Here is a 72089-nt window from a genome sequence, read left to right as displayed (position 1 = left end):
AAGATTGCTGCTGCTCTTTTTCAATTAACGTTTCAATTGTGGGTTGTAAATTAGTCAGGTTGAGTCGGAGCGGTGAAATAATTGAAAGTCGATTTCTAAATTTATTTTTTTACTAGCAGTACCCGCCACGTGTTGCTCAAAATGTATCTATTATAAATGTATAACAGTTCCCCCGCGGGGGAATTTCGAAAAATCCCTTTTTAGTGTACATTCTTTTGACCTATCAAAACGCAATCAAAAACGCAAAAAACAGCATCTAAAATAGTATAATAGAAGCCCAGTTCTTCACGGTAAGCCTTAATTTTGTTCCTCTCCCCCGCGGGGGGAATTTCGATATTTATATTATATAAAAACACGCGCGTATTCGAATGCAACGTTGTGTCAAAATTTCAAAGCAATCGGTGAAGAACTTTCGGAGATTAGCTATTACGAACAAACGAACATGTACAGTTTTATTTATATGGATTACCGTCATAGTTGAAAATTTCACTTGACATAAATATGTTATTACGAAGGGGACTAACATTTTCATCGCTTTCTCGTATAGAGATGGATGTTCATTTTTCGTTTTAATCCAAAATTTATCTATATACATTGTTGAAAACCTAGTTTTTAACATAATATCTGAACTAATTTCAAGGATGGACTCATATTCTCTGTTACTTAAATCTAATTTACTACTGTCGTATATTATGAAAGGGTTTGTTATCCACAAATTCCTTTCACATGTGGCTTTTTCAGATGGGGAATATTTTTCGAAACTATTACTTAAAGATTGTAAGTGTTGCTCAATGATTATATTTAATTTTGATAAGTTTATATCTTGTTGCGAAGTAACAAGCACAGAATAATTATTAAATATATCAATATTATTATTTTTTACCTTATCCGACCAAAATTTTTTTTTTTCATAAATCCACGACCGAACTTCCCAGTGTTTAGGCTCCGGTCACCACCGCTATGAGCGGCAACGGAGACCACTCGGCCACTGGTGGGCCATATATCACTGAAATATGCTACTTTTCCGTATGTACTTTTCCGAATATTCCCAAATATTATGCATTACAATAACACTGGTCTACAAAATCAAACTTTTTGTGTGTCTTTTAAATAAATGCTATGTTTTTATACTAATTTGGGGTCACTAAATACGAATATACAAATAAAATTTTAAAATTAGCTCTTGGTTTCAAAATATCGCAAATATTAAATACTATGAATTTAAGTAAAATGTCAAAGAACCTCAACTATATTTATTTTAAAAAAACATTAATTTATTTAGTTTTTGTAACTTTTTACATAAAATTGAGAATTAAGAAATAATACCAAAATATTATAACATTTTCTAATCAAGACTTTTTCTTCTTTTTCACTTGTCTTTTGTAATCACTTTCAGGGGTATCTTTTTTCAAGTTCCAGCAGTAGTCCGCTAACATTGACGCATCCCACCCGCCCTGTTATCTTTTTTCCATTGTCGATATGTATTGGTGGAATCATTCGCCATGTTTGTCACTTACTTCACCGCAGTTGATAAGAAAAAAAATCAAGATGAGAGTGAAGAAAATGAATTTTAAGGGACGTATTGCAACCATCTGCTGATACTTTTGTAGAAAGTTGTTTACAAGCTCATCATAATTTTCACATCTTCTGTTGCCTAAAAAACCATAAACGACTCCTCTAAAAGACTCCCATGTCTCCTTTTCAAAGCCCTGTAAAACTGAATCAAAGTTTTTGTTCTTCAGAATTTCTCGAATTTGAGGACCGATAAAGACTCCTCCTTTTACTTTGGCATCGCTTATACACGGAAATTTACTTCGCATTTATTTGAAGGCTGGTCCATCTTTGTTAAGAGCTTTGACAAAGTTCTTCATTTTTCCCAACTTAATATGTAAAGGTGGGAGAAGAATTCGTTGGGATTCTACTAGAGGAAGATGCTTGACATTCTTTTCTCCGGGACAAACGATAAAGTAGGAATCAACATGACTCCCAAGAATTTGATTTCTGCTACCATTTAGCTCTTCATTTTTAAAATAAAAGGACATGTTTCTTGGAAATGCTGCTTCCATTCCGAAACACCATCACAAATAACTTACTGGAATTAATTTTTAATTTTAATTCCTCACAAAACGTACACAACATAAGGCAACTGCTGTCGGTGCAACAAGCATTATATGACACTGAATGTACTACTTGCCTATCAATTTAAAAAAAACGCCTTTCCCTCTCTTAAAACAATCATTGAGATCGAACGTATAAATATTAAACAAGTGTGGTGACTGAGTTATCCTGTAATAACCCACGATAAATAATATCCATTGAATAGTTTATTTAATCACTACATCATAGTGCCCAAACAATAAACCTATCATTTTTATAAGTTTTTCCTCTGCCTGGAATTTAATCATTTTTCTTTTGTAGGTTTGAAATAATAGAATCATAAGCCTTCTCAATATCTTAAAATAAAGTAAACACCTTGTGTGTCTTTTTGCTAAGTGTAATTGATAATTGCAATTAAGACAAATAAGGCCAACTGAGTGCCCCCATTCTTAACAAATGCAAATTGAGTATGATTTCTATAGTTATTCTGTTCAACCCAATCATTAAACTTTGTTAATAAGACTGAAGTAAATAACTTAAAGTGTTATAGGTCTATAATTTTCCTCCCCTTTTTTTAAACAAGTAAAGAACAACCTTGTTCCAGTCTTTTGGATTACATTACATAAATCATTAAATTGTCTAACCAAGAATTCTACAATATTCCTCGGTAAATTTATTATAAAATTGGAAATGGAGTCATAACCTGGAGCTGTATTATCCTTTAACCCCTTCGAAATTTCCAATCAATTTCAACTGTACTGGAAAATGGTCCAGTCCAAATTCTCTCCAATTCGGGCATTAAAATCGCCAGCTATAATCCATAAATTTAATTAATCGTTCCGTTACTGGTTTCTGTAGATTTTTTTAAAAACCTGGAGTTTTTTTTACTTTTTTTATACAAAACAGATTGTATTATTAAAAGCGATCTACTTAAATTTAGAGTTGTTATAATTGTCTTTAAAGAGAAGAATTACGTGATATGAAACAGACGTCATTGCAGATCACGTGACGCCTGCAAAGTCTATCAGAAAGAATAAATCCTTCCGCCAGAAAAATAAACGGGAAGGAAAACGCGTCGGCCATCACGTGATCTGCTGACATTAGGCGAAGACACGTCACGCGATTTGTAAGCGTCCGCCTCCAGTGTGCTACTCAGCCATGTAAACAAGGTTATGCAAATGGCGGCTTCCACCGTGTGTAGTCAGTAAGTAATCCCACGAGTTTTCGTCTATAGCTCTTATTATACGCGTCACCCCAAAAATTTCTATCTATTTAGGACACATCTACTAGTGAGGTCTCTTAAGAAAGCAAAATTAGGAAAAATGCGCCATGTGTTAAAAGTAAACTTTTACCCTTTAGATTTCTGGAAAACACACCGCTTTATCTACTAAAGGGGAGAAATATACAATTGTTATACCAATCTTCGAATCTCCCCAAGTTGACTAATACATCGACCGAGTATCTATTAATTTAAAGCAAAAACATAATTTTCCCCTATCTGATACTTTAACAACTCACCAATATGTTTCTTGATTAAAACATAGTCCTCCAGATGCTCTCCACCGAATTTTCTATTTCTTTCAGCCTTTCCGAATAACAGGTGTTCTTGGTTCTAAATACAGTATAACCTATCTTCTTCCTTCATTTTGACCATCCAAGTCTCTGAAAAACCAATAAGAAAATGGTTTCTTATATATTCTTTAACAGTTCCTCCATAAAGTTTTTCCTGTAACCCCTGAATGTTCCAACATCCAATAGTCACTTTAGTTTTATCGGTTAATGTTACCTATGGTGCCAAAATGGCGGCTCGTCTCTGATTCCAGCAAACAGAAGAAACAGTGGGGAGCACGTTCTAACTTAACCTAACCTATTCTAATAAATTACCGTAATTATTATCAACCAAATTATTAGAATAGGTTAGGTTAGAACGTGCGTCCCCACTGTTTCTTCTGTTTGCTGGAATCAAAGACGAGCCGCGATTTTGGCACCATAGGTAACATTAACCGTTTTAACATACCACTTATTTGTCTTTAAGAGGAGATTGTTCCTTAGATTACTAGTATTATTCTGTTTAGCTGCATTTTTAACTTTAAGCTGTATCCATCATCTTTTCTCCCTTAATACATCGTTTAATCTCTTTTTTCAACCATTTGTTATTAATTCTGAAGTATTTCTTTCTTTCCAAAAAGACAACTTATTTCAACCACTTTATCCAAACTAATATCGTACGTAAATATTTTATTTTGTCTTTTATATAATAATCTCCTCTTAACAATATTTTATTTCCTTTTAATTTCTCTTGTCTAATTATTGGTGGAGTTTTTGCCTCCTCAGCCTTGAATCTTTACATAGATCTGCTGTAAATATCATTTTTCCCCATTTCCTCATTATCTGAATTTATTTTCTTTTATCAAAATTCTTAAGATAAAAAATTTCTGCTATACTGGGAATCTACTGAAATTTTCACCATTGTTTTATTTCATTTTTAGTCAAACAAATTAGGCTCTCAATCTATTTATATCAAATAGATTGATCAAATAGATTTAATTAATATAAAATGAAAAAAGTAATTAGAACATTAAGATATGAAAAGAAATAAAATAACTAGAAAAATTAATCAGGATAAAATAAATAAAGAGCTGAATGAATAAGCCTTGAAGAAAAGATCGTGAAAATATGAAAGGTGTAGGACGTGTCAAAATTAGCCCAGGGATCTCTGAAGAACTGGACTAGTAGACCAGCTTCTTTATTTTTCTCAAACATTAACGAGTAACTATTTAAGTAAATTTATTTTACAAAAAATTACTTTAGGCCTACTTTAGTAATATGTAAAATAATAAACTGGCAGTTTACATTTAAGTTTGGTTAAAGATTTTTTCTTTAACTTACGGGACCATGTTAAACACTTTCAGATTTAATCCAATTTCTTTAAAAAATGATTATTTAAATTTTATAAAACAAAAAGTTTATTTATATAAAAGTAATTAATATAGTTATTATTTCAGTAAGGCTGTTCTAAAACATCTTTTGAATATCAACGTTTAATCCTTAAGAGAATCTTATGAATTTTCGTTTTTAAACTCTCGTAGAATTAATTAAACAAGACAAATTATTGTTTAAATTTGGGTGTTAAAAATTATTGAACGGCTCCGAAGACAAAATTCTCTCGACCAGTGACCGAGTGGGTAAAACCTCTTAATACTAGTATTTAGCCTAGAGTTCGTACAGTACCTCGTTGATAGGTTGACCATATAGACGGCCGGATGGCCGAGCGGTCAAGGTGGCAGCCTACCGCTCTGGGGGACCCGGGATCGAATCCGAACGGGTCGAATAATCCCCAGGAATTTTTCGGGGGGTGGTCCGTTCGGATATGTCGGGCCCCGTCCCTCACCACCCGGTCGCCCCATTGTGGGCCTGGCCGAACCCATAATGGCCCTACTAAAAGAGGCCCTCTTAGTGCCCACAGGGCGGAAAGAGTTAAAAAAAAAAAAAAAAAAAAAAAAAAAGGTTGACCATATAGAACTTTCCGGCTTTTATTTGTGTATAACACGTAAATAAGGCCTACTTCAAGTAGAAACTTCTTTAGGAGGATACCTTAGCACCTAAATAGGGATCAGTTTCGCATAGAAACTCCTCCAGGAAGATACACTCTTGGCAGATCATCCTTGTGGAATGGTGTTACCTTATTCCATTAATCTAAATCCAAAAAAAGTCGTTTAAAATATGTTTTTATATATACACGTACAGTATTAAATAGAACGTTATCGTGAAACAATCAAAATATTTTAGCTACTATTATATAATTGTTTTGCATTGAATCAGAAATCAATTTTAATTTAGCATCATTTCCTCTAAGAAGCATATAAATATTTAAAAATAAAATGCTTAACCTTATTTATAATTTTTATTTAAAAATACAAGTTTTTGAATGTCTATTTAAAATATGAATTTTGTTTATATTTTATACTTTAATTAATAAAAACAATTTTTCCATTTTTTTTTTATTTAATCGCATTTACAAATAAAAAGAGTTTTATCGATTATTGCGCTTAGTCACAATTATAAAACTAAAACTTTTAAAATGTTTATACATAATAACATAATATACATTTAATATTTTAAAATACAAACAAATATAAAAACTTACAATGTCTTTCAATGTAAATCAGTTTCTGTAAATTAAAAAAGTCTGGTAGACGTATCTCACAGCAAATGATACTGTTATATTTTTAATAATAATGTAAGTGTACTTCAAGTAGGTGTCAATATTACGTGTGTCAATATTTATTTTAACACTTTTACAACTCTTTGAGCGACTGTTATATACCAATGTAAAAAAATTTTAAATGATACACTTTAGGGATGAAGAAGGTTTGCCCTCCCACCCCCTATTTTAAGCATAATTTTGTAATTTACATAATGGTGAATTCACTGAGGAGGGGTTGTGATTACATTATACCAACCCGAAATGTATATGTAATTCTATCGTAAATAAAAACAATTTGATAACCAGAATTTGCTGTGAGATACGTCTACCAGACTTTTTTGGTTTACAGAGACGGATTTACATTGAAATCTACCATACAACAAGCCGATTATATAATATACTAAATATAAAAAGTTAATTTATTATACTTGGAGACTAAATAAATTATAACTTTGTTGAATACAAATTTTACTAAATAATATCGCTGCATTTATCAATTATCGATTACCTGTGATAAATATTTTAGTGCATTGACGTAAATTGCTTAATATAGTGCTTGAATATTATAAAACAGAAACAATAGATAAATTTTTAAAATCACAATAAGATAAAATTTTAGATATTTTTCATAATGAAAATTGAATTAACTTATTACACTTAAGCAGATTTTTAAACATAACAAGATGTAATTTATAATATATAATAATAAATATAATATACTGTATATATACACTTATCAATCTTAACATGTTCTAAACAAATTCAGTCCCATTTGACACTAACAATCACCATAAAATGTTTAGTTGGAACCTCAAATGTGATATCATAATCTTCGTGTCTTTCATTAGTTGGACTCAAAGATCTAGTAGTTGACTCATTAAAGATGTTTCGACAAACTGTCTTCACAATTTCTGATTTCATTTCATCTTTTCTTCGGATATCACTATTAAATATGTAGATGTTTTTCGATAAATAATGCTGAATTATTTTTTCTCCCAATCTGTTTACTTTTTTCTCATTTCTGACGATTACATTTGGCTTTTTATCACTTTGTTCTTCTTTGATAGTAAAAAGCCAGTTCCTAAATGGCGGTATCGATTTTTTCACATGCTCTTGTGGTGCTACAGTTGGCTGGGGTTCGAAAATGGGATTGAAATTTAATCCATAAACGAACTTTTCTAATCGGTTGATAGTTGTTGTAGCAAATTCTTGAAAACGTTTCTTTAACTGTTCATTTTGTATGAAAGGATAAGCGAAATTATTATAAGGGTTACTTGGATCCAAGACTAATGGCTTTTGTCTCAATATATAAGCGTCAACATCATTGATAGAATAATATTTTTCAAATATAATTTTCAATTTGTCTAAATTTTTTATAGACTCCAAAAACCGACGAAATGCTCTTAATATAGAAACTTGGTTATACACTGTGTAATTCTCTTCCTCTTTTATAGCTGCGTTAAGAGCAATTACCTCAAACATAGAAGATCTCCCGCTGATATATTCTGTCACGAAGAGAGTTTTATTCCAAAATTTGGCCAGTCTGATTAATCTATGTGCAAAATCTGATTGATTTTTTATGAATTCCACTTGAGTTTCATCCAAACAACTACTGTATTTATATCCTTCTCGTGCTGGACATGGTAGACGCCTTATTCTTTTCAATGTTTGTTCTCTCTGTTCTTTCTTATTTTGACTGAAGTTTGCAGCTGGAACAATGTCAAATTTGACGTCATTTAATACTACTCCAATCGAACATTCGGCAATGTTCGGTTTTAAACTTCCATTCTGTTCCAAAGTAAGAACATCTTCGAAGACGTCTTTGACATCCTTATACGGAGGGAGAACGTCGTTGACAAAAACAGCACAATCAAAATCAAAATCTACCTTGATAGAAGTTTCTTTTTCGATGCTGCCAAAAACTCCAACTCGATCAATTTTGTATTTTCTGTTTGTTTTGAGAAGTTCGAATAATTGTTGCGCATTTTGCTTTCCTTTCTCCAAATCTTCTTTCGAAGGAGTTAAATCATCCGACAATTTTGTCAGCTCACTTTCTATTCTAGCTTGATGGGCAGACATGTTGTTACTGCTTAAGACCGGAGCGGAATTGATTAAACGTGTTTCCGTTATCGCTTATATAGACTTTCATCACGTGATATAATGCTGTGAAAAATTGAAAACAAAACCGAAACAAAAACAAGTCTGCCGGGAGATTGAGTTATTTTTATTGAACAGCAACAAGAAGGAAAGACCTTTCCATCGAATGACTCATTACATAAATATCGTAACATTAACATATTTTTTGTTTTTATCGCTTTGCAATAATTTATTTCATTTTTATTATTTATTACTATTTTAAATAAATATAACCTAAATTACTTAGAGAACTCATAATTAAAATCTGTTTTTCTGTTTAAAAACTCTGGTAGAAAATATATACGTAGTTATAAATTACATTTTTTTTTTTTTTTTTTGTTTCCGTGTGTTGCAACGATAATAACCTTGGCAATCGATAATACTTTCGTAAGTTACTTATTACTTAAAATTTAATTTATTTTGGATAATTATATATCTTTAGACTATATTAACACGCTGGTAAGAAGTCATTAAAAATTTGAATTCTTAATGAGTACATTCATTAATACAGTATGTAAATTTCGATATTTTATTCGGTTCAATTTTAAAAGGAATCGAAAACAAAACAGAAATAAAAATCACTGAAATTTTAGTTTTGATTTAAATGCTAAAACTGATAACAGTTAATGCGTTTTTTATATAACAAATATTTATTATTATTTTTATTAGGAATGAAATCTTTTATTTATTCACAAAACAAAAAGGCTATAGGGAGGCCCTGTAAGAGGCAAAAGAGCCCGCTCTACCTCTATACTGTATACATTTTTATTTAACTATTATTATATTCTATAAATTTATTTATCAGAATCGCATATGATGTTATGACTAGAACTAAAATTAATACTAGAGCATGTCTGGGGCTTAAAACTAAAACTAAAACCAAGTACAGTACACGTATATAGGGGAGATGTGTCCAAAATCATCCCTCGATAGTTTTCAAAACTGTAGTTAGATGAAGTAGTTAGCCATTATGGTTACAGGAAGTGTGCGATATCATTACATTCAAGTTAATGCCTCCTTATTAATTATGGTTGATAACAAGCTATTACTTTTTTCGAATTAAATTAATGGGTGTATTATTATTATTATGTTGGGTTAAGTGAGATATACTCGGTTAACACCGGTGGCTGTGTACTATGCCGGACCAAAGTCAAGGCATAGTAACCAAAACAGAAATTAAAGAAGTGTATCAGTGTGTGTGTCTGTATTCAGGAATTTTCTCACAATATGACATGTATTCAATATAGTGGCCTTCTGTAGTGTGATGTATATGTTTCTATTCAATTTGTAATGTGCCCAGGCTTTTGTGTAGTGTGTGTGGTATGACACCCGTAGAGGAGAGAACAACAGGTACAATGAGCACCCTATCCATCCTCCACAGATGCCTTATTTCCTGGGCGAGTTCTGTGTACTTGCTAATTTTTTCAGCACATGCGTTTTGTATATTGTGAGTGTTTGGAATGGATATGTCTATAATGTATGTGATTTTATTGTGTTTGTCAATGAGTGTGATGTCTGGTCTGTTGTGGTAAATTGTTTTATCTGTGATTATGGCTCTGTCGTAGTACATTTTGTGCGTGTTGTTTTCCAATACTGTCTGTGGAATGTATTTGTAGTATGGCTCGTGGATGTCTACTAATTTGTGTTTCCTTTACAAGCTCTTGGTGTATTATATTTGCTACTTGATTATGTCTGTGTAGATAATCTGTCTGTGCCAAAAGCTTGCAACCAGAAGTGATGTGTTGTATAGTTTCTGGCATGGCATGACATTTTCTGCATGTGTCATTTGTGAGTGTTGTATCTTTGAATATGTGTTTTCTGTAGTTTTTAGTATTTATGACCTGATCCTGTATGGCGATCATGAATCCTTCCGTCTCCCCAAAGAGGCATCCCCGAGCTAACCAGCTGTTTGACGCAGTTTTGTCAACAAAATCCTGGGCCAGGTCGTAAGGATGCCTGCCATGGAGTGCCTTTCGAGCCCACGATTGCTTAATGGTGTCTGTGCTTTTTATATGTTGCGTTGTGACCATATGATGTGAGTGTAAGTTTAATGGTGTGTTATTTGAGTCTGCTAGAGTTACTGCTTTATGTAATTGTGGTGTTTCTTGTTTTTTGTAGAAAAACTCTCGCAGTGACTGTATTTGTTTGTAGTGAAGGTTAACTATGTCAATCAGGCCACGTCCGCCATCTTTACGATGGAAGGGTTAATCCTTCTGTGGCGGATTTAGGATGATGTTGTTTATGCTTAGTAAGTGTAGTTCTTGTTTTCCTTTGGAGTTGCTCAAGATCTGTGTGAGTCCAATGTATAACTCCAAAAGAATATGTGAGTACTGGGATGACATATGTGTTTATTGCTTTAACTGTGTGTTTTGCATTTAACTGTATTCTGAGAATAGCATTTAACCTACTTTGGTATTTTTTAATTAATCTTTGCTTTATTTGTGCATGTTCTGTTAGTTTGGCCTGTTGGAATCCTAAATACTTGTAGAACTCGCCCTCTTCCATGGATTCAATAATGTCTCCATTTCCAAGTGCAAAATCTTCTTTCTTCAGGATTCCTTTTTCTATGTGAAGTGTTTTGCATTTATCTAGGCCAAATTCCATTTGTATGTCCTTGGTGCATGAATGTGTGATTTGTAGGAGTGGATGAAGTTGTTTTTGTGTGGATGCATAAAGTTTTATGTCATCCATGTACATGAGATGTGACAGTGTATACTGTGTTGTTTTTTCATGCCTGATATTGTAGCCATATTGTGTGTTGTTTAACATGTTGGATAATGGATTCAAGGCTAGGCAGAACCAGAGAGGACTCAAGGAATCTCCTTGAAAAATTCCTCGCCTAATAAAGATTTGGTTTGTTTGTATGTAAGTGTTATGAACCCTGAGATGTAGTGTTGTTCTCCAGTGCTGCATAGTGTTTTGGAAGAATGTAATGAGTGATGGATGTATTTTGTACATGTGTAGAATATGTAGCAGCCAACTGTGTGGAACACTGTCGAATGCTTTTCTGTAGTCTATATATGCCATGTGTATGTTTCTGTGTTGTTTGTGTGCTTGCCGTAGAATGACTGAATCTATGAGTAACTGTTCTTTGCATCCCTTGTGATTTCTACGGCAACCTTTTTGTTGTTCCGTTAGAATGTCGTGTTCTTCAACATGTTTGTATATTTTGTTTGCAATACAGGATGTCAATAATTTGTAGAGTGTTGGAAGACATGTAATTGGTCTGTATTGTGTGGGGTCTGTGGTATTGTTGTTTTTAGGTTTCATGTAGGTGATGCCCTGAGTAAGAAAATTTGGCATGTCTTGTGGATTGATGATGATGTGTGTTAGGTGTTTAGCTAGTTCCGGTGCAGTGATGTAAACTTTTTGTACCAGAAATTGTGAATGTTGTCTACACCAGGTGTCTTCCAGTTGTGTGTTCTGTTAACAGTGTATTGGAAATCATGTATGCTTATTTCAACACAGGGCATAGTTGGTATGTTGTGTAAGTTTTTGTTCTCCTCCTCGATCCAGCCTGCTTCAGCATTGTGCGTGACAGCACTGGACCAAAGAGAAGACCAATATGTTGTGAGTTCTTCTTCTGTTTGTGTGCCACTGTGCTGTGTATCAGTGTTTGCTTTGTTATTAATTTGTCTGTAAAAGAGTTTTTCATTGTTTGTAAATAATTTATTTTGTTGTTTTCGTAGTGTACATGTTTTGTATCGTTTGAGTCTACGTGCTTTGGCAGCAAGTTTTTGTTTTAGTGTATCAATGTATTCTGTAATGTGTGTGTTGTGACGTTCATGTTTTGTGTGTGTTTTTATTTTCTTGAAAATGTTTTTGAGCTGTTTCCTTAATTTGGATGTTATGTTGTTTTTAGTGTATTGTGTCAGCCTGCCTAATTGCTGTCTAATGTCATTTATTTGTGTTTCTATTCCTCTCTGCCAGGCAGGCTTGTGATAGAATTGGGTTTTCTGTGTATTTGTCTGTGATTGTACTTTCAGTCCATGGTGTGTCACTACTGTGACGGCCCAGCATAAACTAATGTATGAATGTCTGCGAGTGTAGAAATTGAATGAATGTAGTGTGGTAGTAAGTGAGTGTTTACATAATTTAGTGTTTTTCCTACTTCCTTCGACGTGTTGATTTTTGGTATTTGTGGTCTTTGTGTGGGATCTGTGCCTGTATATTTAGTGAGTGTTTCCTGAAATATAAGTGAGAGCGTATTAACTAAATCCATGTCTATGTTATCAGTGATGGATGAGGAAGTGTCTGTAGTATCATTAGTGGTAATTGTTGTATGTGTGTTATTATCAATGCTTGTTACTGGATTATCCTGACAGGTTACATGATCTTCATTAATGTTAGATGTTTCTGTCTGTTGATGTATTTGATCAGCAACCTGTTGTTTGATAAGTTCAAGTGTTGTTTGTGGAATAAGGTTGTTGTGTATAATTGTTCTTTTTTGATCAACAACCCTTTGTTCGGTGACAGTGAGATGAGGATACTGTTGTGTGAATCTATGGTATAGTTGTTGTCTGTATGCTGTCATGTTTGTTTCGAGTTTTGTGATCGTGTAGTAAGTACGGATGATAAACTCATTCATTTCTACCGTCCATTTCATCCGTTGGCGTGGTTTTCCAGCCTTTGTGGTCTGTGGATGTATTGCCACAGAAACACCAAGGCTGGGTTGGTTCCTCACATCTGTTGAGGGCATTGCAGTAGCCATGCTTGGGCCGATGCTGCTTTCGCCACCAGTAACCAAGGGAGACTGTGGCCTATTTTTCGAACGTGAGCCTCTGCCTAACTCACGAACGCGGACCTTGTTAACCCGGGCGACGTCCGAGCCGGTATCACATTTAGATCTGGTTACTACCATGATACGTATCTCCACAGAATGTGGGTGTGTGGTCACTCTTAGCTTCATTTCTCCCCATAGACCTTACTGGCATGGGTGTCCCTACCAGGAGCTTATGCTCCAGCCTGCATTGCCCTATGGATCAGTAAAATTACTGGGCTCTCCCACCACGACCAGGTGGTGACCACGGGAGAGTTATTATTATTATTATTATTATTATTATCTAATCACGCGGATTTTTAAAACGAGTTTGTTCAGACAAGTTAATGCCTAGCTATTTTATTTTGTGGGACAAAATGGTGATAAATTCTATGAAAATAATCCCAAAATCATGAAAATAATCCCATTCTACCTCGTATTAGATCAAAACGGTAACTACTGTACGTGCCTAGAAGTAAAATTTGATTTTATCTACGTTGGTACGTAAATAAATGCAATTGTTTTCTTGTCTGAAGGTTTTTCTTACAATATCCCATTACAAATTTAAAATTGTAAATAAAATATAAAAGCACTAGCCTATGATCAGAGGCGGCCTTAATCATGGCGAGGCTCCGGGCTGCAGATCTTTGCGAGGCCCTTGTCCTTTGTGCAAAGTATGTGAATTGAAAATAGATATTTCTGATGATTGACGAGAAATGCAAAAGTTATAAATAAATAAATTTAGAGTTTTAAAATATTATATTAGAAGATTTATAAAAGTTAACAATCATAAAGACGACAAATTATTAATGATGATAAACTAAGGTACGTAATAAATGCCTTAAAAGAATACGCAGGGATTTAAAAATGATGTTTGCGGCTTATAACTAATAGCTAAGGATAAAATAAAGTTTTAAATATCAACTTTTTTCTACTCGAGTTGTTGCGCGAGGCCCCTGGCGATTGCCCCGCTCGCCACCCCTAAGGCCGCCATTGCCTATGATCCTTAAGCGATCGTTTTACGGTTTTAGGCACATCTCCCCTACACATGAATATGTATACTGTATACTGTGTGTATAACGATTAAGACTAAAACTTAGGAACATGACTAAAGCAACGTTAGTCTGAATCTACTTGTTCAGTAATTCCGAATATGCAGGAAATTAATCCCTAGCAGTAGCTTGTTCTCGAGAAATCAGTCGATTTATTTGGAGTTCGTAAAATTAGGATCAGTAGACAAATTTATTTTTTAAGTGCATTTATGTGAATAAAAAGTTTCTTTAAAACTTTTTTTGTATATTTGGTTTTCTATCTTTTATATATGTAACACCGAGTTGTCGGAATACTTCTTGTTTTAGCATTAAATTGGGAAGTGGGTGAAAATTAAATTACCGGTACTTTAATTGGGCAGATAGACGGAGGACAGACAGTGGAAGTTAATAAAAAGAGTATAAAGATAGACTCATTAATGACTACAGTATTTAAAATTAAATTAATAATCGAACTTTATTTAGTTTTCCAACTTTTTCTACTTTGTAATTATTTTAAATTCATATGTAAATATCCTTCATAATTATACAAAGTAATTTATTTGTCAATTCTTTTAAATCAACATCGATTTAAAAGAATTAAAGAAGTATTGTTTAGAAATTCGGAAAGAAAGATGCTGATCTATTAAAGATGAAAGTAAATTTTAAAATATTCTATTAAAATTATTTTAATTTATTTAATAGTGCAACTTTTACAAGTCCTAAACAATTTTTCTAGCTATATTAAAATACCAATAGTATATCTTTAATAATATCAGAATCTCTATATTCTGGCAGATGAACCATATTCACTAAAACTTACAAAAACAAGATGCGAGGAGAGACTTTATTACATTTTTGAGGTATGAAAAATGGACAGTATTAATTACTAGTTGCAAAAATGCAGTATTAATTAGTAGTTGACCATCCTCTCGAGGTCAACAACTACTTTTGGCCGAATTACTTCGACTCCCTTCCGCAACAGTCCCCTCTTTCTGTCGGACCCACCGGTATAATGGCATTCGATTAAGAAAATTACATAATGGTGACCGAACAGTATAAAATATGATTAAAATGGTTTTCGAGGGTGCCGAGTTTAATAACTCCTGTGCTTTTTGTCGAAAATTTCTGAAATTTTGCAGGAAAGTTTGTGTATTAGGGAATTGATGCTATTCAATTTTGGTGATTAAAGGTCGAGGGGATGGGGAGATAATGAGGGTCATCTGTATGTATCTCCAGTAGGGTCGAACTTAATGACGATTTTACTCGTTATTAGTATTTACAATTTTTTCATAAAACCCATCCCTACCCTCAAAATTAAGCTTCTTGCCATTTTATAATACTTAAAAATATAAAAAGTTTCTTAATAAAATATGATAATAGATGAGACCACCACAATTTTGAATATTGGCGGGAAAGTTGAGCAAATCGTTGCTGATTTATTTAGTAAGTAAACTTAAAATAAGTTTAGTAACCTATCGCAAATTAATAATCCAAACGTTGCTAGAGTAGAACTAGGTCTTCTGGATTTCTTCGAGAGAATTAAATATTTGTTTTTTACGGTCTAATTCCGCAACATTGGCTGTTTAAGAATCCACAGAAGAAACACTCCCAACCCTACGTATATTCATACCCCTCATTTTCGTTTTTCTTTATCACAGATCTTTTTTCTATCGAATAGCAGATAATATGGGCCTTATGAAATGTTTAGTTTACGAAAAGTTAACTCGTTTTAAGCGGGCGTGTCAACACGTTTTCCATAACTTTCAAATATTTATTTTTTAATTATTATTCGTGCATTTTTTGTTCTTTACAGTTACTCTTTCTATATACCCGGTATCTTTCCGCCGTATATATATTTGATATATTATGTTACAGATTTTTGTTTTTTCCTTTTGTTTGATCGTAATTTTACTCGTTTATTCGGGCTTATTGTGTATTGGGGAGGAAACTGACACTTCCGGATAGTATTTCCGAGAGTGAATGTAATAAATAAAATAAATAAATAAATCAAATTTAAAAACTTTTTCTTCGTAAAGCTTACATTAATATCAACGGCATAATTAAGTCATAATTTTACTGTAGTAATTTAAATAAACTAATATTATTACAAAATTTCAGATATTTTATTCAATAAACAATACAAAGTAATATATATTGAAACAAAATATTTTCTATTAATACTAATTTTCCTATTAAGCATCTATTACAAATAAGTAATAAAGGTGTGCAGTTGTTTCATAATTAAAATACTCAAGCAATTCGTATTAATATACCGAGACATTTATTTTGAAATATTAATTGACATAAAATAGTCACATGATCATTTCATAGTCTAAAATATTTATTTAGAATAATTTATATTAGATATCAGCTTACATTTCAAATGGTGTTAACTAATCCTCTTAAATATCATTTGATTTCATTTTAATTATCTCGATTGAGATAATTTCAAATCGCGTTAATTGGCATTTTTATTAGGACGTGATTTATTTAATATTTTCAGCTGAAATATAAAAATCATTATGATAAACATTTTCAACGAAATAGCTAAATATAAAGTAATTGTTAACATGTAATCTAATCCCATTTGGTACTAACTATCACCAAAAAATTATTACATGGCATTTCAAAAGTGACATGGTAATCTTCGTGTCTTTTATTACATGGACATGTTCTTTCTGTAGGACGATGAAGGATATTTTCACAAACAATACTTACTACTTTGTTCTCCATTTCTTGTTTTGTTTGAATATTAGAATTTAAAATGTTTATGTTTCTTATTAAATAATGCTTGATTATTTCCACTCCTAGTCTTACAGCTTTTGTCTCGTCTCTGATGATCATATTTGGATTTTTGTTAGAATTTTCTTCTTTGACAGTAAAAAGCCAATTCTCAATAGGAGGAACCGATCTTCTAACATCTTCAATCGGAGCTTGTAGCGGTTGAGGGTCAAAAATAGCATTTACATTCAAATCACGAAAGAATTGTTCCAAACGACTAATAGTAATGGCGGCAAATTGTTCAAAATCATCTTTCACCGTTTCCTTCTGTATAAAAGGATAAGCGAGATTATTATAAGGATTGCTAGGATCCAGCACTAACGGTCTTTGCATTCTTATATAATCATCCACTTCGTTGAATCTATAATGCTCTCCGAACACAATATTTAAATTGTCTAAATTGGTCATTAGTTGCAAAAACTCACGGAATGTTCTCAATATGGAAACATTAGAATATTTCCTTTCTTCCTCCTTGGCTACGTAAAGCGCAATTGCTTCGATCATCGACGATCTTCCACTAAAATAACTGTTGATAAATAAAGTTTTATTCCAAAATTTTGCTAACCTGATAAAGTTGTGTGCAAATTCCGATTGATTCCTTATGAACTCTGTTTGAGTTTCGTCCAAACTGCTACTGAATTTATGTCCGTCTCTAGAAGGATTTTCTAGATTTCTTATTCTTTGCATTACTAATTCTCTTTGCAAATTCTTGTCTGGACTAAAGTTCGTGGCTGGTACTATGTCGTATTTGATATTGTTTATTATCACTTGAACAGTATTCCGATTTTTGATGACATATCCATTCAAATTCTCTTCCATCAATAGAACATCTTCGAAATCTTCAGTGACATCGTCATAAGGCGGTAGAACATCGTTAATGAAAATCACACAGTCGAAATCAAAATGTACTTTAATTGATGAGTTTTTCTTGACGCTACCAAATATTCCAACTCTGTCAATCTTGAAGTTGCTTTTACGTTTGAGAAGTTCAAACAGCTTAGTTGCATTTCTCTTTCCTTCTTCCAAAGTTTCTCTGGACGGTTTCAAACTAACTGACAATTCTGTCAATTCGTTTTCTAACATAAGTTGTTCGTCCGACATTTTGAAAATGATGCGTATCAAACGTTAAAGCTGGCTTTTTTGTATCTGTAGTGAAGTTAAAATAAAACTTTCTACAATTGGCGCCCGTTTCCGTTTCGCCAGTAATACAATGTAAAGGTCAATCGGTTCGTATATCTCGAACTTATGGCAATGACAAATGAGCAGTTGTCCAGTTACTTAAGCGAACGTAACTTTATTTAAGCAAGGCGGATCCAAACTCGCCTTAACGCCGACTTATATAGTCGTCATCAAGCCGACAACTGACCAATCAGCAGCTTCCTGGTCTCAGCTCTATTTCACGTCCCCCTCGATTGCATGATGTCTGGCCAACCGTCTTTTCTTAAGACGCATGCGCGAACAATTTAAAAATTTGTCTAATCGTGTTATTACATGATATCACCATGACATCTGTTATCAATGTGAACTTTTGTACCTGAACTATCAAAGATATATGTACAGGACAGTACTATAGGTAATCTTTGTTTACATTTAAGATAGCAGCAGAAAACAAAACCAAAACCAAAGCTTATTATGACAAACGTCTAGGCCCCAAATGAGCATTAAGGTCAATATCTTCGGCACCGTGACGCATATGCAACATCACCTTTTTTCCCCTATCCAAAGAGTAAAACTAGCGCATTTATCATTATCATACTGTCAAGGTCGAGAAACTCGTTATACATTAAATAAAATGTAATGTATTTTAGACCACATTTGCTACAGTTATTGTTGCCACCAGGTCGGTTTTCACCAAGACAAGCCGGTTTTTAAATTCATGGTCCTGATTAATTACTAATTCGTCTGGTTTTTGAAGTAATTGTGAAGTTATGATGAAACAAAATAAATTTATAAAAATATTTGTTATATAAATAATAAATATGTAAACAAAATTGACTTCAAAGTTTTTAATGAACTTTGCACAATAACGAAGAGTAAGAAATTTGGAGGTCAAGTGAAAAGCAGAAAAAAATAATTCACAGTTATGGGCATTTATATTAAAAAAATGGAAATTTTCCAAACGTTCAAAGACTAATTGAATTTATATTTAGCATTCCAACTTCTAAAGAGTACATTGAATATTATGCTTACTGTCCGTACCCGAGATAACTCGGGCACGAGCGTTAAAAGTCCAAAAAACTTAACTCCCGTTCTTTTTTCAAACGTTTTTACCCGCACGAAAATTTTTATAGCGATTTTTAATTAACCTTTAATAACGCGCGATTAACGCTTAATTTTTTATCGGAGTTTGATATCAAATTACATTCATCATTCTAAGGATTTTACTTTGGTAAAGTTATTTAAAGCTACTTTCTAATGCCGAAAACGACATCCAGTAGTTTTTAATTTTTTAATTAATAGATTTTATTATATATACGTTTAATTAAGTCGGGGGGACGGAAATCGCAATAAAATATGTAATTTTTGCAAAATATTTAGAAATATACAGCCAGCTAGTATTCACTCTACTTTAGACCCTTTATCCCCTCAGGTAAGCGTTTTGGGAAAGAGGACACCAGCTGTTAGCAAAGTCATACAGTTGTAAACAAGGGTAAAGTCCACATGGCAAACAAAAGACATAGGGCCTAAACTTGGAAGCTTTCTCTTCAGAATTAATGCATTTATTTCGTTTTTTCAGTTTTAAGTATTTTTTATATTTAATTAAATTAATATTAAAATGAGGTAGACATAAAAGGAATAATTATTATAATGTTTCTCTTCAATGAATAACTTATGGTAGGATAAAAGAAACAGATTAACAACTGAAAATGTTAAAGCTGAACTACTAATTTGCAGTAACATAAAAATTGAATGTAAAAATTTTACCAAGAAATAATAAAAAATAAAAACTTTTAGAAGCAGCTAGGAGCAACCAAAAATACGCTTTTAAGGCAGTAAATAGAAAATAATGTACTATTTATTTTTATGTAATTTTTCTCAATTATTTAGATATACAGTAGAGCATCGATTATCCAACTCAATTGGGGACTGGGGTTGGTCGGATAACTGAAAAGTCGGATAACCGAAAAGTATGAAAAAATACATTATTAGTATAGTGTATTAGGTCTGGTTTAAATACTAGCCTCCCTTTCAGGGTCGAGCCAGTGCTGCCAGCTAAAACACACAAAAATTTAACAAAAATAATATTAAAGTAGCCAAGACATAACCAAATATTGTAGCGCCACATCACTAGCGGACATTTGAATTTGCCGATTAGAACGCGGTCGGTTAACCGATAAGTCGGTTAATCGGGGGTCAGATAATCGATGTTCTACTGTAATTTATTATTACATGTAACCATTACTGATGTTAGTTTTGAATTTTCTATATTTATATTATATATAGTATCAGATACAATGCATCCTTTGTAACAATATTCATTCCGCTTCAGTACCTTTCCCGAGATATCTCGGGTATGGTACTGAAGGTCTCGATAAAAACAAGCCTCCACTTGTAACTTCTCCAAAAATGAATGAGTTAGTACATATACATTGTTATCTATGTCCTATGTTAATTTCATAAATTATTTTTGCCGCGAAAATTTTTTATAAGGTTGTATTAATTAGCTAATTAATTGAACTATTGTTTTTTTATGACAGTTTTTTAATCAAATTAATTAAATCGTTCTAATCTTTATTAAACCAATTTCACTTCGATAAAATTTTTAAAATACTATTGGATGTTTTTTATGATATCAGCAGGTATTTTTGTTTTTTATACAGTAGAATTTTTTATATACCTTTTTTCGGTTTCTCCTTATTATAATTGCATAAAAATGGAAAATTTTGTATTGTATTTGAATAGATATGGTAAATTAGTTTCCCTCCTGCTTAAGACCGATCTTACCCTGAGGCGTACATGTAAACGACCCGGGAAAACAGTCACCTGCTCAAGCTCCAAGGTTTGTAAACAATGTAGACTGCACCTGTGAATTTTCTTGCACTGTTACATGAAAGAATAATAATCTTTGCAGCTATGTTTATCAAAGAAACGCATTTTTTAAAGATTATTTTAAATTTTTTATATAGTTTTTCTATAAAAACACGTTTTTGCCGGTTATTTATTTCGCGGCAATTATTTCCGAGCAATTTTTTTAAGTGTTAGATTCGCTTTTAAGTGAAAATATTTAGTTAATATAAAAATTAAAAAACCTATGGGCTCTTTGCTCGAAAAAACGAGATAATACATCGTAATGAAGGGTATTATATTAATGTTAGTATGTGTTATTATTTACTAGAGAGGTTGCAGCGGAAGTTTTCATCTCTGAAACGTGAACGTCGAACGTTGAGCTCCCCCATCCTGTAAGCCTGTAAGTTTGACGTTTGTCAAACTTCCAGGCTTACAGGATGGGGATGGATGGATGATGGATTACAACAAATGGCGTTCGGAACGTCGAGCATGAATCCAATGACGTTCCGAACAACCAAGTAAACGAGTTAATATCAGCAAAAAGTCAGAACAGTGAAATTTTTACAAAATCAGTGTATTTAACAATGATACAAAAAGTGAGTGAAAAACCAATGCGACTTTGAAGTTACCAGAAGAATATTAGTGTTTACGTAGATATGTATTGGAGAAATAGAAAAATTAATTGTGCCTGTAATAGAATGTAATTTGATTAAATATTACGTTCACACTGAAGAAATGTTTGAGATATTGCGTGATGCCTATACTGCTATTGACCATGGCAGCAAAAGAAGTACGAAATATAAAAATATTACAAGGGAGATGATCACAGGACAAACAATTATTTGTTCAACAATTGTTATACACAACAACAATTGTTTAATTGACATGTTTAACAAATGAAGAAGAAACCGGAAATAACTTGCCGCAACTAAGCGATCAATGGCTGATGCTCATTGGTGAATACCCAAGTTGATTCTTTCCATAGACAGACTGTAGGCGATTATTCTTTTCTCCCATAATGCCCAAAATATTACAAAAAAGTTCTATATAATATTAAACTTTTCAATGGCAACTTCATTATTGATATTCATTCGAATACGAATATTCATCGAATTCGTTCAGTTTTTTTTTTTTTTTTTTTTTGAACTGATGATTAATATATTTTGTTGTTTAACTATAGTGATTCTGTAAATAATATTTTACATATTTGTAAATATTCTTGCATTCATGTCTTGAACTTAGAATACCTAAATTTGAATTAGAATATATTTGGAGTTTACAGTACAGTACTTAAAATACTAATTTACACGTGTAAATACGGACAAATTGAAAATCCGGAAAGGGACCGTCTAGATTTACGATGCTTCACTGTTTTACTGTTTAAAACCAAATCGTTCTTAATCCAGGATCTTGCTTAATTTTTTGTTTGTCAGAAATTACATATAAAAATAGATGTATATGTAGAAATATATAAATTTATATAGCAAAAAAAAATTATAAATTACTTAATTACTGATTTAGATGGAAAACCAATTATAAAATAAATGGAAAATAAATTAACTATTATATTTATTGTTTAAATAATATATAATATTTATTGCTTATTATGATATATATCATACTATATCATAATCAATGAATTACTGATAAAAACTAAAAATATTTTGGCACTATTTGTAAAAATATTTTATATGTATGTAGGCCTATGTATTTATTATTATCATCATTTGTTGCTGTTAATTAGTCATAAAATTCCCAATGAGTAAGCATCCTTATCTTTTTTATCTCTTGGGATTTGTTAGTTAAAACATGAATGAACTTTTGATTTTATCTCTAGAAATACTTTCAGAAATATTATTTTAAAGTTTTGATTGATTTTTATACATATTTTACTTTATAAGTTTTATGCACGAACGTGTAACAGTCAATAATATTCTGTTAACACTTGGTTTACTTATTGTTTATTGTAATTAACTTCATTTTCAAAGAGATTGATGGCACATTTTTAAAAATCTGTTAAATTTCGTTATTATATATTTTTGTTTCTGTCTTTTCGTTTTTATTAAACTCTACTTTTATAGTCTTTTCCTTAACCCATTCTCTTAGAATTTATTATGTTTATATTTTTATTTATTAATATTTCATATATCTATATCTTAAATTTAAGAGCTTTTTAATTAATTTGATCTTTTAACTTGGAAATTTTATTTATTTTATTTGGAATAAACTTATAAAATATACTGCAATATCAAAGGAGGATCACTTTGTACTAAGTCAATTGATAAGGATTATGCAAAGTTTCTGTTTTAGATGATGAAATAAATATATAGCCTATATAATATGTTAATAAATATGTTTAATATTATCATAAATTAGTATATTTATTTTATTACCTTTAGTGTTACATATCGATACATTGTGTGTTATGTATTATTGATTAGAAAGATTTTCAAAAGAATCGGTTTCGGTTTCTTTTTTAGTTTGAGATAAAAATATTGAATTGTGCAACAATTTGATAGGCGTATGATATAAAACAGAGGAAATTTTTTTTTAAAATATTTACAAAATGTCTCGTAAACGTAGAAGAATGGAATATGATCTAAAGAAGATCTCCGATGTTTTGATTCCTTCAGATGAGGAGTTAGAAGACAGGAAAACGATTGCAAATACATTATTCGAAATTCTTAATAGAAAAAGTAAGTTTAAAATTGACAGAATTGAACTTTCTTGCAGCATTGAGAAACAAATAGCTATCACTATGGAATTAGAGTTTCAATACATTGTCTTTATTAATGAGGAGTTACCTCCGTTTAAGAATGTCATCGACGATTTTGAAGAAATTCTGTCTTTGGAGGAAAACTGGAATCAAAAGGTAGAAATTTACAGAAGCTTAAATTCTATTCGAGTTACGTTAAATCATATGAAATTGGATGTTATTCCCGCAACGAACTTTATCAACGACGCATCGTTACAGAGAATACACATATACAAATTGATAAAAACAAAACGATCTCAAGATGGATACAAATTTAGCAGCAGTTTAAGTGAATCACGAGCAGAATTTATAAAAAGGCAGTCGAAACTCGCTCATAGTCTAATAAGACTGGTAAAATTTTGGAAGAGAACTCTTTATATTAAAAAATATTCTACCGAGATATTATGGATGCTCGAAACAGTCGCTATTTATGTAGAAAATGAAGAAAAAACGTCTGAATACTATTCTCTACTAAAGGCATTTCGTCACTTTATGAAACTGATAAAAAATTTAAACAATTTGAATGTTATTTTTGAAGAATATTATAGCATTACTGACGTTAAAGATTTTATATTAAGACAGAGACCCTTAGTACTCGATCCCAGTAATCCTTGTAACAACCTCGCCTATCCTTTTATTCATAACGAAGAAATGAAGATTCTTCTTCAGGAATTCGCCGAAACTACTCTCTAGCGTTTAGAATATGCTGGTTCCTCTGCTAATTTAAATAGTGTTTTTGAACCCCAACCAATTTTGGCACCGATTGAAGAAGTTGAAATATCGGTACCTTCAGTCAAGAATTGGTTATTTGATTTTCAAGAAATAAGATGTAGAAAGAAGTTAAACATAATTGTTAGAAACGAGGAAAAAGCTGATAAATTAGGAATTGATATCGTTAAACATTACTTAATGAATAACGTTAATGTTCTTTATAACAATAACCAAACAAAAGATGAAATCGGAGCAACAGTATTAAGGATAATTACATATAATATCCTCAATATTAACGATCAGTTTATATTAGAATCTTCAGATAATAGTTCAAAAGGTTCAGAAGATTATGATGTTACATTTGAAATTTCAAAAGGTTCAGAAGATTATGATGTTACATTTGAAATTTCAACTGGAAAATTTTTGATAAGTGTATATACTAAATGGGACTAAATATTATAATTTAAGTAATTAAGTCAATTTGAAAGTTATTTTCTTTAAAATAATTTTGATTTGTATTACTTTATTAAGGCATTTTTTAAATCGACATAAATGAGATGTTGTTTTGTTATATGTATTATTAATTTAAACTAAATAAATCAATGTTGATTATTTTTCTTAATTGCGTTCTAACGCCATAAGACACAAACAATTTTGTTTTTGTTTTAAAGAAAAGTTTTTATTAACAGTGGCGTAACGAGGGGCAAGGGGGTGTATCATGCCCCGGGCGCCACTCGCAGAGGGGCGCCCAAATGGTCTCCAAGACAAACTATATGTGTTTCTGGAGAAGGGAGGGGCGCCAATAAAGTGTCGTGTCCCGGGCTCCAGTTATATTCGCTACGCCACTGTTTATTAATCCATTTGTATTGTTTCTTATGGGAAAATTCGTTTCGGTTTGAGAACAAATCGGTTTTCGAACCACTCTTTATAACGAATTAAGTTCAAAAATTCAGGTTTGACTGTATCAAATTCTTATTATTACCGCTAGGTGGACACTGCTTTCAAAATGGCGTTGTTCAGGTTCGTTTAGATTTCTCTCTGATATAATGCTAAAATGAATATCGATGCATTATTAACTTTTTTATATCTAATTTTGCTAGAGTAAAGAATTTCGACCTCATTTGGATTAACTCGTTCTGTTTACTACGGCAAATATAGAAAACAATATTATAAAGGGGTTGAATGCTTGGCTGTGATCTAATGTAACCTACATGTTATATTATAGGTTAGGTCAGATCAGATCATACACGTGCTTCTCGCGGGTCGTGATCATAGACTAGAAGAACGCCAAAGTGGTAGATAACTAGAATGGAAGGCAAGCCACCCTTGCAACATTGTTTAGAGAAATACAGGGTGTCCCAAAAGTTTTCATACATACAAAGGTGAAATATAACGATATTCACAAGCCATTAAGATGATTGACGGAGTAAGGCAATGGAACACATGAGTGATTTGCCAATGGGGTAACTTCTAGCAGGACTTACTATGTGGAACCTGCATTCTGTTTAGGTGTTAGACACCTGAAGAAAACTTAGAACACTGCATGGTGGAAGCCCGTTGGTCGGGCATGAAGCAATGACCAACTATCAGCATTCGATGGTTTTATTTATTCAGCCACTGATGGGTTTGATTTGTGTCGCTGTATGGAGACTTTCGGGACATCCCGTACAATTCTTTTGAATACTGTTCGGATAAAAATAATATACAAATATCTATTTTACTTTTTGAAGATGTAAAATGTTTATAATGAAGTTTCGAATCAACTATTTGGCAAAACATTTTTTTCTATTCTTTCTCAAATTTTGTAAAAATTAATTTTTGAAAGCTATATATGATTTTCGTTAGTTTATCATCATCATATATATATAAAATTAAATTTTTCAGTTAAGGTATGATTTCATTTTTTTTACATTTATACAATTTCTGAAAATGTACATTTTCTCTTCTAATATTTAAAAGTGATGCAGGTTTTAAAACATTATAGTTTATTTGTTTTATTATAAAGACATTTTCTGAAGATAAAATTTAATAATTTTCTAAAATTGAATTCTTTAAATAATTTGTATGTTTTAAAAATTATGCACTATCAAATATACATCTTACAATTAATAGAAAGTTTCTATTATTAATGCTAACAGATAAACATTTACTCGAAAACCTTTAAACATGCAGCCAAATTTATTAACTTCAAACATTTTCGGTCTTGTTAAAAGACCTTTCTCAAGAAGAAAGATATGTTGCAAAATTCGAAGACAGATACAAAAACGAAACGGCTTTAGAACATTTTTGAACGATATTCCATTGCAAAATTACATGCGTCATCGTAATAAATAACTAATATAACAATATGTGTGCAGAAAAGGGAAGAAAAATAAAGAAAAGAAAGAAAAAATATGAATAAAAATAACAGTAAACATCTGGATCGGGATGAAAAAAATATACAAACAAAGATTCTTAAACTAAACAAGTGAAGGGCTATATAAAGAAATAAGGTTAAAGGTCTTTCTTTCTTTTCTTTATTTTTCTTCCCATTTCTGCGCACATATCATTATATTAGTTATTTATTACAATGACGCACGTAATTTTGCAACAGAATATCATTCAAAAACGTTCTAAAGCTGTTTCGTTTTTGTATCTGTCTTCAAATTTTGCAATGTATTTTTCTTCTTGAGAAAGGTCTTTTAACAAGACCGAAAACATTTGAAGTTAATAAATTTGGCTGCACGTTTAAAGGTTTTTGAGTAAATGTTTATCTGTTAAGTTATATGCAGTCTCGGAAGAATTAATGCTAACTCATTTACATAAACTGTTGGTAGTTTATGTTTATTTCTTATTTACAAATAAAAGTAAATGTCATTGAATAATTTATAGATGTTTGATCAGTGATTGCTAATTTATAGTCACTGCAATTATTACAGCAGTTATAAATTGATAAGAATGTAATTTTTCACTTACAAAAACTTTTTGTCTTTGCATATAACTATTTTATTATTACACTAATATAATAATAAAAAATTTTGTAAGTTTTATTACATTGAAAATGGTTAACAGGAATTGAATAAGCAGAAAATAATACTGTATTCCAAGTAAAAATACATTATAACTAATAGCAAGGTTGTGGCCGAAGTTTTCATCTCTAAAACATGAACGTCAAATGTCGAGTGCCACTTACTAAAATAAATTACTATCCATCAGGAGGAATGTAACTAGGATTATTGTAATTATTGTCACAATGCTGGACTGCAGTTTTTAATTATATTTTAATTTAAGTAAATAATATCTGGTCTTGATTTTCCATCTATCTAACTCCATTTTTGAGATAAGGTAAAAATTTTGAATTGAAATCACATGACTTCTGGTCAAACATCTATAAATTATTCAATGATATTTGCTTTTATTTGTAAATAAGAAATTGCTGCCACAAAAGAGGCTATCCTTGTACCTGCCAGCCATGAGAGAGAGAATCCTTTGCACTGGCTGGATACAGAGAGACTATCCTTGCCAGCATGGAGAGGCAATCCAAGAACAAATCTTGTGTTTTGTTCATTTTTTGCATCTATTTTTTTGTTAGGTGCACGCAATGCTGTTTTTATTTTTGATCTAACTGAGTGCACCTAACGCATAAATTCCGTTAGGTGCACTCAGTCACATCAGAGAGCATGGACTTTTCACTTTTAATACATTTGCATATTGAAAACAAAGTTATGGACTCCTTATTTTTTACATTTAAATGGACTCTCATTACATGTTTGGATTCCTCATTGCAATTAATGGAAAATGGCAAAGTTCTATCAAAATTGGCCCATTAAATTTTGAGAACGAACTCAATTCTATAAGCCCATAGAAGTCGTGAAATTTGAGTGATATCACTTTGTCACGTGTGCTTGTGCTACATCCTTATACCTCAAAAAGAAAGTCGTGGACCCCTATTTTTTATTGCATTTTTGGATTCCTCATTGCAATTAATGGAAAATGGCAAAGTTTATTCAAAATCAATTGAACAGATTTTAAGAATGAACACAATTCTGTAAGCCACATAGAAGAGCTTTGCTAACATTCCAACTCAAATATCCATTGTGTAAATTTTTTCAAGCAAATATTAGAAATATTGCATGCTTCTAGAATCAAGACTATGCATAATCTTTTAAATTTATGAAATTCACAAAATTCATAAAATAGATACTGCAGAAATATATTAAATTATGATAAACTGAATAACAATGTTTTATTAATATCATCACTATAAGTAATTTCATGCTTTTATTAATTACTATAATGAGATTATTATAAATTCAATACTTTTAACAAAATACTGAATAAGTGTTTTTACAATATTAAAGTTCTTCAGAAAATCAATCGTATAAAGATAGCATAGTTAAAAAAACTAAAATATTTCATTAATTAAATTTTGTTTTTTGCTTTCAGGAAAATGCATAAAAGTTTTGGTATATATTTTCAAAAATTTTCTATTGGCAATCAATGTTTTAATAGTAATAGAGCATCTATCACAAAAATTAGGAGAAAAATATATGCCAAAATGTATCCTGCTGTTTTAGTTCAACCTGATGGATCAACAATAAATATTAGATATCATGAACCTAGGATGATAATTAAGGTAATTTTCTTTTTTAGTTATATATATATATACAGAAAATTAGGTATGAAATTTGTTCTTGGTTCACTATTATTCATCAATATATTTTTATATTGTAAAAAGTTTCTGTTATTTTTTTTCTTAACTCTTGCTTATTTATATTTTTATGTAGGGACATATATAATATTTGATAAAAGAAATGACTACATTACTATTTCTTCATTTTTGATTTTCTCATAGAAATTTTAAAAAATATCACTTTGTTGAATTGATAGATTATCTAATTTTAATAGATAATTTACTTTAATTGCATTTTCATTATTCATAAAACATTTCAATGGTGAGATGCTGTATATATATGTATAAACATATTGAATGTTTAAAATTGAAGTATGCCACAGAATAACTATGTATGGCACATTTTTTATTTTTTACAGGAGAAATAAAAAACAAATATATCAGAAGCTGTAATAATAATTTAATTTTTAAATCAAGACAAAAGGTACATTACTACATCACAGTACTTACAAACTCATAATTAATACTCTTTATTGAATGTTTCTAAACTGAAATAGTTTTAAAGGGTGTACCAGCAGAACATTGTATCTTACTGTTACAAGAAAATGCTGTATGTTAACTACTGAATATTAATAATAATGTGTAACTTGTAATGTTGTAAACTTTAAAAATATAAAGGAGAAGCATATAAATAACATAGTAAATGTAACATTGCAACTTCTTCTGTTTAACACATGTACAGTTTGCTTGACCATATTACCAGTGTACAAGAGCTGTTTCTTTTTCAACCTCCGATGGTCCATAAAAAAAAAAAGACAAGTGTAAATAACAAAATGGATTTTGTTAAGTATAATCAAACAGTGTAAATAAGGCAAGTGTAAATTACACTTGCCTTATTTGCACTGTGGAGCTCAAACAATATGGTTTATATTGGATATTATTTATTTATTAAGAATATCATATTAATTGAATGATTGGCAATTTTAATTGAAGTTGAACAAAAAAAATCTAGTGCGTAATTAATTATATAATACAGTAAATACTTTCAATTATATTAATAGAAATTACAATATTTAAATATTTTGCTGAATTTCTCTTGTATTTTAATAATAATTAGTTTTTTTATGGAAATATCAAAAAATATGAATAAATATTGAATTTTTAAAGTTTAATATTTATTTAAAAATTTTATTCAGTAAACAAAAGTAATGAAATATGTTTAAACAATTAAACCTAAATATGTAAAGTATTTATTCATAAATACCTCATTTATTGTTTAAATAAAGTGAATTAAGAACAAATTTATTTAGAAAGCTACTTTAGATATTTAATGTATTATTAATAATGGTCAGTGAGAAAGTTTTTGTACTTGGATATCCAACTTTTTATTACTTAGATGTTTGAAGTAATTTGGATAAAAGGTATTTTTACCTGAAATATCCAGATGTTATGTGACTTAAAAATTTTCCAAATATACTGTATTTAGCATATTTAGATATTTTAGTAACAAAAATTAGTAAACAGTACAACTGTATTCATTTATAGTTGCACTTACTACACAATATTAACCTATTAATAACACAAATGATTTATTTCATACAGCTTTTTTAATTAAGTATACAGAAATTGTCTTTTCTTTTGACTACATTCATAATTAAGTGTAAAAGCTAATAACAAGCTTAATAAATAACTGCTTAAAATACTTAGTAGTATTTTATTACTTTGTTGAAAATGCTAGTTTTTGCAATACATTTTATTATTGCATTTAATATATCATCTAATAATTAATCACCTTTGTAATTATTATAATAATAAGTTTGGTACTGAGTTTTATAAAATTTTCCTCATTTTGTTTTTGATATGCTTTTCAAACATGGGGCATATCCTGTATATTTCAAACAATGTTGTGAGCAAAAGGTCCAAAAATCTTTACTTACTGCATTTATTTGAATCTAAGATGCACCTTAATTTCTACATGCTCACCCACAGATGTTTTGTTATAGACAACTTGAGACAAATTTATGTCAATAAAATCAGGATTTATTGCAAGTAAAGTAAGTTATATCACTTATTCTGTGTATCAAAATTGGAAGATTCTTCTGATTTCAATCACGTTTTTGAGTATTAGTTTTAGTTGTCATATATGTGTAGTTTTTAGTAAACTAAAACTATGCTAATCAACACTGGATTCAATGTTCATATCTTCCCACATGCTAACATGTCAGTGCTGTTTAAAGAATTGGAAATGCAGCATTTCTTGAAACAGATTGCATTAGAAAGTTGTACAGCACTCTTGAAAGAATGCTGCACAACTTTTTGAGATTTTCATCCAAGTACTTATGACATTACTGTAATAGACTAGTGAGATTGAGCTGAGTTTACCTCTTAAATATTTTTAATACTATTGATCTGATAAAATTAAATAACATAATGGAATTAGTGATAGAGAAAGAAGATGCATAGCACTAGAGATTGTGAATTATGATGGGTCACATCGAATCTAAGATAAACCCTATTTTCAGAGATACTAAAACTGAAAAAATTGCATCTTGCATTCAAATACATACAGTAAACTAATGATCTCCTTAATGTAGCTATAGTTTCTTCTTAACATTTATAAGATTTTGATGAATCTAGTTTCAATATCTTTGATATGTACTAATTTGTAATGGTTTGATTTTATTTAGCTGCCTCCAGATTTAGATAAAATGTCAGAAGAAGAAAAGTGGAAATATATGAATAAACAGAAACCAAAGGAGAAGATTGTTCTAGATAACGAAATAGACGATACTTTTGACGTAAACCAATACAGTCATTTATGGAAGAATAAGTGAAAATTGTTTAAATAAATAATCACATCTTGTACAATAATCATTTTTTTCTTTTGTAGATATTTATTTGGTGCTAAATAAAGTTATTTGTATATAATATAATGTTTTTAAAAATATTTTATTTAATATATAAAAAAAATATAAATTATGTGACTAGAATTTTTAACAGTTTGATTATAATAGTTATATCACAACATTTGTTGATTAATTGATGTACATATTAAGATAGAGCAAAGTTTAACTCTATATTATGCACTACAGGGATGTGCAGTGACAATTTCATATTAGTGAAAAATTTTGATTATTTGAAAGTTAATACTGAAAGACTGATATGGCAGGTTAATCACAATTTGTCTCTCTCCACTTTATTTCATCGTATAAATTAGAATATAGTTTCTCCAATTCTTCATTCAATTTGTGTCTGCGATGTCTGGAATGATGTCTTCTAAGGATGTGACTAGGCGAAGGAATATTGCTTAAATCTATCATGCTTAAATAAATATTTGAATGAAAATTAAAAAAAATATGGAGTGTTAGTATTATTGATTGCAAATATTAACAATTTACCTTCTGCTTTCCAGTGAATACCTATCTGACCCTGAAATTCTTCTTGGATGAAGCTGGAATGATAATCCAAAATTTTAATTTACATTTCATATCAGAAAATAATTATTTTTACTCTCATAAAACTTAATTAAAATACAAAATATTTTGTTACTAATATTGATATACCTTATATTATTTACCATGTCTCTGCTGTTGTTATTTATTTAGTAAATTAATTACAAATCAATTCGAAATTAGAGAATTTAACTTTGTTATAATTTATTTTAAAAATATGAAGAATACGAATAAAATGGTAATACAGTATTCTCACTGATATGGCCATCACTTGCACAGAGGAGTGCCAGATTACTGAATGTGTATAGGCCTAAAGTCAGCAAGTAACATGACCTGTACTTTTTGGTGTCAACTCTTTTGGAAGCAAGTGAGCAAATAATACAGTATGCTGAAATGCAATACTATGCACAGAAACTCAAGTAAACTGGAAAACAAGATATGTGATATGAATAAAATTTTCATGAAAAAAAGAAGTACATTAAAGTCTATGCTGGATAATTGAAAGGCCAGATTAACATTAGTCTGCTGTATATACTTTCTAGAAGCTGAAACCCTTTTAACAATGAGCAACACAACACCTGTAAATTTCCCAGCAAAAAATCCATAATGGAACAAATGTTTTTTGCTTCTTTTAGAGTACTGTTTCAGTTTTTTGAAACTATTCCAAAATCAAATGGTCTACTGAGTATCCCAAATTGAAACATTCAAATGCTACATGACTTTATTTAAAAATTTATAAACAAAACATTATATATAGAATAAATTGGACATTGAAATATTGGGTTGGCAACTAAGTGATTGCGGATTTTGTCAATAGGTGGCCTTAGCACATTTTTTTGCTTTGTCATCATGTTCAAAACGCCTAACCTATATTGTTTTCTTGCTGTTTGGACTTCCACCTTTAATTTAGTAAAAAAATTGTATCGATTAGTTATTTAGTTTCGTTTTTATCCCAATTTAAAAATGGAAGAACAAGACTTGCATTTCAGACATATTTTATTGTATTACTTCCGAAAAGGCAAGAACGCATCACAAGCACACAAGAAGTTATGTGCCGTATATGGGAATGAAGCCTTGAAAGAAAAGCAGTGTCAAAATTGGTTTGCCAAATTTCATTCTGGTGATTTTTCACTGAAAAATGCTCAACGATCTGGCCGTCCAGTTGAAGTTGATGAGACCCATATCAAGGCCATTATCGATTCAGATCGTCATAGCACAACGCATGAGATTGCAGAGAAGCTCAATGTATCGCATACATGCATTCAAAAAAAATTAAAACAGCTTGGCTATGTCAAGAAACTGGATTTATGGGTCCCTCATCAGCTTAAGGAAATTCATTTGACGCAACGCATTAGCATCTGCGATTCGCTTCTGAAACGCAACAAAATTGATCCATTTCTGAAACGACTGATTACTGGGGACAAAAAGTGGATAGTTTATAACAACGTTAATCGGAAAAGATCGTGGGTGATGCAAGATGAACCAGCCAGACGACACCAAAAACTGAGATTCACCAAAAAAAGATTATAATCCCACCAAACTGACAGCATAAAGGAATTCTGTACTTTGAACTTTTACCAAGAAACCAAACGATTAATTCAAACGTGTACGTTCAACAACTTGCCAAACTGAGTGATGCAGTTCAAGAAAAGCGGCCAGAATTGGCAAATCGTAAGGGTGTTGTTTTCCAGCATGATAATGCAAAGCCCCACACATCTTTGGTCACTCGCCAAAAATTATTGGAACTAGGTTGGGATGTGTTATCACATCCACCATATAGCCCTGACCTTGCACCTTCAGATTACCATTTATTTCGTTCCATGCAGAACTCCCTAAATGGTAAAATTTTTAATGACGCTGATGATGTAAAATCACATTTAATTCAGTTTTTTGCTGGCAAAAGTCAGAAGTTTTATGAACATGGAATTATGACACTGTCTGAAAGATGGCAAAAGGTCATCGACAAAAATGGACAATACCTACTTGAATAAAGTTATATTTTTAAGCAAAAATTTTAAATTTTTCTTATTTAAAATCCGCAATCACTTAGTTGCCAACCCAATATTTTCCTTATAATCCTTGCAAACTATGAACAAAAACAGAACAGAAGTTGTAGAGATCTATAATGAAACTTGAGGGTGAATACATTAACAACAAAAAAGCAAAACCTTTCACAAGCTTGGCAGTCTACATAATATTTTGTTTATAAATTTTTAAATGACATCATATAGCATTTGAATGTTCCAGTTTGAAACACACAGTAGAACATTCAATTCTGAAATACTGTAGTTTTAAAAACCTGATGCAGGCCCCTAACAGGTCGAAAACATTTGTTTCGTTAAAGACTTTTTGCTGGAAAACACACAGAAGGTGTTGTGTTACACTGTACATACCCCAACATCTATATGTGGATAATTATAAAATAGATTATCCTCTCATTTCAGTTGTGTGTAATAAATATAATTGCAAATACAGCATGAGTTTGATATTTAACTCGTGCTATAATAAGTCCTGAATTAAAATAACTTTCCAAATCATATTTATATACTAGTGTTTTGATTTTAATCAAGTTAAAACAATATATTGCACCCCGGCAAGAAAAGTGACACAACTCAAAAATGCAGTATTTGAGAAAAATCTACTTAAAGAATACTATAAAACTTAAAGTAAAAGCTGCTTTTAAATTTCAGGTAAGTATTTATGGCAGTAAATTCTATTATATTCTATAGTATAGTAATTATGGATCTGTAGCTCTGCTCTCGTCGAATGTGAGGTGTTATCAGTTAAATATAGGCAAGGTCTTTGAGTTATGTCACTTTTCTTGCTTTTCTAAAAACTTTGTTATTTTGTGAGATAGAGATGTGACGCTTGTTGTGAATGTGGGGGCACTTCATGCATATTTTTTAATGACACAATCTCAAAATTGCCATTTTTTGAGTTGTGTCACTTTTCTTGCCGGGGTGCGTATATGCATTGTCATTCTGTTTCTTGGAAAGTACTATGCAAATCTCAAATTATTCAGCTGCTTGTTTCCTTTCTACATACTATGTAATGACAACCTACATTATGTAAGAGCATATAGATGTATATTTTTTGATTAAAGTGATGAGCAAAAATTTTAGAAATATTAATAGAAGCCATAAATAATTTAAATATTTTTAGAATTATACATATAAAATGTATTATTGTTAAAATTAATCAATTAAAATAAAATTACCTGATCATTTGATCTTCTAAGTGCTGTTATTCTTTTCATTTCATTATTACTATCATATGAAGCATCATCTACAAAATCAATTTTACTCTTAAACATTTTACATTTGAAACAAAATTAACAAAACAAGCCATACTATTTTTTACTAATTTATAAAGAAAATTATTGTATGAATAAAAAGCTACAAATTCAATTCTCTGGCTGATATTATTTAAGACAATTTTAAAATTTAAAACCTTAAGAATAAAATTAAGATTAAATAATTATAGTAATAAATTTTTCTATTATAAAATCATTAAGAATTGTAAAAAAATAGATTTTGATTTCTGTTTTTATACAAAACTTCCTGAACATGAAACCAAATTTGAACCATTCCTATGTCAATAATTATATGTTTAAATATGAAAAAAAGAACAAAACTTCATATGTTTGATAAGATTATCAAATATATTTAATAAAACTCTTAGTTGTTAAAAGGTATTATAAATTTAAAAAATACTGAATTAACAATTTTATCTCACTGAATAATTCTAGGTATAAAAGTTTCCAGTTACACAAGTTTAATAAAATTCTCTGAGTTAATTTTAAGAAATGCATTATTCAGAATATCGGACAGCAGTACTAATCACAATGATACCAACATTACATACATTCTTTTTTGTTTTGTCACTTTAAATAAAAGTGCCAGTAGTTGAAATTTTACATAAAGATAAAGAATTAAATTAAATACTTAATATAATTAAGTCAAATAAATATGTTTGTTCTTAGTTTTTAGAGAATTGATATATTTAAAATAATAAAATATAATTTCTTTAAAAATAATAACGATTAAATTTACATAGGTTTTTATTATGAGCAATTATTTATTTGCAACCGACTGCAATTTTTAATCATATTTTAATTTAAATCAGGGATGGGCAACCTGTGGCCCACAGTAATATTTTTTGTGGCCTGCGTGGCATAAAATATGAATAAATATATCAATTTCCCAGCTTAAGGATGTATTCAACAAAAATTCAAATGTTATTTTCTACAACTTATGTTTGTGAATAGTTTTTTTGCAATGAATTTAGTAAAAATTAAAACAAAAAACCAGCTAACAGACACGTCAAAACTAATTTAAAACTAGCAGTGACTAATATTTAACCAAATATTTCCGATATATTACATTTATATCAGTGCCAGAAGCTATATTAAGTATACCTGTGATAATTTATAATTATATATGAATAAAGAATTGTGATTTACCGATCCCCCTCTTTTCTCTTGTGTGTGGCTCGCATCAGTTCAAAAGTTTTGAAATACGGCCCTTACATAGAAAAAGGTTGCCCATCCCTGATTTAAATAATAAATATAAACTTTTGACACAATCTGAAGCTGTGATTACTTTTTCTTTATGACGGCTTTATTTTTCACGTGACTTTTTAAACAGAAAACACAAAATCACGTAAATATTGTACACTATGGAAGGTCAAGTGATATATTATTTATCAGTTTATCATAAAGATCAATTCTATTCAAAGTTTATTGCTCTACATAGGTAAAAATTTTTAATTGAAATCATGACTTCCAGTCCAATGATGTTTATATATAGTTAGTTGAGGCCTCCATCCTCTAAGCTTTCCATATCTGGTCTCAATTTTCATGTATCTAACTCCATTCTCAAGATTAATGAAGGATGGATGGATTACAATGGGAATTAATATTAATTGCTAGTAAGTTTATTAAGAGGTCTAGAAAAGATTTGTTCAATTAAATGTTTTCAGGACTGTTATATCCCATCTTCAGATCAATCAGATAGAACAAAACAAGTATAAAAGTTAATTAAAATATTTAAAACGATAGAGTCAGAATTTGCTAATCTTACTTAATTGTACTATGAGTGAGTACACGAAAATTTGAATTTTCCTTCTTTTCTGGCCTAAAAACTTATGAACTCATTTACTAAATGAAATAGAATTAGAATTAAAGGTTAAAAAGACACACCAGTGTTTGGATTGGAGCTAATTTTATTAAATTTTCACTAAAAATTTTTTGATATTTCTCGTATAAACCTTTAATATATGGAAACGATACATACTTTTAAATTTCTTGTTTTGTCTTTATTTTATATCTATTTGACATGAAGTCGTCATACCATTTTTTTAAACAGATTTCTTGGGTATCCATTTAACAAAAAAAACTTATTATTTGATATCTTGACTTCTTTTTTCTCTTACATTAGATTTTGTTGTTCTGGAAAGAATCTTATTAATTTCCATCAAATATATATTTTCCTCTTGATTTACTGGACAATATAATTTAAAATTTATAACGTTTTTAGCATTACACGGCTTTTCGTATTTACTATATTCAAGATGATTATTAAAACCTTTGATTGTTATATCTAGATAATTTATTTTATTATATTTTTCAATTTCATGGGTAAATTTAATATATGAATTAATCTTATTTGCTCCAGTATTTGATCAGGTGGTGTTATCTTACTATTATATATGATAATTATATCGTCGACATACCTTGCAAAAAATTCTATTCCTGTTAATCTTTATAATGTTTTGTCCATTTGTATCATAAATATTTCTGCTAGTTTTGGGCTGATAACAGATCCCATAGAGATACCATCTTTTTGACAATAATATTTTTCATTAGCTGTAAAATAATTTTTTTCAACGTGAAATCAATAAGGTCTATTAAATAGTTAGGAACTTTATACTTATGTAAACTCTGCACTATCATTTCTTTATTAAATGAAGGATACATTGATACTATATCTAGACTCATTAATTTATGATCTGGTATGATTTTTCCTCTCTCTAGTTTTGATATTAGAAAATCTGCATTTTTTAAACTAAGTTCTGAATTTAAAATGGCATGTAAGGATTTTTTTAAAAAGATTTCTAAATTGTACAATAATATTAACTTAAAGTCTATAATTGGTCTACACTTATTTTGTTTATGTGTTTTTATATGAATATTTAATTTGGGTATCCTTGCTTTCTCCTTAGGAAGTATTTCATTAATTTCTGACTTTGAAATGGTACCTTCATTTGACAATTTCTTTAGCTTTTTTGTTAATGTTTTTCTTATATCCTTTGTCGGATCTTGTTCTAGTTCTTCAAAGTTTCCTTTGGATATGAGTTCTTGTATAGTCAGTATTATAATCTGTTGTGATTTATCTGCTCTAATTAAACAAAGATTGGAGTTTTTAAGAAATTTTTTAACCTATTATATTTACCTATATAAAGAAATAAATACCGTAAAACGAAAATTTAAAGAACATTTTGCAATTGTTATGCAAAGTAACTCTGTAAATTTAAATAATGGTGTGGTACCAGCAGAATGCTGGGTAAACCTTGTCAGATATATAAACTGTAAACACGGAGTAAGATATTGTAATGGATAGTTAATGTGATTGGCAAATTGAATCACATTATGTATTTTGGAGCCCTACTGAAGAGGCCAGTGTACTGGCAAAATGCATTTAGGGATAAATATGATGTAATAAAAAAAAGTGTTTCTCTCTAAGAAAAACTGGTATGTTTTTTAACCTTTAATTCTAATTCTACTTCATTTAGTAAATGGTTTAGAGTTCAGAAGTTTTTAAGCCTCTGTAAGTCAGAAAAGAAGGAAAATTTGAATTTTCGTGTACTCACTCATAGTACAATGAAGTAAGATTAACAAAAGTTAAGTGTTATGAGCTATTTTGAAATTGAAACTTGAAATTAAACATAAAAACCAATCAACAATTTTGACAAAACTAATAAATACTTAGATACTTATATATTTATAAAATAGGCATGTGAAATTTTAAGTCATTAAACAAAATACATAAAAACAAAATCAGAAGAAAAACATCTGGACTCCTGATATTAATTGCTAGTAAGTTGTTTAATTTAATTTTTTTAAATAGAGTTATTTAATATGTACTTGTGCTTGTAATTTATTGTATTTTTTGGAAATATCTTTTTATATATAAATAGATTTTTAAGATTTTAAAATTAATTGAAATTTGGCCTGCTAAAATGACTCCTAGACCCTGTCTAGTTGAGACTGAAATGGATCAACATGGCCTAAATTCATGAATGGTGTATGATGATGATGATGATGATGATAAAATTTGTGTGAAGAGTGACTTGTGCTTATGTATTCATTTTAAGTATACAAACATGTAAATTTATATATATATATATATATATAAAACAGGTAACAAATTTCCTACAAGATGGCATGGTACGATGGCAAATAATCATTGTTATTGATTAATAAAACTTTAATCTAAATAAATAAAGTTGTTAAATGCCAAAACTTATTAAGAATTATCTTAAAACTATTCTAAGAATTCATATTTTTAAGAATTGATGAAAAGTATAATTCTTAATTTTTTAATTTGGTGAAAAATTTTTAAAAAATAATAGATATTATAGAAATTATACAACAAATATAAAAGCATAATAAAGATTATATTAATATAAAAATCTTAAGACATTAAATAGTTAAGATTTTAATAAATATTTAATTTATATTAGAGTACTTATAAAATATTGTAATATTTTTCTCATGCAAGTAAAGTTTAAATATTGAATTTCATCACTTAAAATATTTTATATGAAACTTGAATTAAAATGAAAATGTTCATGTTGCAAAATTATTAGCAATTCTAAAAGGTGGCCATCAAAGTCGTTTCAATTATTCTAAATCTATAGCATTATTCACATTTTGATTGATGACTTGAACACTTACATTTAAAGTTTACGTTATAAATTTAAAATAGGATCTTATATCTTACATCATTAATATTTATGTTTTGTTTTAAAATATAATCTTGAATTTATTTATAAGTCCTATTTCAGGCCTATTTGAAATTTAAAAAGAAAAATGAATTCAAGATAAAATTAAAATTGTTTTATTTTTTCTGATATTTTATAAATACTTTTAAAAATATAGAAGAAAAGTTTGAGGTAGTTTTCTACATAAAATATAAAAAATTTTCTTTAAAATGAAATAGTAAATGTATTATTATTAAGTTGAATTCAATGATTATTATTATTTTTTGCTCTTTCTGCCCTGTAAGCACTAGGATCTTTTTTCCATACTCATCATGAGTTTGGCCAGATCCACAATAGGTGTAACCAAGCGGTGAATAATGGCACCTGACATACCATCCATGAAAAATTCCTGGGGTTGCTTACCTGAATTCAATCTTGGGTTCTCCAGGGTATCTGATACCTTACTTGCTTAGCCATCAGGCCATCAAATTAAATGATTTAAATGCCAAAATTTAATTTATACATGAAACAATTTATTACATAAAAATGACTGAAAAATATCAATTTTTTCATCATTAAAAGTAATTTTTAATAGCAACATAAATATTACCTGATGACTGACTATCATCAGAGGTTCTAATTTCTTCTCTAGTTTTGGCAATGTTAGGATTACTACTACTAAGATTGTAAGAGTCTGAGTATGTCTAAAAGTTGATAAGAAATTAATTAAAAAATATTTTATGAATTAATATTATAAATTATATAAAAATTTCAAAATTTTATTAATAAATTAAGCAAAAAGCTAATTTACTCATTGTTAATGATTTCATAGAATAAAAATGTTTTTGTAAATTTTCCAGTCAGATTAATTTATTATCATACACAATTCACTAATTATTTATAACTTTCCAGATAATATGAAGTGGTATAAAATTAATTTAAAAAATCAACATATTATATTAAAATGAACTTTTCATTAGAAAAATAAAAATGAAAATTAGTTTATTCAATAAAATTTAAATGAATGACATTGCATTTAAGTGAGCATATTCTTTCATATTCCTTTTATATTCTAAATTATAAACTAATACTTCTCTTCATATTTAATAATTTTAACCACGTTGTTTATTCTATTTTTCCACATATTCATAAATATAATCTTATTTTTAGTAAGAATAATTATCTAAATATTTATTCAATTCAGACCTATATAAAGAACTAAGAATAGCAAATTCAAATTCAAACCAGTTAGGGGTTGTGTTAGAACAAGCCTATTGTCTAAAGTCTAAAGTCAATGGTCAAGTTCTTGGCTATAAAATGACATTGTGCATGCCTCGTACAGTTTCAAATTCAAACCAGTTAGGGGGTTGTGTTAGAACAAACCTAAAGTCTAAAGTCAATTAGACTGGATAACAGTGTAATTGATTTATTCAATGACTTTTATGCTATTCTTACTTGATCTTTTTTTTAATGGTACTAAAATGTAATCATTTTATTTTATGTTACTGAAATAATATATATGGCTTTCAATTGATTTTTATTTATTTTTATTAAATATTCATGCTAACATTTTTCTTGTAATCGTAAAAATTTTAAGCAATGTTATCAGATCTTACTGAATGATACTTTTATCTTTAAAAGTTTTTTTTTATTTCTTCTCTTCATTAAATTCCAATAATAATTTTTAATTTCAATAGTTTAACATCAATTAATTAAAAGCTAATTTACTTTCAAAAATATATTAAATGTATAAAAATAAAATGACAGATGAATAAACACATACTAAATTAAGTTTATATAGTTTGTTTTTACATAAATATTAGTATACAGGATTTTTAAATGCTATTGTTTTTGTGTAATTTAACGTTTTGTATTACAGATTTACAAAAAATAACAGAGTTTATGTTTCCAAATTACATTTTTATTAATTCAGAGCAGTGTATAAAATTTTCTAAAAATTTCAATAACAACTACTTTTTTTTTGGAATTAAAGTATTTAGAAATATAATTATTTCAAAGTAAAGTTAAGCAATGCTATTTAGAAACCCATTTTTAATAAATTATTATTAATATTAAACTATATCTTAATAATACTTACAGAGAAAGGAGGATGATGATGACCAACATAATCTCTTTTAAAATATTTCTTATATAAATTACATATTGTACATGGATGATCTACTTCTATTAAAGAAAAGAAAAAAATGCAATTATTTTATCAATTATTATATAAATAAATAAAAATTAATGTTATAAAAAAATTACCCCATGCAACATATTCAGGACTTTCAGTTATATCATAACATAAACTTGGTATGTTTCTTTCACTTCCACTTTTATACTAATTTTTTTTAATAAAAAAGAAATAAAGAATTATATTGGTCATTTCTTTAAAATGCATAATACATGAATCTAAATTATTTATTCTGATTAAATCCAATAAATTTCATATCACTTATATAGGAAAAGATCACCATAAAATTTAATTGAGTAGTTTTTTAATCATGAGTTTAAAATAAAATCATTATATAACTGGATAACCTGTAATTAATGACAACAACAAAAATCTTGGAGGGAGGTTATTTTTTGCTGAACACCATACTTAGCCTCTGTTAAATATAACAGCTGAGAAAGTAAAAATCCAGCAATCGAACATAAATTTATGTTCGATTGCTGGATTTTTTTGTGTTGTCATTAATTACATAATTTTAAAATTCAAAATAAATATCCTTGTATTTAACTTGAATTATTACGGTTATTAAAAATAATCTGTATATAATTGAAATGTGCTTGATAATGATAAAATTTAGGAAAAATATTATTATTTAGGAGGAATATTAAACATAAGATGTTTAATATTTTTTCATGTATCCACAAATTAAATTTTATGTACAGTAAATTTTGAATGATTTTTTTTCTCAATTGAATGAATCAAACATTTCATATCTCATATTAAACATGAATGAGTATGTATGTATTGGCATCCTTCTAATACTCTATATGCTTTATTTTAAATAAATTTCAATTATTCTGCAATTGATGACAAAATGGATTCTCAGTTATATATAATTCATAATCTACAAAAGGAATATAAATTTTTAAAATATGAATTAACCACAATAGTATGCATTTGCAGAAAATACTACTAATGAGTAATTATTTATTGTGGCATTGTTATAATGCCAGGCTGCAATTTCTAATCATATTTTTAATTTATTTAATTTAAAATATATGCTTTCCACCTCAATTATTAGTAGTGGCTTGGTTCTGTATGTCATACTTTTCCTTTAACAATAGTCATGCCGGTCATCTATCTAACACCTTTTCAGAAGAAAAGTTTTGAATTGAAATAACAGGACTGGTTTGCATTGTAAGTATATATATAGTTAATCGGAGCGTCCTGCCCTATGGTTTCCATATCTGGTCTTGTCTTTCATCTATCTAACTCCGTTCTCAACATTAAGGAAAGATAGATGAACGAATGATGATAGGAATTTATCAGTCTGCAATTTTTTTAAAATTGCATCCCAATAATAATATAACTAATATATAATAATATAACTAATATAAAAATAATAATATAATATAACTAAATAAAACTATAATATAACTAAATATAACTAAATAAAACTAAATAATAATATAACTAATATAAAAATAATAATATAATAATAATATAGCCCTAAATATCTATAAACAACAACTCTATAACTTGAATTTTAATTAGTCACAACCAGTTGATCTGCTGAAGATAATTTGGCAGATCAACTGATTGTAATTAATGTAACTAACATAAGGTGACCAGATGTCCCGGATTGTGCGGGACTGTCTCGGATTTGGGTTGTTAGTCCCGCATTGAACACCGTCCCGGAAAGTGTCCCGCATTTGGTCATGTAACATTTTCAACATATTCGCAAGTTGTCAAGAGCACAAAGTTGTCATTTTCTTTTACTACTAGTAGCCCGGGACATCCCCTAGTGGGCGTTCTAGCAGCAACGGTGTCATTCTGTGCTATAAATAATAAATTCATATCAATAATTCAATAATAAATTCCTATTGCAATAATAATATACTGAATTTATTATTAATTTAAAATATCTAGGGGTGCCTCTAGTGGCTGTTCTAGGCATACTATGACAGATATACAAACAGCGCCATCAAGTTGTGAAAAAAAACAATTTTTTTTTCTATAAAGAGTTATTTTTAAGTTTATTTATCTTTATGTATTTATATATTTTTCTATTAAATTATTTATTAATGAATTAGTTATTATTATTATATATATGTATGTCCAAGGTCCACCCCATTTTTAGCTCCCACAACACAGAAGCATCCCGCATTTCAACCTAATATATCTGGTCACTTTAAACTAACATTATAATTAAATTATTTTAATTTCAATAAATTATTTTAACATAACTAAAACTAATAAAACTACCTGTTTTATTTAAATATTTGTACTTTCTATAACCAAAGTAGAAATATTACTTTCCTCAAATGCATATATTTTCTGATATGTGCTTACAATAGTGTTGACACCAGGCCGGTTTTCACCTGGACAACCGGTTTTTAAATTTGTGGTCTGGATTAATTATTAATTTGTTCAGTTTTCATAGAAATTATGAAATTGTGATAAAACAAATTAAATTTATAAAAATATTTGCAAGTACTTTATTTTAACAGTTAAAGACTAACTTCACACCCCCACCCAAAGTTATCTCCATCTTATCCTTAGGCTGAGTGACAGAAAATGTACTTTTTAAAATTCTAACTTGCAAATATCTCTGGCAAATATTAGGTTTGTTCCAACACAAGTCCCTAACTGGTTTAAAACTGGCATGCTCATTGTTCAGTTCTTGGCTGTAAAATGACATTGTGCATGCCTCGTACAGTTTCAAATTCAAACCAGTTAGGGGGTTGTGTTAGAACAAATCTATTGTAAAGTGAATGTGACAGTTTCAGTTTACAAGTTTATAATTTCTATTTTAATTATTTAATTATTTAATATGATAAATCAAGAAATTGAAAGTCCTAAAAAAGAGGAAGCAAACTTGTAAATTTAATAAAGATTGACTGACACAAAACAAATTTCAAAAATGGTTACGACCTATTCGAGACAGTGTTGCCAATTTTTATAAATTTCTGACCCTATCCGGGTCAGCAATTTTGAAAAGGTGGCAACACTAGCCTACAGCTTGATTTAACATAGTAGCAATTTAGCACTTTCTACTGCATTGAAGTAGCAAAGAACAAGGCATTAGCCAAAGTAGGTTCTTTTGTTCCAGCAACATTTGATGCTCTAGGTGAAACAATTAAGAAAGTTTATGATGATTTAGTAACCAAAGGAGTTATTATTCCTCAACCAGAAGTACCCCCTCCAACAGTCCCAATGGATTACAGTTGGGCTAGAGAACTGGGATTAATCAGAAAACCTTTGTTACTAATTATATGATCCAACAAATTATTTAATTTATGAAATGTTATCTATAAGAAAAATAAAATTTCAATAAAGAATACATTTGGATATTTTTATTATCAACTTGAAATAGCACACAAAGAATAACATTGCTAATATCACTGATGTTTATATAAATTTTTTCATAAATTAATAATATTCTTAAATATGATAAAACACATATATAATTTCATTTCTTACTTCTAAATAATGATATTTTCTTCTTACTTCTGCTGGATTTTGATATTCTTTGATTATTGTTGTTGTTGAAAATTCCAATTTTGGTGCAATTATCCCCTGAAAATTATATTACAAGATATATTTAGTTTGCTACAACTTAACAATTTCATGCTTTAACATTATTTAATATATAATATACTTAATAAAAACAAATACAATCTTCACTTTGGATTAGTACTTTTTGCAATATTTTCAAAAATATATACAGTGTATATACGAGGCGTGTTTTTAAAGTAAGTACCGTTTTAATATAACGCCGCTGGAGCGCTGCAGTTGGCACTTAATGCATGCGCGCTGTGTACCTACATCTGTTGGGAAGCCACAAACGCCATTACGGAGCCAGTCGACTGTGTTTACTGTTGTTTGTGTGTTACTGAAATGCCGCTGCTCATTGAGAATCCCGCCGACTGCAAAGTGCGTGCCGTTATTCGTTTTCTCAGTGCTAAAGGCTCGAAAGCGGCTGAAATTCATCGCCAAATCAGTAAAGTTTATGGTGAAAGCGTTGAGTGATGGAATGGCACGAAAATGGGTTAGGGCCTTTAGTAATGGCCGCATAAACATTCACGAGGAGGAATGAAGTGGGTGACTTTCAGTCATTATCGATGATTTGATTAAAAAAGTGGACTGTAGAGTGAAAGAGAACAGACGTGTGAGACTTTAAAAAACTGCGCCGTGCAGTACAAAACAAAAGGTGGGGCTTACTGAGCAAGGGTGTCATTTTGCTCCACAATAATGCTCGTCCACATACAGCAAATCAAACTCAAGACCTAATCACATCATTTGGCTGGGAACAATTAGACCACCCTCTATACAGTCTCGATCTAGCACCGAGTGACTATCATTTGTTTCTGCATTTGAAGAAGCATCTGGCAGGGCAGCGCCATAACAATCACAACAAAGTCAAAACGACCGTTCTGCAGTGGTTGTCTCATCAGGCAGCAACATTCTTTGAGAATGGAATACAAAAGCTGGTCCCACGATACAATAAGTGTCTCAATATTAATGGGAATTATGTAGAAAAGTAGTGTAAAATATGGGCTTTCACATAAATAAAAATTTTGTTAAAAATGTTTGCTTGTTTTTTTTATATTTCAAAACGGTACTTACTTTAAAAACACGCCTCGTATATATATATACATATATATGTATAGAATTCATATTAATTAATGAATTCTAATATTCTATAACAGTATATGTCCAGTTTGTATGTACTATATAATGCTAATTAATGATTTCTAATAAGATTATTACTCTATTATTGTAAATAGGAAATGTTATATTGCAAAAATTTATATTGCAACTTCCAATTGGATATGAAGGTCTTATCATTCAAGTACTCCCAAAAAATAAATTTATTTATTCCAGAGTATTGCAAGCATAAATTGTTGTAGTCAATTCATAGTAGTATAATTAGAAAAAAATGTATTAAATTTTGATTATTTTACAATTTATAGTAATCATCTCTTATTAAAATAATATAAAAATTCTACATTCAATATACTTATATTATTAAATTACTTTAGATAATTTTGGAAACTTGTAGCTATTTAATCTGTTCTTTTTAAAATGTAAATTTATCATATTTTCATTATCAAAAAGAGCACACTGTTTCTTGTTAGTAATGCTTGGAATTTATTTTCTATTATTTTTTAATCTAAAACCTTCCAGAACAATAAAAAATGTTTGAATTAATTGTGATTGTAATTATATTCATTTTAAATTTGAAAGAAATTGGTTTTCATGTATTTTAAATATGTATATAGATGTGAAAACAAACTTATAACTATCAATATAATCATTTTTAGTTGCAAATTTGTGATATATGTAAATTTTTAACTAAAACTGATTGTATGTTTAGTAAAAAGAGTGAAAACCAAAATAAAATAAATTTAAAAAATAAGATTAATTATAATCAATTTTTATTTATGAGAAAGGAATTTTCATTTGTGTGTTAGATTAACATTTTAGCAAATATATTCACTTTTACATTAAATTATAAAATAAATAAAATAAGAAATAATGTTATTCATTTTTATTTTTTTAAATACATTAAATAGTTTAAATATTTGTATCATTTGTTTAACAAAGTTTTGCTCCAGCTATTTATTTTTCACTAGCAGACCCGGTCACGCGTTGCTGTGGCTCAAAATGTATCTATTATAAGTGTATAACACTTCCCCTGCAGAAGGAGAATTTTGAAAAATCCTCTCTTAGTGTACATTCTCTTGACATACCCTATTAAAACACAATCAAAAATGGAAAAAACCATAACTAAAATAGTGTAATAGAAGCCGAGTTCTTCATGGTAAGCCTTAATCCCATCCCTCTCCCTCGCGGGGGGAATTTCGGCATCTATATTATATAAAAACACACACGTATTCGAATGCAACGTTCAAAATTTCAAATCAATCGGTGAAGAACTTTCGGAGATTTGAGATTAGGAACAAACAAACATTTACATTTTTATTTATATAGATTATGTCAACATCAACACAGGTTTGTGACTTTGTTTCTAAGGATTCTATTTCTAACTAAAAAGTCAAAAAAAAAAAAAAATCAGAAAAATGAAAAGAAACAAATTCTTCAATAAAATGGTTTTTACAGTATAGAGTGATTAATAATGGCATTTCATTAATATTTAATTTAATATTTATGAAAATTTCATGTCTAAAATAATATTAATAACAACTAACATCAAGTTGCAAATTGTAACAAAACTAATTATAAAAAGAAAAACAGAACATTTTTCCAAATTTTGAAATACCAAGTGGGCATCTTAAAAGAATAATGTTTACTAATCATACTTCAGTGGTGAAATAATTCTTCATTTTATGATTCAAATGAAAAATATTTGCATCATATAATGTGTTAAATCCTGTTTGTTTAATAACATATTTAGATGTACTTAAACTTTAATTTAATAAATATTTTACTATAAAAATCTGATTAATGAAATACATAAAATAAACAGTTATTGTTTATTTTATGTATTTTAAATTTAAACATTATAAACTTACACTAAAATTTGATGATGCAGTGAATAACAGTTCCCTTTCACTTTCTGTATATGTTGGCCTAATGATAGGTAAAGGGAAGAGAAACTCTCTGGCAGTACCTTCATATGTTGCTAAAATAGTTCCTTTTCTCCTATAATGTGAAACTTGTACCAATTCAAGGAAGACTGGTTCATCTATTAATTCAAAAAAATGTTTATTTTATTTAAGTATTATATTGATATAAAATATCTGATTTTATTTTAACTCACCTTGCAGAGCTATAGCTAAATCTGCAGGATCACAACATTCTGGAAAAGACTTAAATTTAAAAACAAATAAAAATTGTGCTCTAAAAGTATTTTAATTTTATAAAATAAATTTATTTATTTTTTTATAAATTAAAATGTTTACCTTCTCAAAATGAAACTTTTCAAATATAAGAAGAGGAAAAACTGCAATTATTAGACGAGTGTATTCACATTTACCAAACATAAAAATTTTTAAGAAAATATCATTTCTACATTGTAACCAAACACCGGGGCAGGATATCTAGAAAAAAATATTAAAAATTATATATATAATTTTATTATTAATTATATTACTATAATTTTATAAAAGTCTGATAATAATCTTACCACATTAACTTTAATGCATGTTTCACATTTTAATGATTTATTAGGCATAATTTTAATTTATGAGAATTTTGATAATTATTGGCAGTGCCTGAAAAATACATAAAAATATATTAATAAAAACTGAAACAAATAGAGCTATTTAATTAATAAAATCATTTAAATGTGTGACTTTACATAAAAAAAAATTACATAAAAATCTAATTAATTTACTGTTTTCTAATTTTACACTTTCAAAACATTAAAAATATAGCTGAAAAATAATTATCATACTATATTAATGAACAAAAGTAGTAATAATTTATAAAAAAATCTTAATCAAAATTATAAATAAAAATTTTTTGAGAGTAGAAATTTCATATTGAGGAAGAGGATCATAAATTATTTTATGGAAAAGAGCCAAATAATCTATTGATTCTGATGAATAGTTATTCTTAAACAGTATAATAAAGAATTTTTCTTTTTATCAAATTTCAATAATATTTTCAATAAAAATGTCTTACAATATTAAATACTAAAAGACCTACTACAAGTAAATTGAATTTCTTTTATAATTATATTTAACAATCAGAATATAACTAAAACTATTAAAATTTGAAATATAGTTTCAAAGTGAAGAATAAGTACCCCTGTCTTATATGAATAGCTATATCCTTGACCCAAATTTGATTGCTAGAATGTAAAGTCAATTATGCAAACAAAGTCTCCGATATCATACTAAAAATAAATTACATGCAATAAAAGTCAACAGTCTGATTAGTTGACTGATACATATCAGATCAACTAAATAGCATGATGTACAATATTCATTTGCCTACAGAATATTAACAAGCTAAGAAAATTTACTAATCGAATATTTTAGTTCTTTTTCAAATTACCCAAATTAACTGAATTACAGAATTTCCAAATCAGAATAGTTCAAGTACCTACTTAATGGAAAATTTTATTTTCTTCAATAATAAATAAATATTCTTAAATTATCTATTAAATCAGCTTAGAATAATTTATAACAAACTGATATTTTTTAAAATTTCAACTTATTATTATCAAATGTATTTTAAAAATTAAAATATTAAAGGTGTTGCAAATTAAAAATTCATAGACTTTGAGTGAATATTCGATTCAAATGATTAAAAAATTTTAGTTTATAAAATTATATATTGATAGTTTAAATTTCTTAATGAAAAATGCTTCTTTTATAAAGTTTTGTATCATATGAAGTTCATTATTACAACTAATCAAATGATTGACATAAATGATTGATATAAGTGGCATAATGATTGAATTGGCATTATAACAATCATTTGATTTGTTTAAATGCCTCAATTTTGCTACATTAAGCATACACATGATGACTGTTATATATAGATATCATAGCAATTATGTAGGTTTTGCTTGCCATAATTTTATTCATAGAATTATTCAACTATATATTGCATATAAAAAGACTTTAGTTCTCTTTGTTAGAAAGATAAACTTTTTCCCTGAAAAGCAATGCTAACTTAAACATATTTAACTTAATTGATAGATTCTTTCATACCAAAATGCACTCCAATATATAAAAATAATAACTAAAAATAAAAGTCAAATTAAGTTTTCTATGCTTTCATATTTAATTATTCATAATTACATCATACATATTTATAATTATTTAAATAATTATGAATATTTATATAATTATAATAATGATGATCATATAACAACAAGTAATATTTTATTATGACATCGTCAAAATGCCAGGCTGCAATTTTTAATCATATTTTTAATTTATTTAATTCAAAATATGCTCTTCACCTCAAATTAGTAGTGACTTGCCCCTGTACATCATACTTTTCCTGTTAACAATAGAGTGGTACTAGTCATCTAACTCCTTTCAGGGGAAAATTTTTGAATTGAAATAATCATATATAGTTAATAGGAGCTTCCTGCCCCTAAGATTTCCATATCTGGTTTCAAATTTCATCCATCTAACTCTGTTCTCAATATTAAAGAAGAACAGACAGTTGGAATTTATGTCTACAATTTTTTTCAAATTTCAGCCCAATAATTATATAAATAATTATGAATATGTAAAATTCATCTCATATTTTATCATATTTATTTATAATCATAATTAAAAACAACTTTTCCATGTAAAATAGTATAAAAAATAATAAATAATATTAAGCTAAAACAAAGCCAAAAAGAGCATTTTTGATTTCAATAATATGTTGAAAAATAATTATTTCTTGAGATCATTCACTTGTACTTAAAGAAGAAATTATTTACACATTATTTTATAATTATTAAAAATGTAAAAATATCATCCAATTATACTTTGTTATATTTTACAAGTAAAATTAGTGAAATTAAACCAACTATTTGAAACTTATCCGAAGCTTCTTCTATACATTTCAATATTTTAAAGAATAAATGAAATATATATTATAATACTATTATTATTCAAAACTAAAATGTAGTTTTGAGTAATAAGATAATAATAACTAAGATCATATATCAGCAAATAATTTAAATTCATAAAAATCTAATTTTTTTTTATAAAAAATGAATTTAAATTTAAAAATTTCAAAATATTTAAACAAAAAAAACTTTTAAATAACAAAAACAACTTTACAATTTTTTTGGCTTATTGGACAATTACAAATTAAAACAAACTTTTAAAATATTTTAAAAAAATATATTTTAAAAGTTTGTTTAATTAAAGTTAAACTGTATTTAATTTATTAATTAAAAGAGGACCCTTTAATTAATAAATTAATAAAATAATATTTTAAAAAATTACAATATTTTTTCTTATTACCACATATCAATTACAGTAGACACTTTGATTTGTTAACTTGACTCGTTTTCATAATACATATTAAATACAATTGAGAACAAAAGTAGTACTATAGGGAATAGTGTTTGGTCAATTAAAGCAATTTTTTTTTCTTTTTCTCTTAGAAACTAATGAAAATATTTAAAAAAATCGTTTTCTTTAATAAATACTATATATTATTATTAAAATTAAATAATACAGTATTATTTAAATAATAATAAATTAAAAAATAATAACAATAAAACAAATTTATTTATTTTAAAAAAAAGTGTAATCAATGGCATTTAATCAGACACTTCAAAATTCCTTGAAATTAAAATATTTTTGACATATAAAATTTAATTTATTAATTATTATGTTAATTAAATTTCAAATCCTGTCTTAAGCAGAAAACAAATATGTACAAGTATATTTATATTTGAAACAGTTATTTAAAACAAAAAATTACTTTTTATCGTCTATTTTTATTTGTCTTACTGAATTGATTTTACTTTTTATAACACACAATAAATTTTAAAACTTCTGACATTTATATTACAAATATATATATTTTTTTGATTTGACAATTTAATTTTCTCATTACAAGATAAATATTTGATTATTCTATACTAATCAATGTTGATCCTATTAACATGATAAGATACACATATTAACAAATAATTCTATAAATATTATTATTATTATACAAATATATAATTCTTTACTTTCCTTAACATAGCTAATTTTATATTTTGACAAGTCATTAATTTTAAATATTTTTTGCAATACTTTATACATTTATTACTTTATCAATATTTATAACTAATTTATTCATGGTCTATTTAAATATATATATTTTAAACGTAATTTTTTAACAAAATTTTTAAAATATTTTTAAGTAAAGCTCATATAATATTATTGTCATATTATTATATATATATATATATATATAAAATAATAACATATGAAATAAATTAATTTATAATTACTATATACATATATATATAATAAATTAATCTATTTCAGTCTATATATAATACTTAAATATATATATATATATATAATTGCAATTCATAGAAATAAAAAAAAATTATAATAATTACTTAAGAGTGAGAACACGTGTATAAAAAATTAAAAAAATAATGTATTTCAATACAACGTGACAATTTTTCTTCTTTGTATTTAAATAACTAAAATTCATGCATTTTATATTAAATTAATCAGCAAATCACCAACCTCAATTTACTACTAACATAATACCTATTTAACCATCAAGTAGCCTACTGTTACACATTTAAGAAAAAATATAGGTTTTAAGCACACCTTTGTTTACCTTTCTTTTATCTGATGTTACCAAGTAACCGTCGCTAAGCAACACGATAAACCGTTAGTTTTATATCTGATTATTTTAATTTATAACATTTTATAAATATATAATTTTATTTATACAAATATTTTTATTAGAAATAATAATAAGAATTTGTGTAATAATAATAATATATATATATATTTTCACATAATATAAAATTTTTAGATTTGGCAACACGTCGAAACAAATGCTGAGTACGCCATTTTGTCGTGGTTGATTGTTGTATGTTCTTTTATATCGTAGGTTAAATTGTTTTAATTGAACTTATAAGAATTCTACGAGTATGGACGAGTATCAACTTGCTTCTAAAGGTGCTCTAAAGTTAAAAGGCTGTGGTATAAAGAAGTAAGTTTATATTAAATGGTATAAACGATATCCTGCTTCGTAGATATGAAAAGTGTTTTGTTTAGATGGAAAATTGACAATATTTTCGTTAATGTGAGGATTATTAATAATGAATCTAGTGTTTATGATAACTAATACTGTCTAATAGAGTATAAATGAATTATATTTAATTATAAAAATGGAAATAATGCTTTAAAAAAGTCTTTTAAAAATATACGTATAATCAGTGCAAATGAAAGCTATCAACCACAACGACCTATCGCCCTCTGGTGGACAACACACAAACATCACTTACTTGCATCTGATAAAAAGGAGCGAATAAATTCAATTTCGTGCCGGTAGATATTAAGCAGTGGAATTTCAAGGCTGTTAAAACACCATCTTTTTGTCCCAGATCAACAAAATTTCACATGTTTAATAAGCAGTCTGTTGCCTATCCAATGACAACGTGATTGTGGAATGACATTATTCTATATTTTACTTTCGGGTGCCGACGTCATCACCGTTAATTTTATTAATCGCACATTTTCACTTTATCCGCATTCACGTCTTTCTATTGACATGACGGTAAGACATGAATTTGCATAACAAATTCATTTCCGTTCCAAAAAAATTTGCATAAATTAAAGCATTAGATCGTTTTTCATGCATTTTCACAGCATGCAGTGCCATAGATCTTTGTATGTCAGAGTAAAGATGGGGTAGATAACATTTAAAAGCTTTAAAAATTCTGATTGTAAACTATGTAGTACTTTGTGTACAACAATCCAAAAATACTTTAAAAATTGCATTAATCTCTAATGGTTTTGGCCATATTTAACCAACCTTCTTCATGATAAACTTACAAAACAAATAATGGTTGCATTCAAATAGAATGAAAAAGTTTAAAACATTTCAGAATATACGAGTTAAATGCAGTATCAGACTTTATAAAATACATTATATCAACTCAAAAAAAAAGAATAAACAAACAAAAATATATGCAAAAAATAAAATATACTACCAGAATTATACAATAGTAATAGCTGAATACAAGTGTTGTTTCCAGTATGCAATCTCCGAGTTCATGTAATATAGCATTTGATCAAATCTCAAAAAAGATTCTCTGTGCCCCCTACACAGTATTAATGGCTTGGTCTGTGGCTGCTGTTTTATATATGTGTAATGCCTCTGCATATTGGATGTGATGTTTATTCCATACTTTTGGACGATTCTGATCTGGCTCCAGTTAATTGATATATAATTAGGATTGGATAAAGCATAAGCTGCTAGGGAAGTTGCTGGATTATACTTTCAGATGTCATTTTGATGCTCCTTTAATCTTACATTCAGCGTTCTCATAGTTACCCCAGTGTAATATAGGTTGTATGATCCTTAATTGGAACTTGATACACTGGGAATGTGCAACAGGTTGAAAGATTCTTTGTCATTTAATAGGATCCTGTATATTGTTAGGTTCCTTTTTAAAGATAATTCTATGCCCCATTGCTTAACCTGTCTTTCTATAGATGTTACATAAGGATAGAACATTTACTACTGTGTACCAGATCAAAGGATTCAGTCTAAAGCAGCGTTTCTCAACCTGGGGGTCGTGAGACAGTAATGAAATCATTTTATGAGAAAAAATCATTTATTATAAACTTATAAACATTTTACTTACAATAAGTACCCATGTAAAGAAAAAAATTAATGTGATGGTTGCATTTGTTTTTTATTTAAAATTTTCTCCATATGTGGATCAAATTACAAAAGAACATGTACACATAAAGTTGGAACTTGTAAATTGCTCATGTACGTACACGTCATACATGCATGTTCATACCCGTCGCTATAAACGCAGCGACATAAAATAATAGGAATAATTGCATTACATTTTTTATACTGTTGGTATTTTCTTAATGTATAAAATTAGTGCAATGTGATTATATAATATTTTTAAAAATTTACATTTATAATTACAGTCAAAATTCAATTAGTAATAGTAAGGCTTACTTTTGTTATTCCTTTGGGTGGGGTCACGAAATATTAATTTTATTTATATTTACTATTTGGGGGGTGGCGGAGCTAAGAAGGTTGAGAATCACTGGTCTAAAGCAAAGTGAAATTTAATCAAGCAAAAGTTTAAGCAAAGTAAAATTTGCTTTAGACTGAATCCTTTGATCTGGGACACTAAAGTGTTGTCTGAAACCAAATTCAATGCTAAGTTTCTTGATATATTCCAACTCGTGCATTTGTGTACCCAATGATATCTTCTATTCCTCAATTAAACCTTTTTTTTTTATTTTAGGTTGTGATTAATCATGATTATTTTTTTAAACATTTTATGTTATTAGAAATCAATGGAGATATGATGTAAGGATTTAAAATAGATTGTGTAAAATAGTTCAGATGGATTGAGAAATTTTAAGGATTGATGGTAATAAGATAAACTGCAATATACACCTTAAATACTATGACACACACACCTTATATCTCTGAGAACCAACATTTATTGCTTTAACAAACTTTTTCAACCTGATCAACAGGACATCGTCAGGAATTCAATTCTCTGGAATGTTTTTATGGTGGTTCTATATTTGAACGATTATATGAAAAAAATTCAAATTTATAAATGTTCAAACACTTCATCCAAACATCAAGTATACCAAAAATGTAACAAACAGTGTAAATATGTAAAATTTAACGAATTAAAATAAATAAAATAAGATACAAATATACTAACACAATATACAGAATTATATCAAGAGTGTGCGTTTTGTATTAGTTTTACTGCACTATCCAGAGTAGCACAAAACAGTGGTTTGTTGGTTGAATGGAATGAGGCTAGGAATGTTTAGCAATGACTTTAGAAAAATTTGAAAAGTATAAATCTAGCCTTACTGGCAAATGTTTGAATTACAGAGATGCCACAGAATTACCATCAGCCTGGAAATATATGATCAAAAATAGCACAGTAAAATCTAATACATAATGTTCACTCTGTTGATATAATTCTGTATATTGTGTTAGTATATTTTTATTTTATTTTATTTATTTTAATTTGTTAAATTTTACATATTTACACTGTTTGTTACATTTTTGGTATACTTGATATTTGGACGAAGTGTTCGAACATTTATAAATTTGAATATCTTTTCACATAATCATTCAAATATAGAACAACCATAAAAATGTTCCAGAGAATTGAAAATACTTGATGATGACCTGTTGATCAGGTTGAAAACATTTATTAAAGCAATAAATGTTGGTTCTCAGAGATATAAAGTGTGTGTGTCATAATAAGATAAACTCTTGTCATTCAAGCAACACCATTATGATGCTGATTAAATCCAAATTGCTTAGTAAAAAAGGACTTGGGCATTTTTTAGCAAAATAAAATAATAAGTTTTCATGATAATAGCCAAGGCTAACTGTTTTAAACAAGAACAGGCATGCTTATCATTTAATTTTTTTTTTTTCATAATTTGTCACAATTGCCTTATATGCAATTGTTGAGAAAAAACAGCACATGGTTAGAGTTTCCATTGGTGATGTGTTGGGTGCATTATTTCCCTGTTACAATCATCAAGAAGTGGTAACTTCTTGATGATTGTTTAGCTTTGCTCTTATCATGGTCAAATTTTCTACTAAATCCTTTAGTAATTACTAAAGAGATTATATTAATTGATTAAAAATGTAAATAGTGAGGTTGAGGTCAAAGTTTTAAACTCGAAAACGTGTACATCGGATGTTCAGCGCCGCTTTCCTGTAAGCCTAGAAGTTTGACAATGGTGCTTGGAAAGTCAGTGGAATCATGCTCGACATTTATTCTGTTATTTGCATTAACTAAAAAATTCTTAATGTTATATATGTATATACAGTGGTGCCTCATATAACGTACTTAATCCGTTCCAGGTGCACGTCCGTTAAGTGAAACGTCCGTTATACGAAACGCATTTTCCCGTAGAAATACATGTTAAAACATCTAATTCGTTCTGCAGCATAAAAAAATGAACATGGGGTGCGTTCTTTTATTCCTCCGCGTAACTCTGCGCAAGCGACATCCGTTTAAAAATTCCTGCGGAACGCGTTCCTAAATTCCGGTGGGAGTGCATGCCGCCGAACGGCAAAAACGGCCGCTTGTAGCAGTAGTTTACGGTAGAAAGCAACATGGCGTCTTCCATGGCTCAGATAGTTTCGTTCCGGGTCCATTATGTGGTTTTATGAATGAGAATTTAGAAATTGTGAAAGCGTGAGTTAGCGCACGCGGTGATGTAAGTGTCTTTACGAATTTTTTTTTCGAGGCTATTTTGAATGCTCTTTCAACAAATAATCCATTTTATGGTTAAATTTTACAATTGGGATCCTTCTTTTGCCTTTTAAAGCTCATATTTTAGAATTATAGATTCCTCCATCACGATACTATCGATAGTGCGGGCGCCGCCATCTTTCTTTCTTTCACCGTCGTTCCTAAATGCCTACAAACAGCAGCACACTCCTGTAGTAGCGGAGACGCAGAGCGACCGCTATTAAAAAACACACCCATGGAGCAGTCACCAATTATGCCGGAAAGTCCGTTGTTCGCAGCCAGTCCGTTGCTCGAGTCACGTAACGGCCAAACAGAAAGTCCGTTATTCGAGGCGTACGTTATACGAGGCACCACTATATATAACTTTTTTTTACTTAAAACATAAATTTGCATTAAATTTCATCTGATGTGAGGTATCTTTTTTATTGAAATTGTAAGAAAATTTGACTTTATATTGCTTTCAATAGTTTACACAGATTATGCAAAACTGATTTTGGAACAGATGCAAGGTTTTGCTGTTGATGGCAGAGTAGTTTTACAGTCATATCTCTTTTTTATAAGTGCAAATAAATTTTTAAAAAATTCCAAGTGGTAATTTTTGTATTAATTAAAATTGAAGGCAAAAACCTTATAAAATATTTTCAGTTTTTAAAAATATTTATTGTTAGGGGAAAGCTTGAATCTACATATTGTCAGCACTTCTTTCAATGCAAAAACACTTCAAGCAACAATTCCAATGCAATATAGATGAAGTAAGATGTCTGTTTTTATTTCTGCACTGATTTTTTAAAAAGTGTTTTGTTGTTTGAGTGGATTTTTTTTTTTTTTGTGTTTTAAGGAAACTTTTAAAAAAATTTTGACAACCGAGTAGCCTAAAAGAAAAGGTCAGCTTGTCATGGAATATATTCAGAATATTAAAGTAACTGTTTTGTCCAGGCTTTGTCTTTAATTTTTATTAGGTATAAATAAAGTTATGGTTATTTTTAAGTAATTTTTTTTTATAAATATACATTTAATATTTTTCTTGAATAGCCATTAATGTCATAATGGAATAAGTATTGATATACAAAACATGATGTTTAAGGAGTGGCTTTTAATGATATAAAATTTGTCTGATATTATGTTAAAAATAAAGATTTGATTTTATGATATAATGAAAATTGTATTAGTTTTACATACTGTAACATCATTTGTTAGATAAAGAATGTTTTACTTCTCATATATGTTGCTGGAACTCATATTTGATTGTTATCAAGATGGATAATTGCAGCATAAAAAGGTTTTTACTTTGAATATATAAATTTAGTTAAAAAAATTAATGATCTAATATTCAACAATTATTGTTTTATTTATTCTATAATGTTAACTATAAATAAATCTAATGAAAAATTAAGTATTAGAAATGCACTTGTATGCTGTTATAAACTGCTGGTCAATTACAAAATTAAACAAAACAAGAAATAAAATGTACTTTCATTTTAATTAGGCTTCTTCAGTTAATGATGTCAAATGTAAAGAAAGTTTACTCAATAAAGTGAAATTTAAAAATTTTTAAACTTATGTTCCATGGTTACAAAGTATTTGATATAACAAAAAGTTAAGCAAATGATATTATGATAGAATTATACAAATAATATGTAGGTCATAATTATTTTAGTGCATGTAGACAAGTAATTATCACTTTATTGAGGTTAAAAGGGGGGAGTTAATAATAGGTGAATTAAAAATACTAGTTTCATACAGAGTTTTAAAGGATTATTTATTTATTATCTTTTGGGCTTTATTAATAAACTCCCATGATTGTTAGATAGAAAAATTACATAGGCTTTATTTTTATTTTTAAAATTTTCAATAATTTGAAAAGTACAATTAGTTAAACTTTGTATCATTAATTGTATTAATTAATTCTTGTTTTAGTATTTTTTTCATTTAGAATAAATTTGTATATTCAATGTATTTTGAAATTAAGTTTTAACATTTGGTAAAACTTTACCAGATATTTTTTATTTGAAGTTTTAAAATGTTTGAATGTTTGTTTGTTTATAATTTATACATCAAAATTGAAATATTTGTTTAAAAAGTTCTTGATAAACCTTCTGATTTAACTTACTAAAACAGGGAGTATTTGTTAAAACTGAATGTTTTTTACTTTTGAGAAAGGAAATTTAAAATTTACAAAGATATAAAAATATTGAAAAAGCTTTCTTTAAATCAAAAACCTAATTTACACTAGAAATTAAATTGTAAATATAAATAAAACTGATGTACACAAACTGAAATAAATAGTGCATATATTATTACTATAATATCCCAAAGTTTGACAACAAAATCATATAAAATCAAATTTATTGTTAAAAATATTAAATTAAATTTTATTAATGACAATAATATTTCCTAGTGGAGTTATTATTGTCATTTAAAATTTTATATTTTTTCGTAGAATTAAAAATTAATTTTTCATTTATCTTCTCTTTGTTTATTATTTAATTCAGGAATTAAGTCGGAAAATTTTAAGTTAATTAAACGTTTTTATAATTTTACAATTATTTCTCCTTATAAATAATTTATTTAATCAGTGTATGAAAATAAAATGCTTTGAATGTATTTTTATAGAAAAAAAAAGAAGAAAGATAAAGAAGCAAAAAAACTCTTGGATCAAATTTCTAAAATCAATACAGATGTAGAGACAGAAAACAATAAAAAATCCCCTACAGTACCTCTCACCAAAGCTGAAAAATCATTTCTCAAAATGAAAGAGAAAAAGGTTTGAGTTTTATAAATAAAAATTTTAAATTAAATAAGTGTTCTGTTTTATTAATATATTAATTAGCCATTTTTTATGATCATTATTTTTCTGAGTATTTCTTATAACTATATAATATATTTTATATATTGTTTAACTTTTTTTCGTTTGTTTATTTTTTTTTCATTTAAGTTAATAATTTATGTTAGCTTTGTTTTATACTTTCTTGCATTTCTGCTATAAGATATTGTGTTTATAATTTTGAACCTAACAATTTCTTTCAAATAGATTTACGATCTAGCAGAACTTTTACTTTATTATAAATTACAAATAAAATTTTAAGTTATCTATAATATATTCTCATGTATTATAATAAATTCAAATATATTACGTTTTATTTTATAGCAAATGGAAAGAATAATGGAGAAAGCTTCCAAAACTCACAAGCAGAGAGTAGAGGTATGTTTAATAACAATTCACCTACATTTTTATATTGTTATAATAAATCACCATAAATTACTGTTATTAGATAATTAAATTGAGCATCTAAGGAACTCGTATAGTGCCACGATTTGGCATGTTGTTCTATAATTGCTTCTAATTTCAATTTTATACCAAATGGAAAGAGTAATGAAATAAATGTACCAAAAAGTATTAAATAAACTGTTGAAAATATGAATAAAATTCATATTTTGCAACATCTATATGCACAAAAGAAAATTCTTATGGATTAATTATTCTACACTTATATAGAAATCTGTACGTCATGTAATAAAATCATTTACTTCATTTGATTCAGTATATTTATAGTTAATAATGATGAAAATAAAAGTAACATTAAATGCCTAGATGAAACATTGCTACTTATTATATTTTTTAACATATCACAACAAATTCTTTAACTATTAATGTTGAACTAAAATCAAAACAGGTTTTAGATACCTGAGTGAAAATCTTATTTTACCAGAACATTTTTATTCACTTTTTTTTATAACAATAATTTTATATCTAAAAACATTTGTTATAAAATAAATTTTGAATTTAATAAATTTCATATTATTACATTATTAATACATCAAAATATATACTTTTAATTAATAATAAATTTATACTAATAGATTTTAAAATGCAAGGAAACAAATTCTGTGTGGGTTTACATGTACTGTACAATAAAGTTAAACTGAAACTTTCTTATATTTGCAGAAGAAATATTAGACATTGGCAGCTATAACTTTTTATTAAATGCTATATACTTACATCTTTACATAAAACAGCCGAGATTCCCGTAATTTGGAACCTCTGAAAATTGTATTCAATAAAAAATATATTTTGGACATGGTTAGATAAGATATTAACGATGTTTTAAGTATGATTAGGTTAGCTACAGAATTTATTTTATTATCTATTTTCATTTTTACATTCCTTTTCATTCGTGTTTACTCACCCTAACATTACGATGATCAGTATTATAATTTTATTCAGTCCAGAATAATAATGCATTTTGAATTATTACAATACAAAATAATAATAAAATTTTAGTAAGAAAAGTATTATTACCTAACTAATATTATTCCTATGTAATTCAACTGTTATTTTTTAATTGTTCTACTGTATTTTTAAAAAGTTATTTTAGAATAAGTAAATAGAATATCATCATGTCTTAGTAATTTATTTTATTGATAATTTATAATTATTTAAGAAAATTTCATCAGAAATTTTTAATAGAAATACAATATTTTTTAATTTAGGAATTCAACAGACACTTAGATTCCTTAACAGAGCATTACGATATCCCAAAAGTGAGTTGGACCAAGTAAAGAACGATAATGATTGGAAATTGGATTATGCTTCAAATACCATTTCAAAATGTTGAAATAGTCACTATCACTAAAACTAATAAATTATGTATAAAGTATCATAACTATTCTTACGTCATGAGTTTTGTCTCATTAATTTATGTGTAAAATAAACTTTTTTTTTTTAACAAAACTTTGTATTGTATTGTCCAACATTTTACAATAAATTTCAAATATTCGTATTTATTTTTATAATAAATAACCACGCTGTCTTCCTTGTTATTGACTTTAGTTATATTTTTATGTAGACCAAATGCTTAAAGTAGCTTTTTAAACAACTTTAGTAACCAAAAATTCGTTATACTGTTTTACGGTAGATGGCGCGATAATCCCGTCAGGGGATAAAAAGTTGGCATTGTTACGCGGCCGCGGACAAATATCAAATGGTAGATGATTTATCATTATTCTCACGAAAATTCTAAAAACCATTATGGAAATTTTACATAATTGATGTACGCTAACGTTCTTCCGTAATGTATTATTATATCTGATTCCGCTGGGTACACTAGAGAAAACGTTAGCATACGGTAACTTTCTCTGAAATATCACATTCGAATATATATATTTTTTTCTTTAATTTTTTGAGGCAGTAGAAAATATATAGAGCATTTTCTATGTATGGGCTAGAGTTATTCTTTGACACTTACTATAGAGAAACTGCTTCTGGCCGATAAAGTGTTGGGCGACGTGTTCTGCGAATGTCAAGTTTGATGGATAACTTATGAAAGAAGTAGAGAAATGGAAGGTTTCCTTCCTTCCTTCCAAGATCTCGGAGTCATTCAAAAGCATTGGGAATGACGTCCGCACACACACACACTCACTATTAATGGTATTCCTTTAAATGATTTTAAAAAGACATTCGCTAGAAGAAATCATTAGTCTAGTTTCGGTTCAACAGGAGTTTTGCCATGAAGTGCAGATGGGATTGACGGCAGTTTTGAAATGCTACCAGTACCATCCATAACTGAAACTGTTGACACTGTCAGTTTTTATGCAGCTCTGAGTAGTACATATTGCTGACTATAGATCTACTCAAACTGTACTTTTTGCAATTTTTAGAAAGATATATTGGTAATACTCTTCTTTTTTTGAAGAAAAAATTTGGCATTCCACGAAGAACAGAGAGAGAGAGAGTTAGTTAAAATATAAGGATTTCGTGAAGTTATTTTTTGGTGAGTCACTTTTCATAAATCAAACTCCATAAATTACTAAATAATTTATCTTAAGACAGATTTATTATTATTATTATTTTTAAACTTCTTGTGAGTTTACTCTAGTGAAGATACTTCTTAGGTACTTAAAAGTTTTGTAGTCTACGTATATTCAGATAATTCTTTTGTATACGTGTGGTGTAGATAAATAGAAGAAAAATCCTGTTTTGTACAGAAAGGAAAGAATAAGACAGAAGATTTTGACAAGTCGTGTCGTCAGTTGCTCACTAATGAACACGTCGTGAAGTAAGTCTGTCTTCAGGACACATGTGTTGTATGAGTTTGTTGGTTAACCAACCTGTCATTCCTAACAAACCGTTTTCTGTCTAGCCCTTCGTTCTTAATGACGAGTTTTTTCGCCACTTGGGAACATTGAATTGTTAATGAACGAGAGACATGTTTGCCATTTCACTTTGAATCCAACAAAAACCGGACACTTGTCATTTGCTTTAAGCCCCAAAGGATACGCTGGTAAATAAGATTAAAATTTTTGCCAGTTGTCTCTCTCTCTCTGTCTCTGACCACCCGGAATTAACGATCAAGAAGCGTTATACAAAGTTAAAAGAGAGATGATATTTTATAAAAGTTGGAAAATGTTGAATAATAGTTCCACTAATTAGAAAAAATGACGATTTCCATAATAGAATTCTAAATAGGGTTGAATGTCTTGGGAGAAGGAGAATATAGAAAAGAATAAATGAAGGAGAGCAATTAAAGAGGAAAAGGTGAATAGAAAAGTTAGAAGAAAACTCATTTAGAAAAATGCGAATATAATTATTGATTCTCTTGTGTAAAGAAGTTTGATGTTTAGATTCATGTATTTTACACGAGGGAGTCGGAAAAATGATGTTTAAATTACACGTTGCCCATTCTATAGAACAGATTTTTCAAATCCACACGCTCTTCTGCTGTTAAAGAAGATTAGAAAAAAAAAAGAAATGACATTTAGTCTTTTATACTTTATATAAAGAAATCGAAAAAAATATAAATGAATAGTTTAAAAATTCTACTTTTTAGTAAAAAAAAAAAAAAAAATTATACGAAGATAGGTTCAAACTGGAGGCAATACAATCCATGTAACTAGTCATCTAAGCTCGAAAAAAAACGGGGAAAAGCATTAGTGAAAGTCGATTATCTTCATTCTCTTCTTAGCAAGAGTCGAAGTCAGTTTAGTGAAGAATCAGTATAAAAAAATCAAGATGAATAAGGGCGAATTAACAAAGTTTATATTAAGAGTAAACGGAAAAAATAATATGATGAGAATCTAAATAAGAGAAGAGGAATCGAAACGTTCTCAAAGTGTCAGAATGGCAAAAGTAATGAGCTATATTATTCCTTATACTCATTTCCATCGAAACAACTTAATTATATTTTAACTTATTAAATAAGCCTTATAGTATGCTTATTGGGGGTATTCACGATAAGAACTCTCTTAGTTCAAATGAATTCATTCCAGTTTAATGCGTGTTATTACTATTATTATTATTATTATTACTTTTTTTAAAATTTCTGAGAGATGAAGTTTTTAGTTTAATGAGTAAAATAAGAACTCTTGATATATTATTTTTTCCTCTGCATTTATTATTATTATTTTTTTTTTTAATAAGCGAAGGAGAGGAGTAAATCCCGTGTAGAGTCTGTAGAAAAAAAATATGTATATATTTGCCTATTATCGTATTTTATTCTAATGAGAGAGAGAGAGAAAGTCGTTAATATAAAAAAGGAGAGAGGCGATTTTTTTAAATAGAAGTTGGAGAATTTGATAAGAAATGTTAAATTTTCGCACTTGGAAGATTGTTCTTAAGTTCTGACAAGTGATGTCAGCACTTTATACGTTACATTTGCAACATCTGCTTGATGCTTTCGTGCTTACTGATTCAATTAATGGTAGGTAAGATGACAGAAATGTCATGCTCCGACTATAAATGTAATTATTCCAATTCCCCTACTTAAATTTCATAAACTATCGATGATAATGATTGCAACTTTTGGGAAAGTTTTTTTGTTGGAAGAAAAAAAATTACACGGTATATCGATATCTAGTTTGTTAAGGATAATTGCAAATAAAACCGATTTCCTACCCGGATAATCTTAGAATCAGATAAGCATGATTAGAATTGTCAGAAGTTTTTAAGTTTGAAAAGAAATGTTAAATTCTTTTCAGATAAATCTTCCAAACATAATAATGCGGAGACGGAATTGAAATTACTTCAATTTAACGTTGATTTTCCCGCATAATAACGTCTTTCTTTGGTGGAAAAGAAGCTTTACTCCCGAGAGTAAGCTTCTCTGCAAGGCTTTGATAAGGCTAAGCGAATTTGTGGCAATGCGAACAAACCACCAAACCTACTAAATGGTTTCTGTCTACAGAAGCTTTTTCCCTGTTGACCATCGTCGACACTGTTTTGCTAACTGTCTGGACATACAAAGAATCATTGTTAGTACTATTTCCTTCTATTTTTATACCTTCTAGATATATCCGATTGAAGAAAACAACAGAGATGATGAAGCATCTAATTGTTTTCTTATTATTTTAAGAAGGCTTATCAGAATTTCATACAAGTTAAACTTGAAATATATCTAGAACATATATACACATATAACGAGTCACAAAATTTCAAAGAACATCTATAAAACTATAGAGTAAGAGGCAAAGTTTCATGCCCAGTTTATCTTGTAACCTTCAGTTATTTGCAACCTTTCGGTTCTAAATCATTTAGCCCCTGACCACTTTCGATCTCGCACTCTTTCGATTTATAGACTTGTGTAAATCAGCTTTCTCTTCAACTGATTGGATAAAGAACACTTTGGATGCCATTTTCTTCTTTATTTTATGATGTTCCGAAGACGATGTATTGTTTCGACTACGTTTCTTCCTTGCTAACGTCCGAGTTGAATGTTATCGGTGACGTGCAGGCATTCTTCGCATCTCTTCACTCTTTTTCAAACATACATTTATCAGTAATATTTTAGAATATTTACTATACCGAAATTACATTTATCTTCCTATGATTTAATTGTGTAAAGTTCAACAACTCATCTCTCATTAAAGGATCTAAGTTCCGACTTATAGATGCGACGGGTGATTTAGCTTTAAGATTTTTAAATTCTTCAGAATGTTTAAAATTATATTTAATAATTTTTTAAATTCTGAAAAAATAACGTTTTTTTAATAATATTTTTAGTCCTTTCTTAAGGCTGGAGTAATTCTTTAGGGTAGCTTCATAAGTATAATCTTGTAAGATTTTCTTCGTCTTCTCCTCCTCCATCTTCCTCTTCCTCTTCTTTTTTTCTCAAGGAATTTCCTTTAAGATCTTTCTCCAAAAAACGTCCTAAAAATTTTCATTTTTAATAGCGTGATACCATTAAAATTGATGTTAAAATTGTTTTAATTTACATTAAATCTTAATAATGATGATGAAAAATTTAAATAATTAAAAATTAATTTTAATTTTTCAGTGTATTTAACAATTTATTGAAAACTTAATTATAATTTAATAAAAATAAATTAAAATTTTTAAAACTAAAATTTTGTAATTAAAAATAAACAGTTAATTAATAAAAATTACGTGACGTTATATAAACATATTTAGTATATCATAAGAATATTTTAAGATAAATAAATGCTAACTTGTAGATTCTTCTCATAATCTAATTTGTGAATTTATTGCATTAACAAGTCAGTAGTTTTTGACCTTTAAATGAAAGATTTTTGACTTCTTAATAAGCACAAAATAAGGAAAATAAATTTTATTGGAGTATACATTAGAGACCAACAGTCTGGAAATAAAAATCGAAAAATGGAAAGAAAATTAAAAGTAGCAATTCTCTTCAGGTAAATTTAATAAACTAGTTTTACTTCCATTCAGACAGATTTTCCTCTAAATTTTCCGTGGAATTAATCCAGTGCAACGAAGAATAAATAAAATTTTGCAAGGAGAGAACAGTGAGACAAGAAGGAAGGAAAGAAGGAGGAGGAGGGAGAAAAAAAAAGGAATCTGATCACTTCATATTATACATCAAAAGTTTTGCCTGACTAATAAGTTGACTAATCCGGATTTGGAGGGAGGTTCTCTCACGCTAGGACGAATTCTGCCAGCCTTATTTGGCTTAATTACCCCGTCCGTCTGCAAATTAAAACTTAAACCAATTATTTTTGCTTGGAAGCACACCAATAACTCTAGAGAAATCACCATGAACGGTAATTAGATGTTGGATTGGATATTTGCTGGATCGTAAGTATTTCACAAGCAATTACAACAAGCAATAGCTTTTGGCTGAAAGACCATATCTGTTGCCCGATAGAGATCTAGGCAAGCGAAAAAGATCCATTTTTATAAGCAATTATCTGCATTATAACAGACCGTCACTTTGCAATTTGATGAAGAAAAATCAATTATCTTTCTAATCATGACAATAAGGATTCTTTAAAACAATTTTTTTCCCCTCCCCTCCTCCTTCCATTTCTAACTTGAGGTGTTAATTCAAGTTTCTCAGCTTGATATTGGTCCTGTATTAGAGGTTGCGACCTTTTATAGAATGGAAGAATGTGCCAATGGTGAAGGTGTGGATGGGAATGGAAAAAACATTCTAAAAGAAGATGGGAACGAAGAATGAAAAGGTGCAGCCAGAAAGAAGGATCTAGAAAGATTAGAAAAAAGTCGCGTGGAAAGAACGTTTGAGAATGAAACATAAAAGATGAAGAAACAAGAATTAAATTTTCTCATGGTTAATAAAGGATATTGAAGAGAGAAACGAGATTAAAGTTGTTTCGATTAATAATTCTAATTAGTACTTTTGTTTTGCATTAATTATACTTTAATGCAAACATTAAACAAGTGGAAAATCAATTGATTTTAAAGTTTAAATTGTCATTAGAAGAGGACCAAGTCATAAATCTTTGTAAAATCTCACATTCAACAGATGACCTGATGATCATTTCTACAAGAAAATTAAAATTAGAATGATAATTAATAATCATTGTAATTATAAAAAAGAGGGATTTAATTTCAAAATTAATATTTAAATCATTGAATTTTTTCAATTTTTGTTTAAAGTTTCCCTTAAATTATAATTAAATCACAATAAAACAATTTTTTAAACCGAATTATTAAAACAAAATAAAGAAATTGTAAGAAAAAAAAACCGTAAAAGAAAGATACTGAAAACTATTACAGAAAGAAATAGACCGTTATCATTGTAAAGGTCAAACTTAAATCTCTTGATGTCAGCATTCGCCATCATAAGTGCCCCCATCAACTTCTCATTCTCCAAATTTTCAAGTGAAAGATAAATTCCAAACTCCAATGGAGGTTTTCTTAACAGTAAACTTATAAATCAATCTCATTGTTAGTAAAATAATATATATTGTAATTTTAGCCTTAAAATAAAAGCACTCGAAGGTAAATTTCTATATAGATGTGCCTAAATCATTCATAAATTTTACCCCTTTTTTTAAAATATTATATATGTATATATATATATTTTTTTGTTTCCAAATTCGAAAAAGTGCCTAGCTATATAATACAATTTGAAAAATCTTTTTCTATCTATTTGTTTTTATTCTGGGGAGAAACGTCGAGATCATTTTACAAGTAAAGCACCACTGGGACTTTACTTTATCCATTTTGTTGCAAAAGACACAGTTCTTCGATCCAAAAATCACATAGACAAACTGCACTATCAAATAATCCCAAAGAAAAAAATACACACACACACACACACACACACATATATATATATATATATATAAACTAGGTTTATATAAATCCATAAAAATAATTAAAATAAAATATTTTACATAAGAAAGCACGCTCTTAGATATAACAATTATAATTTTTTTTTTTCTCCTCTCCTTCCCTTTCTTCCTTTACTTAAAAAGTATATTTACTTTATAAATAGAAAAATGAGGAATTTGATACAAGACAAACTTTTTTGAAGGAAACGTTAAAAGGTTCTTGCAATTTCTTACTTTCCAACATACACAATTTTTTTATCTATTTTTATTACTATTACTTTTATATAACAGTGATTAGACAGGAAAAAAACGAAACTAAAATTTCTCGTAGAAAACTACGCGCTTTATAATCTGTAATTTGAGTAGATTTTACTGATTTTGATTGCTTATTAAATAAAATTTAACCATCTTTTTTTAATAAAAATTTAAAAATTTACATAACAGAAATTAATTGCGCTCATTTATTTCATGAGGAAGCGCAACTTTAAGGATTAAGGGCTCAAATTCGAGTCCCATTTCCTTTAAATCTTAGTAGAATAATAATAAAAAATGAACTTACAAGACATTTACTTAGAACTAACAACTTACTTACTTTTAATACTTTATTGGCAGCGATTTAAATTTCGTGCAGTTACTTTAGATGGTATTATAAAAAATTAATTGATTTCATAATCGACAGAAGCATTGAAGTTTTAAATAATAACAAATTTGAAACTATTTTTAAGACTTAAGTATAACAACTCTTAACTCATCTTTCATAATTATCCAGTTGCCTTCTTTTCTCTTATCGCTTCATCTATTGACGTCAGCAAAATTTTGAACGATACATCTTCAGAAGAAAATTGATGAGAAAAATGTTCGATGAATTAATGAGAACTTTGATTATCTAATGATACTTCTTTAGAGGAATTTCTTTTTTTTTTTATATGTATATATAACTAATGGAAGAACTTTTTGAAATTTAAAATTCTTAATAAGCCACTCGACAAATGCTTTTTGAAAAAGGATTTTTTAATTGATAAAATTTCGTTTATCTAAGTGCTACTTCTTTCCTATTTCTCAAAAAGAAAATGGAGTCTTCTCCCCATTAAAAAAGAAGAAGAAGAAGAAGGAAAAAAAAAACTGTTCGAATTGCTGTTGCCCTTTTTTTTCTAAATTATAACTTTAAAATTCAAGTTTCTAGAAATAACAGCTTAATTATATCTAAACTGAGGAGGCATAAATAATTATTTCGGGAATGGGAAATGCGTAAATGTCTTCAAATTCTTCGGGGAGTAGAAGGCATAAATGCACTTTTTTCATCCTCGGGGAGTGAAAGTTATAATTGTAACTGTTCTGCCTGTAAATGGTGGAGACTACTAATATTCTCTTGATAGAGAATAAAGAAAGAATGCTTAAATGTCTCTTTTCGGAAGATAGAAAAGGCGTAAATATTTCTTTTATCCCAAGAGACTCAAAGTATAAATGCTCTTTTTCACTTTGGAGACTAAAGAAAAATATAAATGGCTTCCGAATTGTTTTTTTTTTTTTTTTTTACAGAGCAAAAAAGCATAAGTGCTTTTCCTTTCTTTTTATCAAAAGAAAATGTTAGATATTTATCTATTAAATCTAGTTTTATTTATATCATTAAAGGAATAACAATTATAGAAATTTTTTCAAGATAAAGTTTATTAAAAAGATTTCATGTCTTAAAAGTAAGTGTTATCGAACTAATTTAAGGGGCTTTACAAGAAATAAATAGATAATTTAGTATACGCGATTAATCCTATTTTACAGGTGATAAACGACAGAAGAAAAGGGAAAAGAATTTCAAATCTGTGTTAAAATCGTCAACTGTTTCTTTTCCAATCTCATTTTCACCGTTTCTGATGATAGTTTAATGTTCTAT

General features: G+C 28.5%; 4 protein-coding genes across 9 annotated transcripts; 3 read left to right on the top strand and 1 right to left on the bottom strand.

The window, feature by feature from the left end:
* The first annotated feature begins 23585 nt into the window (after window positions 1–23585).
* LOC136985553 (2'-5'-oligoadenylate synthase-like protein 2) lies at window positions 23586–24467 on the top strand. The gene has a single exon (XM_067282858.1). It carries the CDS (start codon window positions 23586–23588, stop codon window positions 24465–24467), a length of 882 nt encoding a protein of 293 aa, XP_067138959.1.
* A 998-nt stretch (window positions 24468–25465) lies between these two features.
* mRpL55 (mitochondrial ribosomal protein L55) lies at window positions 25466–32030 on the top strand. Its single transcript, XM_067282890.1, has 3 exons — window positions 25466–25505; window positions 28911–29100; window positions 31785–32030. Exons 1-3 carry the CDS (start codon window positions 25492–25494, stop codon window positions 31929–31931), a joined length of 351 nt encoding a protein of 116 aa, XP_067138991.1. The 5' UTR covers window positions 25466–25491; the 3' UTR covers window positions 31932–32030.
* Window positions 32005–54031, bottom strand: LOC136985570 (uncharacterized). Of its 5 annotated transcripts, none has more exons than XM_067282883.1 (12): window positions 53986–54031; window positions 49859–49946; window positions 49635–49772; window positions 49493–49541; window positions 49245–49417; window positions 46189–46284; window positions 42798–42873; window positions 42631–42716; window positions 41143–41236; window positions 35767–35834; window positions 32496–32548; window positions 32005–32418 (listed from the first exon to the last, which is right to left on the bottom strand). In XM_067282883.1, the coding sequence occupies exons 2-12, from the start codon at window positions 49904–49906 to the stop codon at window positions 32268–32270; spliced, it is 1032 nt and encodes a 343-aa protein (XP_067138984.1). In that variant the 5' UTR covers window positions 49907–49946; window positions 53986–54031; the 3' UTR covers window positions 32005–32267. The 5 variants fall into 5 exon arrangements, with proteins under 5 accessions (XP_067138984.1, XP_067138985.1, XP_067138983.1 ...); XM_067282884.1 differs by having other exon boundaries at window positions 53976–53997; XM_067282882.1 differs by lacking the exon at window positions 53986–54031 and adding an exon at window positions 53889–53960.
* Window positions 54032–54215: 184 nt separating this feature from the next.
* Window positions 54216–63455, top strand: LOC136985595 (protein FAM32A-like). 2 transcript variants are annotated; one of them, XM_067282918.1, is made up of 4 exons: window positions 54216–54366; window positions 61268–61418; window positions 61803–61856; window positions 63146–63455. In XM_067282918.1, exons 1-4 carry the CDS (start codon window positions 54305–54307, stop codon window positions 63212–63214), a joined length of 336 nt encoding a protein of 111 aa, XP_067139019.1. In that variant the 5' UTR covers window positions 54216–54304; the 3' UTR covers window positions 63215–63455. The 2 variants fall into 2 exon arrangements, with proteins under 2 accessions (XP_067139019.1, XP_067139020.1); XM_067282919.1 differs by lacking the exon at window positions 54216–54366 and adding an exon at window positions 59844–59933.
* The last annotated feature ends 8634 nt before the right edge of the window (window positions 63456–72089 follow it).

The sequence above is a fragment of the Centruroides vittatus genome, unplaced genomic scaffold (assembly GCF_030686945.1).
Source record: "Centruroides vittatus isolate TY-2023 unplaced genomic scaffold, ASM3068694v2 contig_971, whole genome shotgun sequence".
NCBI lineage: Eukaryota > Metazoa > Arthropoda > Arachnida > Scorpiones > Buthidae > Centruroides > Centruroides vittatus.
Note: the sequence above shows the minus strand (reverse complement) of the source record. Positions and strands in the feature narration are given on the sequence as shown.

Coding starts and splice junctions, on each gene's coding strand:
- LOC136985553 (XM_067282858.1), top strand. CDS start 23,586: ATGTCTCGTAAACGTAGAAGAATGGAATATGATCTAAAGAAGATCTCC.
- mRpL55 (XM_067282890.1), top strand. Junction 29,101..31,784: donor AACCTAGGATGATAATTAAG/GTAATTTTCTTT, acceptor GATTTTATTTAG/CTGCCTCCAGATTTAGATAA.
- LOC136985570 (XM_067282883.1), bottom strand. CDS start 49,906: ATGCCTAATAAATCATTAAAATGTGAAACATGCATTAAAGTTAATGTG. Junction 35,835..41,142: donor TGATGATAGTCAGTCATCAG/GTAATATTTATG, acceptor TTGATTTTGTAG/ATGATGCTTCATATGATAGT. Junction 32,549..35,766: donor TTAGAAGATCAAATGATCAG/GTAATTTTATTT, acceptor TTATCATTCCAG/CTTCATCCAAGAAGAATTTC.
- LOC136985595 (XM_067282918.1), top strand. CDS start 54,305: ATGGACGAGTATCAACTTGCTTCTAAAGGTGCTCTAAAGTTAAAAGGC. Junction 54,367..61,267: donor AAAGGCTGTGGTATAAAGAA/GTAAGTTTATAT, acceptor GTATTTTTATAG/AAAAAAAAAGAAGAAAGATA. Junction 61,419..61,802: donor TCAAAATGAAAGAGAAAAAG/GTTTGAGTTTTA, acceptor TTTATTTTATAG/CAAATGGAAAGAATAATGGA.